The 72,089-nt window shown below is 38.0% G+C and overlaps 1 pseudogene; it reads left to right on the forward strand.

Annotated features, from left to right (window-relative positions):
• The first annotated feature begins 10,496 nt into the window (after positions 1-10,496).
• Positions 10,497-32,575, forward strand: LOC123943502 (annotated as a pseudogene).
• Positions 32,576-72,089: the final 39,514 nt, after the last annotated feature.

The following is a 72,089-nucleotide window of genomic DNA, read 5'->3' on the forward strand; positions in this document are numbered from 1 at the left end:
GGCTAATTGGATTTAAATAAATAAAAAAAAAGAAAACAGTATGGAGTTTCCTCAAAAAGTTAAAAATAGAGCTACCCTATGACCCAGCAGTTGCACTACTAGTTATTTGCCCTAAGGATACAAACAGAGTGGACACCTGGGTGGCTCAATGGGTTAAGCCTTCAGCTCAGGTCATAATCTCAGGGTCCTGGGTTTGAGTCCCACATCAGGCTCTCTGCTCATCATGGAGCCTGCTTCCCCCTCTTGCTTTCTCTGCTTGCCTCTCTGCCTACTTGTGATCTCTTCCTGTCAAATAAATAAATAAAATCTTTTTTAAAAAAGTAGACAAACAAAAGCAAAAATGAACTTTTGGGACTTCATCAAGATCAAAAGCTTCTGCACAGCAAAGGAAACAGTCAACAAAACAAAGAGGCAACCCACGGAATGGGAGAAGATATTTGTAAATGACAGTATAGACAAAAGGTTGATATCCAGGATCTACAAAGAACTTCTCAAACTCAACACACACAAAACAGATAATCATATCAAAAAATGGGCAGAAGATATGAACAGACACTTCTCCAACGAAGACATACAAATGGCTATCAGACACATGAAAAAATGTTCATCATCACTAGCCATCAGGGAGATTCAAATTAAAACAACATTGAGATACCACCTAACACCAGTTAGAATGGCCAAAATTAGCAAGATAGGAAACAACGTGTGCTGGAGAGGATGTGGAGAAAGGGGAACCCTCTTACACTGTTGGTGGGAATGCAAGTTAGTGCAGCCACTTTGGAGAACAGTGTGGAGATTCCTGAAGAAATTAAAAATAGAGCTTCCCTATGACCCTGCAATTGCACTGCTGGGTATTTACCCCAAAGATACAGATGTAGTGAAAAGAAGGGCCATCTGTACCCCAATGTTTATTGCAGCAATGGCTACGGTCGCCAAACTGTGGAAAGAACCAAGATGCCCTTCAACGGATGAATGGATAAGGAAGATGTGGTCCATATACACAATGGAGTATTATGCCTCCATCAGAAAGGACGAATACCCAACTTTTGTAGCAACATGGACAGGACTGGAAGAAATTATGCTGAGCGAAATAAGTCAAGCAGAGAGAGTCAAGTATCATATGGTCTCACTTATTTGTGGAGCATAACAAATAACATGGAGGACATGGGGAGATGGAGAGGAGAGGGAGTTGAGGGAAACTGGAAGGGGAGATGAACCATAAGAGACTATGGACTCTGAAAAACAACCAGAGGGTTATGAAGGGGTGGCAGGAGGGGGGGTGGGTGGGAGGTTGAGGAACCAGGTGGTGGGTAATAGGGAGGGCACGTACTGCATGGAGCACTGGGTGTGATGCCAAAACAATGAACACTGTTATGCTGTAAATAAGCAAATAAAAATAAATTAATTAATTAAAAAAAAAAAGTAGACAAACAGAGTGATCAAAAAGGACACCTGCACACCAATATTTATAGGAACAATGTCCACAAAAGCCAAATTATGGAAAAAGACTAGATGTCCATTGACAGTTTAATAGATAAATAAGATATGGAAATATAGATATGTGGATATATATATATATATATATATATATATATAATTGAATACTACTCAGTCATCAAAAATTATATCTTATCATTTGAAATGACATGGGGGAACTAGATAGAGGGGATTATGCTAAATGAAATAAGTCAATCAGAGAAAGATAATTTTTTTAGATTTTATTTTTTTTTAGAAAGAGAGAGTGAGCATGAACAGGGTGAGGGGTAGAGTGGGAGAAGACTCCCCTCTGAACAGGGTGCCTGATGTGGGGCTTGATCCCAAGACTCGGGATCATGACCTGAGCCAAAGGCAGATGCTTAGCTGACTGAGCTGCCCAGTATTCCCAGAGAAAGGCAATTATTATGTGATTTCACTCATATGTGGAATATAAGAAACAGTGCAGAGGATCATAGGGGAAGGGAGGGAAAAATAAAGTAAGATGAAATCAAAGAGGGAGCAAACCAAAGAGACTCTTAACTATAGGAAACAAACTGATGTTTGCTGGAGGAAAAGTGGGTAGAGAGATGGGGTAACTAGGTGATGAAATTTAAGTAGGGCACATGATGTGATGAACACTGTGTGTTATATTCAACTGATGTATAACAACTCTACATATGAAACTAATGATGTACTTTATGTTGCTAATTGATTTTTTTTAAAGTGAAAGGACTCAAATAAATAAAATCACAAATGAGAGAGGAGAAATAACCACCAACACCACAGAAATACAAACTATTATGAGAATATTATGAAGAATTACATGTCAACAAATTGGACGACCTGGAAGAAATGGATAAATTCCTAGAAACACATAAACTACCAAACCTAAAATAGGATGAAATAAAAAACTTGAACATATCAATAACCAGCAAATATATTAAATCCATATTCTCCCAACAAACAAAAGTCCAGAACCAGGCGGCTTCACAGGAAAATTCTAACAAACATTTAAAGAAGAGTTACTAACTATTCTCAAAATATTCTAAAAAAATGGAAAAGGAAGGAAAACCTCTAAATTCATTCTATGAGGTCAAGATTATCCTGATACTGAAACCAAATAAAGACTCCTCTAAAAGAGACAACTATGGGCCAATATCCTGATGAACATGGATACCAAAATTCTTAATAAAACACAAGCATACTGGGCCCAACAATACATTAAAAGAAGCATTCACCACAGTTAAGTGGGATTTATTCCTGGGTCAAAAAAGTCATTCACTACTCACAAATCAATCAATGAGACACACGATATTAGTAAAATAAAGGAAAAGAAACATGTGATCCTTTCAATACATGCAGAAAAAACATCTGACAAAGTACAACATCCATTCATGATTAAAAACCCTCAACAATGTAGGGTTACTGTGAACATATCTCAGCATAATAAAGACCACATATGAAAAACCCGGAGCTAATATGATCCTCAATAGGGAAAACATGAGAGTTTTTCCTCTATGGTCAAGAACAAGACAAAAACCCGGAGCTAATATGATCCTCAATAGGGAAAACATGAGAGTTTTTCCTCTATGGTCAAGAACAAGACAGGGTTGTCCAGTCTCATCACTTTTATTTAATATAGTACTGAAAGTCCTATCTAAGACAATCAGAAATGAAAAAAGAAATAAAAGGTATCCAAATTGGCAAGGAAGAAGTCAAATTTTCACTACTTAGAAATAATATGATATTCTATGTACAAAACCTGAGTCTACCAAAAATTCACTAGAACTGATACATGAATTCAGTAAAGATGCAGGATACACAATTGATGTACAGAAATCTATTGCATTTCTCTATGCCAAAAATGAAGCAGCAGAAAGAGAAATAAAGGGATTGATCCCATTTACAATTGCACTCAAAACCATAAGATCATAGTAATAAATCTACCCGAAGAGGCAAACAATCTGTACTCTGAAAACTATAAAACATTGATGAAAGAAATTGAAGATATTTATATCACCCAAAGCTATCTACATATTTAATGCAACCTCCATCAAAATACAACCAGCATTTCTCACAGTGCTAGAACAAAAAATCCTAACAATTGTACAGAACCACAAAAGACCCCAAAGAGATAAAACAATTCTGAAAAATAAAAGCAAAGCTGAAGGCATCACAATTCTGGACTTCAAGCTATATTACAAAGCTATAATCATCAAGACAATATGGTACTGGCACAGAAACAGACACATAGATCAGTGAAACATAATAGAGAACCCAGAAAGTGATCCTCAACTCCACAGTCACTAATCCTCTGAAACTAATATTACAATATATGTTAATTAACTAGAATTTAAAGAATAATTTGAAACATTAAAAAAAGATTACGATTTGAGTCACCTCACCAGTAAAAGGCCATGGCTATCTGAGGTAGTTGCTAATGGAAAAGGAAATTATAATGAATAATAGCAGAAGTTAGTTATAAATCCAAGTTTACCACTTGATAAGTTATGTCAATAATTAGCAATGTTTCATGAGATTTAACTTGTACAAATAAATTAGTCTAACTTTGACTCTCTGATTTAAAATAGGTGGGGGGGCAGGGAAAGATGGCAGAGGACTAGGGGACCCTATTTCAACCCGTCCCCTGAATTGAGCTGGATATCTACCAGAACAATCTGAACACCCATGAAATCAGCCTGAGATGTAAGTTATATCCTGATCTATACCAACAGAATATCTCCAGCAGCTGGTTTTAAGGTATGAAGTGGGAAGCTGTGATTCTATGGCAGATATCAGAAGGTAAACAGAAGGGGGAGGGAACCTCTGGGATCCTGCCCCAACAGAGTACAAAAGCCTCCCACTATGTGGACTGGGCACAGACTCACAGACCAGTAGTGGCAGGGAAAGGACTTTAGGGCAGCCCCGGAGACTGAAACCTGGAGCTGCAGGGGTGTGCATACGAACTGGGGGCAGAGGGTAGTTTTAGAAGCACAAAGGGCAGAGACATTACTGGACCTGGAAGTGAGGGCTGGGAATGTTGCTGTAGGGTGTAAAACCTGAGATGCTGTGGTTTTTAGCAGTAAAGACAAAAACAGGGTCAGTGTGGCCCAGAGACCTTACTGGAGAACAGACTATGAACTCTCTATTCTGAGACAGCAGTTCGGATACAGTCACTACTGCTCTGACTCTTGGAAGGGATGTGGAAACCTGCCAGGGAAAGCTGCCAATGAAAAAAGCCCCCAAAACCGGTTTTCACTGAGCCCATCCCCCCATAGGGGGCAGGACAACTCCGCCCAGACAGGATTGCCTGAGTAACAGTGCTGCAGGCCCCTCCCCTGGAAGACAGGCTGAAAGAACAAGAGACCAATAACCCTAAGGTCCCTATTAAACAGGAGCATCTTGCTTGGGTTGCGACCAATAATTTGGACTCTATACACTCCCTCAACCACAGTTCAACTGAGTGAGTAAGAGGAAGAACCTCCACCACAGAAAAAAAAAAAAAAATCAGACTGTCACCTCTGCCATAGGACTAATAGATACAAATATAAGCAGTAAGTCAGAAATACACTTCAGGGTAACAATTATCAGACAATAGCTAGGATGGAGAAAACCAATAATGGCAACATCGATTTTCTAAGGGCAGCAGTGAGAGCTGATCTGGCAGAACTTAAAAATTCTATCAACAACGGGTGCCTGGGTGGCTCAGTTGTCAAGCATCTGCCTTTGGCTCAGGTCATGATCCCAGGGTCCTGGGATCAAGCCCCACATCAGGCTTCCTGCTCTGCAGGAAGCCTGCATCTCCCTCTTCCACTACCCTTGCTTGTATTCCCTGTTTCACTGTGTCTGTCTCTATCAAATAAATAAATAAAATCTTTTAAAAATGTTATCAATGAGATCCAATCTAATCTAGGTACTCTAACAGTTAGGGTAAATAAGGCAGAAGAACAAATTAGTGATCTGGAAGATAAACTGATAGAAAAGAAGGAACAAGGGAAATCCTGGAACAAACTGCTTAAAATCCATGAAAACAGAATTAGAGAAATAAATGACACCATGAAATATTGCAATGTCAGAATTATTGAAATCCCTGAGGGGCTTGAGAGAGAGAGAGAGAAAGAGAGGACTAAAAGGTATATTTGAGAAAATTCTAGCTGAGAAATCCTGTATTCTGGGGAATGAAGTAAGCATTCACATCCTAGAGGCAAAAAGGACCCCTCTCAAGATCAAGGAGATCAGACCAAGACCCATGAATGAACTAGTAAAACTTGCAAATTTTATAACCAAGGAAACCATTTTAAGGACACTTAGGGGGAAGATATTCCTTACCTACAGAGGGGAGGAACATCAGAATAACGTCATAACTGTCCACAGAGACCTGGCAAGCCAGAAAGTGCTGTCAATACATATTCAGGGTATTAAATGAGGAAAAACATGAAGCCAGGAATACTTTATCCAGCAAGGCCATCATTTGGAATGGATGGAGAGATAAAGAGCTTCCAAGACTGGCAAAAATTGAAAGATATGTGACCATTAAGCCAGTCCTGCAAGAAATATTAAGTGGGGTTCTGTAAGGGAGAAAGTCCCCCATAGTGATATAGAACAGAAATTTACAAAGAAAAATCTACTGGAACAAGGACTTCACAGGCAATATAATGACAATAAAATCAAATCTTTCAATAATCATTCTGGTGGGGGGGGCAAGATGGTGGAGTAATAGAAGACCTAATTTCATCTGGTCCAAAGAATTCAGCTAGATAGTTATCAAACCATCTGTACACCTACAAACTCAACAGGAGATCAAAGAACAAAGTAGCAGCAATATTATGAACAGAAAACTGACCATTTTCTGGAAGGTAGGGCATGCAGAGAAATGAATCAGAGGCACTATTTGGGAAGATAGACTACAGAAGTGATCCTCCATCAGTCAGCTAGTGGCAAGTGATATAGCAGTGAAGCATGAAATCAGAATTTTTAGAAGTAAGCTCCACAGAGGGACTTCAGTCCAGTGGCTAAGAAAGGGGTGGAATCCTCACTGAGACAGTGTGGTCTCGGGTTCACAGAAAGATCAGAGGTGCCTGAGTGTGGCAGAGCTCCCAAGTATCAAAGCAGGGAAGCTGGCTGCAAAGACTGAGCTGAGGAGTGGGCTCTCAGCTCAGGGTTGCAATCAACCATGATCTGAGAAACAGTTGGGCCACTACTCTTTAAGCATAGACCCCACAAGTGGCATATCTGGGGAGATGTCCCCCTTCCCCCACCAGGAGGAGCAGTGTGGGAGTGTGCTGCAGGAATCTTCTGGGTTTGGAGACTCCAAGTGGGACCATGTGTAACAGATAGAAATCTTCAGTCACAGGCCAGGCAAACATAGAGCACAGATGGAGAGGAGGGAGAGAGGAGTGATTGACTGTTTTTCTCTGAGGGCTCACTCAAGAGGTGAGACCCAAGCTTTAGGCTCCTCAGGGCCAGAGATTGGGAGACTGTTATTTTCATCCTTGTCCTCCAAACCTGAATGGAAAGCTTTCAGGGAAAAAAGCTACAGAGAGCAAACCCGAGCAGATTGCTTAGCCTGACCCCTGGCAAAGGGATTGCCATTTTGCCTTGGGCAAAGATATTTGAGAATTACTGCAACAGGGCCCTCCCCCAAATGGTCAGCAAGAGCATCCAGCCAAGACCTGTTCTCACCTATTAGTGAGAACTTCAAAACTCCAGCACTAGGGAAATACAACACATAGAATTCATGGCAATTTTCCCATGACTCTTTAGTCTTTCAAAGTTCATTTTTTTATTTTATTTATCTTTTTCTATTTCTTTTTTTGAATGTTTCTTCTTTCTTTAGTCAACCAACATCTTATCAATTCCTTATTTTAAATGTGTTTTTTTATTTTCATTTTACAGTCATATTCTATCCCTTCATTGTATTTAACTTTATTATATATACATTTTATATTTGTTTTAATTTTGAGATGCAATTTCTTTTAACAGACCAAAATATACCCTAAATCTAGTGTATGCCTTTGTTCTATTCTCTTTGTTCTATTCTAATCACATTCTCTCATTTTCCTTTTAAATTTTTCTTCTTTTTTCCCAACAACTTATGTTAATCCCTTTTTTAAAATCTTTTAAAATTTTCATCTTTATGGTCATATTCCATCCCTCCATCCTATGTACTCTTATTTGTGTGTGTGTGTGTGTGTGTGTGTGTGTGTGTGTGTGTGTGTGTGTGTGTACACACACACACACAACTATACCCCAGCAAATTTGACAATCTGGAAGAAATGGATGCATTCCTAGAGATATATAAATTACCAAAACTGAGCCAGGAAGAAATAGAAAACTTGAACAGACCCATAACTAGTAAGGAGATTGAAGCAGTCATCAAAAATCTCCCAATAAACAAGAGCCCAGGGCCAGACGGCTTCCCAGGGGAATTCTACCAAACATTTAAATAAGAATTAATACCTATTCTCCTGAAACTGTTCCAAAAAATAGAAATGGAAGGAAATCTTCCAAACTCATTTTACGAGGCCAACATTACCTTGAACCAGACAAAGACTCCACCAAAAAGAGAATTACAAACCAATATCCTTCATGAACATAGATGCAAAAATTCTCACCAAAATACTAGCCAATAGGATTCAACAGTACATTAAAATGATTATTGGCCATGACCAAGAGGTATTTATTGCTGGGTTGCAAGGTTGGTTCAACATCCTCAAATCAATCAAAGTGATACCATCCATACATTTATAAAAGAAAGAACAAGAACCATATGATCCTCTCAATAGATGCTTAAAAAGCAATTGACAAATTACAGCATCCATTCTTGGTGAAAACTCTTCAAAGTGTAGAGATAGAGGTTACATACCTCAATATCACCAAAGCCATCTATGAAAACCCCACATTAAATATCATTCTCAATGGGGAAAAGCTGAGAGCTTTACCCCTAAGGTCAGGAACATGACAGGGATATCCACTCTCACAACTGCTATTTATTCAACACAGTACTATTAGTCCTAGCCTCAGCAATCAGACAACAAAAAGAAATAAGGGCATCTGAATCAGCAAAGAAACAGTCAAACTCTCACTATTTGCAGATTGTATGATACTTTATGTGGAAAACCAAAAAGACCACTCTAAAATGGCTAGAACTCATACAGGAATTCAGTAAAGGGTCAGGATATAAAAGCAATGCACAGAAATAAATTGCATTTCTATACACCAACAGCAAGACAGAAGAAAGAGAAATTAAGGAGTCAATCCCATTTACAATTGCACCCAAATCTGTAAGATACCTAGGAATAAACCTAACCAAGGAGGCAAAGAATCTGTACTCAGAAAACTGTAAAGTACTCATGAAGAAAATAGAGGAAGACACAAAGAAATGGAAAAAACATTCCATGTTATGGGGCGCCTGTTATGGGGCTCAGTGGGTTAAAGCCTCTGCCTTCGGCTCAGGTCATGATCTCAGGGTCCTGTGATCTAGCCCCACATCGGGCTCTCTGCTCATCAGGGAGCCGCTTCCCCCCCTCTCTCTGCCTGCCTCTCTGCCTGCTTGTGATTTCTCTCTGTCAAATAAATAAAATTTTTAAAAAAAGTTCCATGTTCATGGATTGGAAGAACAAATATTCTGAAATGTCTATGCTACCTAAAGCAATCTACACGTTTAAGGCAATCCCTATAAAAATACCATCATTTTTTTTTCAAAGAAATGGAACGAATAATCCTAAAATGTATATGGATTCAGAAAAGACCCAGAATATTCAGAGGAATTTGAAAAAGAAAGCCAAAGTTGGTGACATCACAATTCCAGACTTCAAGCTCTATTACAAAGTTGTAATCATCAAGAGAGTATGGTAGAGGCACAAAAACAGACACATAGATCAAAGGACCAGAATAGAGAGCCCAGAAATAGACCCTCAACTCTATGGTCAACAAATCTTTGACAAAGCAAGAAAGAATTTCCAGTGGAAAAAAAGACAGACTTTTTTGTTTTAGCCTAGGAATAAATCTAACTCAGTCCCTAATGATTCAAAAGCAAAATAAGACATCTCATTGGTTGGGTCAAGATAAATAATACTGCAGTGTTGTTCTATGGTGGCAGATGATAGCTACATTTGTGGTGAGCATAGCATAATTTATAAAATTATTGAATCACTATGTTGTACATCCAAAAATAATGTAACATTGTGTGTGGACTGTACTTAAAATTTAAGTTAGTAAATTTTTGTTATTTAACAAATTAATCCTGGGGATAAAATGTACAGCGTGATGACAGGTAACACTGCTGTGGGATATATAGAAAATTTGTAAGGTAAATCTTAAGAAATCATATTACAACAATTTTTTTCTCCTTTTTTCTTTCCTTCATCTTTTCCTTTTATTGTATCTATATGAGAGGATGGAAAGTCAGCTGAACCTACTGTGGTAAACATTTCTTAATATATATAAATCAAACCATCAAGCTGTATGCATTAAATTTTTACAGTAATAGGGACACCTGTCTGGCTCAGTAAGTAGACCCTAAAATTGATTCAAGATTGTGAGTTCATGCCCAATTTGGTGTACAGATTACTTAAAAATAAAATGTTTGGGGTGCCTGGGTGGCTCAGTGGGTTAAAGCTCCTGCCTTCGGCTCAGGTCATGATCTCAGGGTGCTGGGATCAAGCCTCACAGCAGGCTCTCTGCTCTTCAGGGAGCAGCTTCCCCCTCTCTCTCTGCCTACCTCTTTGTCTACTTGTGATTTGATCTCTCTCTCTCTGTCAAATAAATAAATAAAATCTTAAAAAATAAATAAATAAATAAAATGTTTGAAAAACATAGTGGTATATATCCATTCTTTTTCAATGAAACTGAAAGAAAAATGAGTCATGGTTAAATTTCTAATAAGAACTCATTTGTTGCATGTATTTTTCCCTAGTCAGGGATTTGACATGGAGGCTGGGCAGACAGAAGCTGTGAGACTTAGGTTGCAGTGGTGCAGATTCTGAGAGGAGAGGACTGGTGCTAGACTGTGTCCAGCCATGTTGCGCACAGAGTGGCCTACAAGCTGCAGTGGGTCTCTATCCCCACATAAGGTTGAATTGGAGACTGCTGTGATTATCCAAACCATGCTGGAGGAGGAAGAGCTTGAGGCTTTTGGGTTTGAGAGAGAGTAGATGATAGAAGATTCTCCCATGCTTGGAATAGAGAGTCTGTGGACATTCAGTACCATAGACTTCAACAAAAAGCAATATTTACTCCAACTTTTTATTGACTAAAATGGAATGGAAACAACTAGAGGAACAGAAGAAGAAAGATAAATTGGAGAGAAAAAAATAATCCTTAAAAGTTACTAAGGGTAAAAATTCCACTGATGCAAGTAAAAAGAATCCAGTTATGAGAAAGAACAGATGCAGAGATGAATCATACAGTATTTCAGAGGTAATGGCAAAAGAGGAAATTTTGTCTGTGGTTAAATAAATAAATGGAGAATGAGAATGAAAGCTCCTCTTGTAATGTCTTTATAGAGTACCACCAGAAAAATGAAGATTCAAATAGTATAATTAAATATAAATTGCTTCAAATGATTAGGCAGAATACTATTTGTTTTTCAACTCAGTTCAGAATTGTAATGAATAGCCAGTACTATTTCAACAAGCAGAACATTTCATAGAAAGAGTGATACAATGGTACAAAGTGGAAGACATAGTATGGTTTAGGATACTCTGGGAAAATGGAATTAATGGCATTATAGTAGATGAAATGGGATTGGAAAGACAGTTCAGTATATTGCTACAATTGCATTAATGATTCAGAGAGGATTACAGGGACTTTTCTTGTCTGTTGCCCTTTGTCTACACTTCCTAACTAGGTGGCTAAATTCCAAAGATTCACATCAGACATTCCTACTAAATTATGTCATGGGACCCACCAGGAACATTGGAAGGTGTGTAAAGAATATTCAAAAGTGAAAAGGGACACTGAATATTCATCCTGTGGTAATTACTTCAGACACCTGAGACACTGAAAGACACTAATGACACTTGAGACACTGAAAGACTTTGTAACACAGTTATTGGAAATACTTAATAATAGCTGAAGGACACTGAAATTAAGAATATGAGGTGCCATCTGATCAGGGAGTTAAAATGATTCAGTGCAGAAAACAAACTTTTTTTACTGGTATTCCCAGGAGGATGGGCAAGATGGCAGAAAAGTAGGAGACCCTATTTCAACTGGTCCCCTAAAGTGAGCTAATTATCTACCAGAACACTCTGAACATCCATGAAATCAGACTGAGATGTAGGATTATGCACTGCTGGATCTCTATGGGGACCGAAGATACCAATGGAGAGGTAAAGTGGAGTGGGAACACTTGGACTGTTATTGGAGGATAAGCAGAAGGAGAAGGGAGCCACCAGAAGCGGTCCACTGGAAAGCAATACCTCAATACGTGAGTGCCCTGTGGTTGGGGACCAGCATTAACTTGGAGTCTGGTTAAAATCACTCAAAAAGAGCAAAGGATCTTAAGGGGAAACTGGTGGAATTGGGCAGTCATGGGCATGGGCCAGGACGGCCACCACTGGCTACTACACATGCTGGAGAGAGCATGACAGTGCCTCCAGTTCCTAGTCCCTGAGCCCCCAGCTGTGCACTGCTTGCATCATCACTATGATGGGTGCACTCCTGCCTGCACATGAGGGAGTCTGGTGGCCTCTTTCTAGAACAACACCCTTTTGCACTCTGCGTGCACTGCATGACCAGGATATGACCATATTGCCCACCTGTGCCTGAGAGAGCTTGTTGTGGGCACTAGCTGATGGTCTATAGGACAGGCCAAGGGTCTGGGTGCTCCCAGCCTGTGCATGAAGGAACTCAGCATGATCTCTGGTGGAGATGTGACAGCAGTGGCAGCCACATGACTGAGCACAGTGGGTGGCGTTGGCCTTGTCCCCAGACAGCAGTCCTGGCAAAGGCAGCTGCCGGAAATGGGCTCCCTGGACCCATATCACTCAGGGTTTTGGTGAAACAGGGGTTCAGACACAAGCGGATGCTTCAGGTGACCCCTGAGACAGTGGCTGGTGGTGTGCATGACCTGTGGGACATGGTGGTGTTCAGCGGAGTTTACAGAGGGGGAGTCTGTGTGTGTACCACCCAGAGGGGAGCAGACTGAGGCTTCTGAGATGGGGGTCTGGGTGCAGTTTGCTTTCCACTAAACCTCCAAGAAGCTGCAAAAAGCCAAACACACACACACACACACACACACACACACACACACACACACTCACACACACACACACAACCTCCAGAGAACAAAAGCCTGAAAAACTGGTTTCCACAGAGTCCAGCCCCTTGATGGGGGCAGGACCACTCAACCCAAGCAAGACTGACTGAAAAACAGCAGACACATCCTGCAGAAAGTAAGCCAAAAGGATGAGAGGACAGCCACCACAGGGTACCCATAAAATTGTAAAACCCCAACATCAGGAGAAAAAACATATTAAGCTCCCATTACTGCCCTAAAACCTGTATATTTCACAGATACTTTTTTAAATTCATTCTCACAATTCTTGTTCTTTTAATTTCTTTAACATACCTTCCATTATAACTAGAGGTTATTGTTCATTTGTTTGTTTGTTTGTTTTAATAAACATATAATGTATTTTAATCCCCAGGGGTACAGGTCTGTGAATCACTAGGTTTAACAACTAGAGTTTTAAAACCACATATTCCGTAGTAACCTTTTAATTTGAACTTTTTGCATACATACAACTGTGATTTTCTTTTTCTTTTTTTTTCCTTTTTTTTTCTACATATAGACATAAGCTTCAAGATAATCCCTTTTCCCTATTCAATATGACCCTTACATATAAAACAGTTTTAATCTCCCTTTATCTTTGGAAAGTTGTGTCCTTCAACAAAGATATCAAGATACACCCAGGAAGAATCAAAATAAACTTCCTTGCTCACATGGAAGATTCATAACCACCCTCCCAACTTTTTCTTCTGTCAGTGTTTCTGTGTATTTGTTTTTGTTCTTGTATTATATATATTTTATCCTTGGGGTTCATTGTGGCTGGGTTCTTTTTCCTTCTTGTCATTTACTTTTGTGGGTCTTTCATTTGTCCCTTTTTGTTTGTATACCTTATAAATCCTACCTTTGGGGCCCATTCTAGCTGGGTCTTTTCTTTCTTTCTTTTTTTTTTTTCCTGTCTCTCTCTCTCTCTCTCTCTCTCTCTTTCTTTCTCTTTGGTGGTGACTTCTGATTGCTCAGAAACACTCCTTGCATTTCTTGCCTTGCCTGGATCACGTGCACCTTGCCTGGAACATGGTTGATATATTCAGCTATACATCCCCTCAACCACCTCTCACCAAAATGACTAGGAGGAGGAACACCCAACAGAGGAAAAATACACAGACTGTGCCCTCTCCACAGAACTATTGGATATGGATATAAACAGTATGTCAGAAAGGGAATTCAGGGTAAAAATTATACAGCCAATGGCTAGGTTGAAGAAAACCATTAGTGGCAACATAAAATCTCTAAGGGTGGAAGTGAGAGCCAATCTGGGAGATATAAACAAGAACTTTAAAAGGCAGTCTTAGCTCAAATTTAAAACAACTTTCAGGACTGGATTCCTCAGAATTTTCTAGTATCCTGAAAATCTCCATTTTCTCTTACCTTTTTTTGTTCTACGTGAACTGGTGGCCTGGGCATTAATTTGACTGCAGTGATTGGAACCTGAACTCTAATCATCAAGCTCAGGATAGATGTCTTTAATTGGTCAGTCAAAGCCAGTTTTATATCATCTTATCACAGCAATTACTATTGATCAGAAAAATGTGGAAAGAGCAGGTGGTAAGAGAACTGGAAAACTTGATCATCCACAAAAATCATTCCCAAGATGATTGGTTAAGATTAAATTTTTTAAAAAAAATTAGACTTTGGGCACCTGGGTGCCTCAGTCAGTTAAATGGCTGCCTTCGGCCCAGGTCATGATCCCAGGTCTTGGGACAGAGTCCCACATTGGACTCTCTGCTCAACAGGGAATCTGCTTCTCCCTCTGCCTCGGTTGCTGCCCCCACCCCCACTTGTTCTCTCTCTCTCTCTCCGTCAAATAAATAAATAAAATCTTTTTAAAAATTTCATCCCTAAGGAATTAATGAAATTATTAAAATCTAGGTTTATGAAAGGGAAGTAAAAGTATCAAGAGATATGTCATTAGTGATAAAGATATGTTAGATTGAAGTGATCGTATTGATCATGTTTGTCTCATGACAGATATAGAAAAAATGGAGATTTTCAAGACACTAGAAAATTCTGAGGATTCCAATTCTGAATGTTTGTTTTTGTTTTAATTATTGTATATGGATTATTTAGTTTTTATGTGTTGAATTGTGTTAATTTTTCAAATGTTTTGAATACTGAAACTTTATTGGATATGTCATTTGCAAATAACTCCCATTCTGGAGGTTACTTTTTAGCTTGTTGATTTTTCCTTTGCTATGCAGAAGCTTTTTATTCTGATGTAGTCCTAATAGTTTATTATTACTTTTTTTTTCCTTACTTCAGCAGACATGTCTAGAAATATACTGTTATGGCTGAAACTAGAAACCTTACTACCTATGTTCTTTTCTAGGATTTTTGTTTCAGGTCTCACATTTAATTCTTTAATCCATTTTTAATTTAAATACACGGTGAACAAAGTGGTCCAGTTCCATTCTTTGCACATAGCTGACCAGTTTTCCCAATCCTATATGTTGAATAGATTCTATATAGTCCCATTGGATAGTCTTTCCTGCTATGTCAATAATTAATTGAACATTATAATTGTGACTTTATTTCTGGGTTTTTTTATTCTGTTCCATTGATCGATGGTCTACCTCTGTGCCAGTACTATACTGTTTTATTATACCTTTGTAATATAACTTGAAGTTTGGAATTGTGAAATCTCCAGCTTTGTTTTCCTTTTTCAAAACTGCTGCGACTATCTGGGGTCTATTGTGGTTCCTTATTTGTTCTATTTCTGTGAAAATTCCTGTTGGCATTTTGATAGGGATTATATTAAATGTGTAGATTGCTATGGGTATTGTACACATTTTAAAAATATGTGTTCTTCCAATCAATGAACAAAGAATGTCTTCCTATTTCTTTGTGATGTCTTCAACCTCTTTTATCAATGTTTTATAGTTTTCAGAGTACAGAACTTTCACTTCTTTGGAGCTATGTTATTAATTTGGGTGCAATTATAAATGGAGTGGTTCTCTTAATTTCTCATTCAACTAGTTCATTGTTAATGTGTGGAAATGCAACAGATTTCTGCACATTGGTTTCGTACACTGCAACTTTCATAGATTTATTTGTCAGTTCTAGTAGATTTGGGGATAGTCTTTAAGGTTTTTTGACATATAGTATTGTGTCATCGAAAATAATGAAAGTTTTGCTTCTTTGTTACCAATTTGGATTATTTTCATTTCTTTTGTTGTCTAATTGTCATGGATAGGACTTCCAGTACTATGCTGAATAAAAATGGTGAGAGTGGACATCCTTATCTTGTTCCTGACCTTAGAGGGAAAGCTCTTAGTTTTCTCCCACTGTATACCATGATTTCTATGGATGTTTCATATATGTTCTTTATTATGTTGAGGTATGTTCCCTCTAAATCTACTTTGGTGAGGTTTTTTTTTTATCATAAATGGATATTGTACTTTGCCAAATAGTTTTTTCTGCATCTATTGAAATGATCAAATGGTTCTTATGCTTTCTCTTATTGATGTAATGCATCACATTGATTGATTTCTGTATGTCAAACTACACTTACATCCCAGGCCTAAACCCCACTAGCTGGTGGTGAATGAATTTTTTAATGTATTGCTGGATTCTGTTTGCTAGTATTTTGTTGAAGATATTTGCTTCTATTTTCAAAAGGCATATTGCCCGTAGTTCTCTTTTTCACTGGTGTCTTTCTCCGGTTTTGGTGTCAAGGTATTTCTGGCCTCATATAATTAATTTGGAAGTTCTATTTCCACCTTTATTTTTTTGGAATAGTTTGAGAAGAATAGCTATTAACATTACATTAAATGTTTTGGTAGAATTAGTCTGTTTAAACATCTAGTGCTGGGCTTTCCTTGTTGAGATTTTTTTTTTTGATTAATGATTCAATATCATTGTAGATAATTGGTCTATTCAAATTGTGTATTTCTTCCACCTTTAGTTTTAGTAGTTTATATGTTTCTAGGAATTTATCCATTTTTCCAACTTGTCCAACTTTTTGGCGTATAATTTTTCATAATATTCTCTTATAATTGTTTCTATTTCTATAATGTTTGTTGCTATACATCTTTCATTTGTAATTTTATTGATTTGAGTCCTTACTCTTTGCTTTTTGATAAATCTGGATAGAGATCTATGAATTTTTTATCTTTTCAAAGAATCAGCTCCTGGTTTCATTTATCTTTTCTATGTTTTTAAATTTATTTAAATTAAATTAATTAACATATAGTGCATCATTATTTTCAGAGGTAGAATTTAGTCACTCATCAGTTGCATATAACACCCAGGGCTCATTTAATCAAGTGTCTTGATGTCCATCACCCAGTTACCCAACCCCCTCTCCTAACTCCCCACCTGCCACCCTCTGTTTGATTCCTATAGTTAAAATCTTCTTATTGTTTGTCTCTCTCTCTGATTTCATCATATTTTATTTTTCCCTCCCTTCCCCTATGACCCTCCACTTCGTTTCTCAAATTCCTCATATGCATGAAATCATATGATAATTTTCTTCTCCGGTTGAGTTATTTTTGATTATCAAAATACCTTCTAGTTCAATCCACATAGTTGCAAATGGTTAAGATTTCTTTTTTTATGGCTGATATATATATATATTATATATATAAAATTATCTGATATATATATATATATATATATATATATATATATATATATATATACCACATCTTCTTTATTCAGACATTTGTCAATGGGCATCTCAGTGCTACCCATATACTGGCTATTGTGGCTATTGCTTCTATAAAAATTGGGGTGCTGGGGTGCCTGGGTGGCTCAGCGGGTTAAAGCCTCTGCCTTCAGCTCAGGTCATGATCTCAGGGTCCTGGAATTGAGCCCCGCATCAGGCTGTCTGCTCAGCGGGGAGCCTGCTTCCCTTCCTCTCTCTCTGCCTGCCTCTCTGCCTACTTGTGATCTCTCTCTGTCAGATAAATGAATAAAAAAAAAATTGTGGTGCTGATGTCCCTTGGGATTATTATGTTTCTATCCTTTGGGTAATATGGGTAATATAGGTAAATACCTATTAGTGCAATTTCTGGCTTGTGGGTAATTCTCTTTCTAACTTTTTGTGGAAACTCCATACTGTATGCCAGAATGGCTGCACCAGCTTGCATTCCCACAACCAGTGTAAGAGGGTTCCCATTTCTCCACATCCTCTCCAACACTGGTGTTTCCTAAAGCTGTTAACTTTACTCATTCTGACTAGTGTGAGGTGGTATCTCCTTGTGATTTTGATTTGTATTTCCCTAATGCTGAGGTATGTTAAAGGTTTTTTTCATGTGTGTGTTGGCCATTTGTATGTTTTCTTTGGAGAAATGTCTATTCAAGTCTTCTGTCCCTTTATTTTTTATTTTTTATGTGTTAATTTCTTGACTGGATTATTTGTTTTTTGGGTATGGATTTTGATAAGTTCTTTATAGAAGAACTCATAGAGCTTATTTTGGATACCAGCTCTTTATCTGATATGTCACTTACAAAAGAAATTCTCTCATCCTCTCTTTTCTTTTGGTTTTGTTGACTGTTCCCTTTGCTGTACAAAAGCTTTCTTATCTTGATGAAGTCCCAATAGTTCATTTTTGTCTTTCAAGATGTGTCTAGCAAAAAGTTGTTGTGTCCAAGGTCAGAATTTGAGGCCTGTGTTTTCCTGTAGGATTTTGATGGATTACTGTCTCACATTTAAGTCTTTCGCCTATTTTGAGTATATGTTTGTATGTGGTATAATAAAATGGTCCAGTTTTATTCTTCTGCATTCTACTCTCCAATTTTCCCAGCACCATTAATTGAAGAAACTGCCTTTTTTAATTGGATATTATTTTTTAAAGGTTTTTATATATTTATTTGAGAGGAAGAGAGAGAGAGAGAGAGAGAGCATGAGAGGAGAAAGGATCAGAGGGAGAAGCAGTCTCCCAGTGCGCTATAAGCCTAGTGTGGGACTCAGTCCCAGGACTCCAGGATTATGACCTGAGCCAAAGGCAGTTACTTAAACTGAACCACCCAGGCATCCCTCCATTGGATATTCTTTCATATTTTGTCAAAAATTATTTGACCATAGAGGTGAAAGTCCATTTCTGGGTTCTCTATTCTGTTCCATTGATCGATATGTCTGATTTTGTGCCAGTTTCACACTGTCATGATGATTACAGCTCTGCAATATAGGTTTGTAATATAGCTTGAAGTTAGCTGTGATGCCCTGACTTTGTTGGGTTTTTTGGTTGTTCTTTTGTTGTTGTTGTTGTTTTGTTTTGTTTTGTTTAACATTCCCCTAGCGATTAGGGGTCTTTTCTGGTTCCACACAAATTTTAAGATTATTTGTTCCAGCTCTGTGAAAAATATTCCTGGTATTTTGATAGAGATTACATTGAATACGTAGATTGTTCTGTGTAGCATAGACATTTTAACAATGTTTATTCTTCCAATCCATGAGCATGGAGTATTTTTCCATCTCTCTGTGTCTACCTCAATTTCTTTCATTAGTGTTCTATAGTTTCAGAGCAAAGATCCTTCCCCTTTGGGGTTAGGTTTAAGGCTGATATCTTGTGCTTTTTGGTACAATTGTAAATGAGATTGATTCCTTGATTCTCTTTCTTCTGCCTCATTTTTGGGTATAGAAATGCAATTGACTTCTGTGAATTGATTTTATATCCTGTCACTTGCTAAATTCCTGTATGAATTCCAGCAATTTTGGATTGGAATCTTTGGGGTTTTCCATATAACGTGCCATGCCATCTGTGAAAAGTGAGAGTTTGACTTCTTTGTTTCCATGAATATTTTTTAAAAGATTTTATTTATTTATCTGACAGAGAGAGAGAGAGATCACAAATAGGCAGAGAGGCAGGTGGTGGGGGGGAGCAGGCTCCCTGCTGAGCAGAGAGCCTGATGTGAGGCTTGATCTCAGGACCTTGAGATCATAACCTGAGCCAAAGGCAGATGATTAACCCATTGAGACACCCAGGAACCCCTCCATGAATATTTTTAATTCTTTTTTTTCAATTTCCTGGTTGACCAATTCATTCTTTAGTAGGATGCTCTTTAGCTTCCATATATTTAAGTTCTTTCCAAATTTTCTCTTGTGATTGAGTTCCAGTTTCAAAGCATTGTGGTATGAAAATATGCAGAAAGTGATCCCAATCTTGTAGTACAAATTGAGATCAGTTGAAGTTTTAGTACAATTTTTAGTTGTACTAAACTACTTGTAGTTTAGTACAAGTTTTAGTACAACTTAAATCAGGTGAGACCTGATTTGTGACCCCAGATGTGATCTATTCTGGAGAATGTTCCATGTGCACTTGAGAAGAATTTGTATTCTGTTGCTTTAGGATGAAAAGTTCTGAATATAACTGTCAAGTCCATCTGTTCCAGTGTGTCATTCAAAGCCCTTCTTTCCTTACTGATTCTCTGCTTGGATGATCTGTCCATTGCAGTGAGTGGGGTGTTAAAATCGCTACTATTATTTTATTATTATCAGTGTGTTTCTTTAATCTTGTTATTAAATGGTTTCTATAATTGATTGTTGGCATGTTAGGGGCATAGTTATTTACATTTTTTAGATCTTCTTATTGGATAAATTCCTTTATTATGATATAGGACCCTTCTTCAACTCTTATTACTGTGTTTGGTTTAAAATCTAATTTGTCTGATATAAGGATTGTTACCTTTCTGTTGACATCTATTACAATGATAAATGGTTCTCCATCTCCTTACTTTCAATTTGGAGATGACATTGGTCTAAAATGAGTCTCTTACAAGCAGCATATTAATGGGTCTTGCTTTTTTTTAAGATTTTTGTTTATTTATTTGATAGAGAGAGAGGGAGAACAATTAGGGAAGTAGCAGTCCAAGGGAGAGGGAGAAGCTCTGCTCTTCCTCCTCTGCAGTGAGCCTGATGTAAGGTTTGATTCTAAGTCCCTGGGATCATGATCTGAGCCAAAGGCAGATGCTTAACTGACTGAGCCTCACCAGGTCCTGGCTTATTATTTTTTTTAATCCAATCTGATACCCGATGTCTTTTGATAGGAGCACTTAGCCCTTTTACATTCAGAGTAACTTTTTTCCCCCTTTTTTAATGTCATATTTGTGACCATACAGAACCTTATTAGTTTTTTATATAGTGTTCCATGATTTATTATTTGCATATAACACCCAGTGTTCACTGCAATACATGCCCTCCTTATGAATTTAGTGCCACAGTATTATCTGTAAATTCACCATATCTTTATACTGACTCTCTACCTTTCTTGTCTATGTTACTTTGGGTTCTCTCTTTGCTTAAAGCTTCCCCTTTAATATTTCTTGCAGGAATTATTTAATGACCACAAATTCTTTTAGGTTCTATTTGTCCTGGAAGTTCTTTTTCTCTTCTTCCTTCTGAATGACAGCCTTGCTGGGTAAGTTATTCTTGGCTGCATTTTATTCTCATTTATGTCCCATGCCAATCCTTCTGGCCTGTGAGGTCTCTGGATAAGTTTGCTGTCAGCCTTAGGTTTCTACCTCGGTAGCATAAGGACTTCTTGCCTGAGCTGCTTTCAGGATTTTCTCTTTGTCTCGGAAATTTGCAAGCTTCACTATTATATGTTAAGGTGTTGACCTGTTTTTATGATTTCAATGGGGTTTTCTGTGCCTCCTGGGTTTGAATTCCTGTTTCCTTACCCAGATTAGGTATGTTCTCTGCTATGATCAGATATATTTTCTGACCCTTTTCTTTCCTCACCTTCTGGGGCTCAATTATTCTAATATTGTATTGCCTTATGGTATTGCTGGTCTCTCAAATCCTCCCCTATTGATCCAGTTGTTTTTTATCTCTCTTTTTTTCTCATTTTCTTTATTCTCCATCATTTTATCTTCTATATCACTGATCTTCTCTTTTGCCTCATTTATCCGAGCAGTTAGAGCCTCCCTTTTTTATTGCATCTCAGTAATACCCTTTCTTAAAAAGATTTTATTTATTTGCAGACAGAGATCACAAGTAGGCAGAGAAGCAGGCAGACAGAGAAGAAGGGAAGCAAGTGCTCCACCGAGCAGAGATCCCGACATGGGGCTTGATCCCAGGACCCCGGGATCAGGAACCGAGCTGAAAGCAGTGGCTTAACCCACCCAGGCACCTCCCTTTTTTTTTGTTTTGAACTGATCAGATTTTAGGTTTTGTTTGTTTGTTTGTTTCTCCAGAAAGGGATTCTCTAGTGTCTTCTATGCTTTTTCAAGCCCAGCTAGTATCTTTATAATTGTTATTCTGAATTCTAACTCTGATATCTTACTTATATCCATAATGATTTCGTCTCTGGTATTTAGTGCTGCCTCTTGTTCTGTTTTCTGGTATAGGTTTTTCCATCTTGTCTTTTTGTCTACAGAAGAATAGATGAATGAAGGAACAAAATACAAAAGTATCAACCACGAATACAGCAAAATAAACACTAAACAAATCAGAACAGATTAGAAATGAAAAAGGGGGAAAAAAGAGTGAATATAATTGAAGAGGTGGGCAGAATAGAATAATACACTAGATCCTGGGTGTACTTTGGTCTGTTTGTTAGAATAAATTAGATCCCAAAATTGTATAGAAAGAAAAACACACGTATATGAAAATAAAATTGAATATAATGAATCGAAGCCTGCATGTATGTATGTGTGTATATATATGTGTGTGTATATATGTGTGTGTGTATAAAATATCTGTGTATGTATATATATATATATGAAATATAAATAGAAAAATGAAAATTTAAGCAGACTAAAAAAAGTTGTTAAAATAAGAAACTAGGTGAAAAAGAAAAAAAAAGGAAAAAATTAAACTGATAGAATAAAGAATCTTGAGAAAGGAGCCCACATTCTATATATTTTTTTCCCCAGTGCTGGAGTTTTGCAGTTCTGTGTAATTGGTAAACTTGATATTAGCCAGATATTCCTGCTGGTCTTCTGAGGGAGGAGCTTGTTGCCCTGATTCTCAGACATCTTTGCGATGGAATCACAGCCCCTTGCCACGGGACTATGCTCAGTGTAAGCAGCTTCAGATTGCTCTATGTGGCTTTTGTTTCCTGAAGGATCCCATACCACTTTAGAGGATGAAAATGTCTATGCCCTGATCTTCAGCCCCAGAGCTGAAAATTTGTGTTCCCCCACTCTTCAGTGAGTCCTCACAGAAAAACAGTAAATCACTCTTGTCTCCCTGGTTTCCCTCTGCACTCTGTGTTCACCCAGCCTGTGACCTAGTATTTTTATCTTAAGCATATGACCCCATTTAGAGTCTCCAAACTTTACAGACCCCTGTGGTGCACACCTGTGCCACTCTTCCCAGAGCAGTGAGGAAGGGGTATTGCCACAGTTCTGCCTCTTGCTGGGCCTCTGCTTAGAGAGCTATCACCTGATCATGCCACGGTTCAGGGTTTATGGCAACACCATGCTTAAATCCCACTCCTAAGCTCACAATTTGCAGCTGGCATCCCAGCTCTGACGTTTGGGAACTCTGCTACAATCAGGAAACCCCTGAGTTCTTTTTGTGATCCCCAGAGATCCTGAAGTCATACTGTCTCAGGGATCCTGAGAACATACTGAGTTGTGTTCATGGGACGCCACCCCACTTCTCCATCTGAGAGCCTTTCAGGCAGAGACACTCCCCACTGGAGCAGATTCCTAAAAGTTCTGATTTTACCCTCCACTTCTATATCACTTTCCACTAGTTTGCTTTTGAAGGCTCTCTACCCCTAGGGTTCATCTTTGGATGACTCACCTCAAATTCACTTCTCCACACCTCCTACCTTCCAAATAGTGGTCACTTTTCTACTTGTAGAATTGCAGCATTTCTTTTCTTAGATCTCTAGTTGAGTTTGCAGGTGTTCAGAATGATTTCATATCTATCTAGCTGAATTCTAGGGACCAGATGAAACTAGAGTCCCTTACTCCTCTTCCATCTTCTTCCTCCCAATCTCTGTCTCCTCACTTTCAATATTCAGGTGTCTTTTAATCCAAAATGAGGCTCTTGTAGTCAGTAGATAAATGGTTCTTATTTTTTAGTCCATTCTGTGATTCTATATCTTTTTTTTTTTTAGAGGGTACTCAATATTTATTTGATTAACAAATGAATCAATTGGAGTTCCAAGAGGAGAAAAGAAATGAGGTAGTCGTAATATTTGAATAAATTTTTAAAAATCTTTGAATAAATAATGGCAGGAAATGTTCAGAACAGATAAAAAATACATATAACATTTTCCAGAAGCCAATGTATTCCAGTTAGGAAAAAAAAATTCACCCCTACGCTCATAAGGACAAAGATTGTTTCTTTTTTTTTTTAATTAATTAATTTATTTATTTTTTTTATTTACAGCATAACAGTGTTCATTGTTTTGGCATCACACCCAGTGCTCCATGCAGTACGTGCCCTCCCTATATCTTTTGATTAGAGTGTTTAGTCCATTTATATTAAATGTAAATTTAATATAAATTGATAAATTTATTGATAAATATGTATTTATTGCCATTTTATTATCTGGCTTATAACTGTTTCTGAGGATTTTCTCTGATCCATTCTTGTTTTTCTTTCATGATGTGCTAGGTTTTTAGTGATATATTTGTATTTCTTTGTCTATTTTTTCGTATTTTTAAAGTTTTTATTCAAATTCCAGTCAATTTACATACAATATATCAGTTGCAGGTGTACAATATACCGATTCAACTCTTCCATACAATACCCAGTGCTCATCATAACAGGTTCAGTTCTTAACTCCCATCACCTCTTTAACCCATCCTCCTATCCACCTTCCCTCTTGTAACCATCAATTGTTCTCTATATTAAGAAACTGTTTCTTGGTTAGCTTCTATCTCTCTCTCTCTCTCTCTCTCCTTTTACCCTTTGCTTGTTTGTTTTGTTTCTTAAAATCAATATATAAGTAAAATCATATGGTATTTGTCTTTCTTTGACTTATTTCACTTAGTATAATACTCTGTTCTCCAACAATGTTGCTTCAAATGACAAGATTCATTCTTTTTAATTCTGTACTATATAAAATATATATACTTCATATATATATATATATATATATATATATACACACACACACACACACTTCATCTTATTGGTGTTTTTTGATTTGTGGTTACTATTAGGTTTGAAGACTACATTGTGTATTTTGATTTGTGGTACTATTAGGTTTGCATACTATTATATCTGCATATAACAGTCTATATTAAGTTGATGGTTGTTTAAATTTAAATCTATTTTTATGGGGTGCCTGGGTGACTGTCATTAAGCATCTGCCTTTGGCTCAGGTCATGATAACAGGGTGCTGGGATCGAGTCCCACATGGTCTCCCTGCTCATCAAGAAGCCTGCTTCTCCCTTTTCCTCTTCCCCTGCCTGTGTCCTCTCTCTCACTGTCTCTCTCTCTCCCTCTCTGTCAAATAAATAAATAAAATCTTAAAATAAATAAACCATTCTTTTCACCTTACCCACCCACATTTTAAATATATTGTGTGATATTTAGAGCATTTTTTTGTGAGTTCCATGACTGAATTTTTAGGAAATACTCATTTTTAATGCTTTTTTGTTTCCTACCTTTATACTGACATTTTGACCTCTAGTTTCTACTCCAAGAGTCCTCTTTAGTATTTTTTGCAGGGCTAGGCTAGTGATTATGAACACCTTTAATTTTTGTTTGTCTAAGAAACTCTTTATCTCTACTTCTATTTTGAATAATAGCCTTGCTGAGTAGAGTATTCTTGGCCACAGATTTTCCCACTCAGCACCTTGAAGATATTATGGCACTCCCTTCTGGCTTAGAAAGTTTCTGCTATAAAATCCCCTGACAGCCTTATGAGGTTTCAGTTGGATGTTTTTGCCTTGTTGCTTTAAAACTTTTTTTTTTAATCACTATACATTTTGTCATTTTAATTATATGTCTTGATATAGAGTTGCTTCTGCTAATTTTGTTTGGGGTTGTTTGTGCCCTCCAGATCTGGATATCTGTTTCCTTCCTCAGGTTAGGGAAGTTTTCAGTAATTCTTTTTCCCAATAAAATTTATGCCCTTTTTTCATTCTCTTCTTCAAGGACTCCAATAATACAAATGTTATTACATTTGATGGATTCACTAATTTCCTTATCTCTATTTTATATTCCATAACTCTTTTCTCTCTCTTTTGTGCAGCCTGATTACTTTCCATTACTCCTCTAGGTCTTATAGTTTATTAATTCATTTCTCTGCCTCTTCCATCCTGCTGTTCATTCCATCAAGTTTATTTCTTATTTCATTTATTAAGTCCTTTATCTCTGCTGTTATTCTTTATTTCACGAGAAGGGTTTCACTAATGTCTTCCACGCTTATCTCAAGTCCAGTGACCAACTTTATGATCATTACTTTAAATATTCTATAAGGCATATTATTTATATATGTTTGACTTAGAACTCTGGCCATGGCCTTATCCTTTTCCTCCATTTGGGACAAATTCCTCTGTCTTCTCATTTTGTGTAAGTCTTTCTGTTCTTAATGATAATAACATTAGGGAGAAGAGTTCTCTAATGCCTTGCAGTGTAGTATCCCCTGTTACCCAAGGCCTAGTTCTTTAGGGAGTGTCTCCAATATGTGCTCCAATATGTACTCTGTTATTGTGTCCAGTCCACTTTATCTTTCAGGTAAATCATCTGTAGAGGCTCTTTTTGCCTGTCATAGGGAGTGCTTAGTCCTGGCCTGAATGTGGTAAGTTTTTACTAGGTGTGCTCTAGTCTGTTTGTGAAATGAGACATGTTGCCATTTCCACAGTAACTGAGGCCCGGTAAACCTTGTGGGTCAGAAGATGCAGTTTTCACAAAGATTTGAGCTGGCCTTCTTGGGAGGGAGCCCTCTGCACTTGGACTATGGCAAGTTTGACTAGTAATGGCAGTTCCACTACAGCACAAGGGCAGGGTACAGGGCTTGGTGTAAGCAAGTTAGGGAGCCAGTGTGAGTTCTGTGCTTATGCTGTGGGATGAAGGTGGTAGATAGCACCTGCTAGTTACTTCATTCCTGGAAGGGTCTCTCCATGAATGTGGCCTCTATGGGACATGTTCTGAGGTGACCAAATAGCCTCCCTACTCTGTGCTTCCAGGTGCTCTTCCGATTGTTGTTTTCATCCTGTATGTCTGGTCTGATTGCCTTGCCTTCACTCCAAGAGCAGTCCCAGTGCCTCCAGGTTCTCTTCAAGCCAAGCCCACTGACCTTTAGAACTCCAGATTTTATGCCCTGTTGGTTACAATAACTCACAAAATTCAGCCTCTTTCACTTTCCAAGCCAATTGCTATGGAGATTCATCTTCCCCATGCACTCCTCTGTGTGTTAATCTATCTCTTGCCCTTCTCCATGACCATGGCTACCTTCCCACTGCAGAGACCATATTCTGTTTTTCTCTCAAACTGTATCTCCACACTTTCTATCTTTGTTGATGTGGTCTCTTCTTTACCTTTAGTTGTGAAGTTTGTTCTGTGAATCTTCAAGTCAATTTATATGTTGTTTAGGATGATTTTGTAGTTATCTAGTTGTATTTGTGGGATGGGGCAAGCTTAGTTCTTCCTACTCCACCACCATCTTCCCCTCTCTCTCAAGGTATCTGTTTTTTTTTTATGAATCCTTAGGTTTCCATCAGGATAAAAATGCTTTTGCACAGCAAAAGAAACAGTCAACCAGACTATAGGCAACCCACAGAATGGGAGAAGATATTTGCAAATGTCATATCAGATAAAGGATTAGTATCCAAAACCTATAAAAAACTTATCAAACTCAACTCCCCAAAAAACACAAAAATCCAGTCAGGAAATGAGAAGACACCTCAGCTGCATTCGCACTGTGGGTGGGAATGCAAGCTGGTACGGCCACTCTGGAAAACAGTACAGAGTTTCCTCAGATAGTTAAAAATAGAGCTACCCTATGACCCAGAAATTGCACTACAAGGTATTTACCCCAAAATACAAATCTAATGTCTGAAGGGGCACCTGCACCACAATGTTTCCAGCAGCAATGTCCACAATAGCCAAACTATGGAAACAGCCTAGATGTCTATCAACAGATGAATGTATAAAGAAGATGTTATATATATATATATATATATATATATATATATATATATATATCAGAAAAGATGAAATCTTACCATTTATAATGACATGGATGGAAATGGAGAATATTATGCTGAGTGAAATAAGTCAATCATAGAAAGACAATTATCATATGGTGTTCACTCATAAAAGGAATATAAGAAACAGTATAGAGGTTCAAAGAGGAAGGAAGAAAAACTGTAATAGGAAGAAATCAGAGAGGGAGATAAACTATGAGAGACTTTTAACTATAGGAAACAAACTGAGAGTTGCTGGAGGGAAGTTGGATGGGGCATGGGGTAATTGGGTGATGGGCATAAGGAGGACCCTTGATGTAATGATGTAATGAGAGGGCCCTTGATGTTATATGCAACTGATAAATCACTAAATTTCTACCCCTGTAGCTAATAACACACTATATGTTACCTAAAATGAATTCAAATAACTCTTAAAGAGGTTATCTGCTTTTTCTAGGAGTTTTGTGAAAGAAGTTCTTAAATTCAAATCAAGAAAAGTCATGATATTTATAAATGAATTTTTCAATGATTACGTTGTATAATGTTTTGTTTTAAAACATGTTTTATAGTAATTGAGTTTTATAATATCTACTTAAAAGTAGTTTCACTTACTTTTTTGTAACTTGAAAACTTAAAGTTTTATGGTTCAATGTGAAATCACTGAATAGATAGAAAGTATCTAAAAAGGATGAAATATTGAAATATTGAAATATTAATTACTGAACATAATTTTATCTATACTTGGCATCTTGTTTTTATATGGCATAGAGAATCTTAACATACTGGGTGTTTTTAAACATGAGAAAATGTACTATGAAAAAGACATATGCCTCTAGAAAATTATGAAATGATGTACTCACAAATTTTGCTACAAAATTTAGTACATGCCAGAGAGTTAACCATTGTTTATGTCCTGGTTTTCTCTACGTAGAAAGGAGAATATTGATTTAAAATTCCAATCAAGAGGCACCTGGATGGCTCAGTGGATTAAGCCACTGCCTTTGGCTTAGGTCATGATCTCAGGGTCTTGAGATTGAGCCCTGCATCAGGCTCTTTGCTCAGCAGGAAGCCTGCTTCCTCCTCTCTCTCTGCCTGACTCTCTGCCTTCTTGTGACCTCTCTTTATTTGTCAAATAAATAAATAAAATCTTTTAAAAAATAAATAAAATTCCAATCAATATACTAGGACTAATAAGGGTAAACAAAGAAAGTCTCTAATGTAAGGCAATTAAGGCTCATTTTTTATAAGGAAAAAGTATGAGGCATGTGTTTTCCTAAAAGGAAGAGCATAATTTTGCCCTAAAGTGAATGAATTGTTGTTCCAAAATGAGAAAGAAGGCAAGAGTAAGACAAAAGCCAAATAGATATAAAGTGGAAAATGTTGTATAAGGATTATGGCAAATAAACCATGGGAAAAAAAAAAAAACTCTATCTTGTGTGTTCAAATGTAAGATTTGGATTAATTTATTTATAATGTTTTTTTAAGATTTTATTTATATATTTATTTGAGAGAAAGATAGCAAGCAAGGAGGGGGTGGAAGGGAGGAGAGAGGGTAAAGAAGAAAATCTCAAGCAGAGTCTGTGCTGAGCATAGAGCCCAACTTGGGGCTTGATCTCACAACCCTGAGATCATGACCTGAGCTGAAACCAAGAGTTGGACACTTAAACAAATGGGCTATCAGGGTGCCCTATTTAAAATATATGTTTAAATTAACCTTAGGATTAATAGTACACTGGTACAAAACTAGATTTCCTTCTCCTTCTATCATATAAAAACAAAGTTTTCTTAGATTATTGAGCTGCTTTTAATAAGAAATTATTAAACAGTTTTACTTTACCTAGTAAGTATTATGCCTGGGAAACCAAGAATTTGATACTTAAAACAATCTCTTGTGCTTCTTGATGTCCTTATTAAGAAAGGTCCTTATTGATTATTTAATATAACTCCTCAAAATTAAAAGCTTTCTATTTTTTTGTTTTACAACTACATAACTTTATGTGCTTGCCTTTGAAATATTTTAATTGTCATTTTGATTAAATGGATAACTAAGTATAGTTTCACAGTGATTTGTGGTCTCATGTACTCAGGGTTCAGACTTTTACATTTTAGCAATTTCCCAAAATCAAATTCTAAATGGAATATTTTTTATCACAAAGTAACTTTCCCAAATGCACCTGGAAAATATCAAAGGATTTGTCTCTTGCCTTATGAAAGAGGTATGGTAAAATAATTAGATTTATTTATGATGATAAATTACATCAGAAGTGGGGCACCTGGGTGGCTCAGTCATTTAAGTGTCTGCCTTTGGCTCAGGTCATGATCCCAGTGTCCTGGGATTGAGCCCCGTATTAGGCTCCCTGCTAAGCAAGAAACTGTCTTCCCCCTCTCCTTTGCCTGCCACTCCCCTTGCTTGTGCTCTCCCTCTCTTTCTCTCTCTGCCAAATAAATAAATAAAATCTTTTAAAATATTATGTCAGGGGTGCCTGGGTGGTGCAGTGGGTTAAAGCCTCTGCCTTCCGCTCAGGTCATGATCCCAGGATCCTGGGATCGAGCCCCACATCGGGCTCCCTGCTCCACAGAGAGCCTGCTTCCTCCTCTCTCTCTGACTGCCTCTCTGCCTAGTTGTGATTTCTCTCTGCCAAATAAATAAAATATTTTAAAAAATAAAAAATAAAAAAATAAAAATAAAATATTATGTCAGAAGCATTGTCAAATAAGAAGTTATAATAAATTTTCTCTATATATGTATGTATATATTAATATGTTTCTAATACAGACATTCTAGAAATTATATGTTCATAGAAGTTTACTTTTCTATTTTCTAAAAAAATTAGGTTTTCTTGTTCTCTAATTATTATCCTTAGATATTGTATGCCACTGAAATAACTGTTTTGTTTTTGTTTTTTTCCTTGTCCAATGAAAGAAGTTTAGCCTAGCCTTTTACATTTATTTGTTATTCAGTTATTTTTTGCTCTGAGTCCTCTCCAAAAGGATTTACAATCAGCTCCAGGCATTAATACTACATGATGATAAAACTGTGACAATTTTGAGACTATGTTTCTGGAATTTCCAGAAGTAATAAGGGAGGTGATGGATCCCTAAAACTACTGACCCAAGTGCTAGCTGAACAAAACTTAATTACATAGGTCTTGGGCGCCTGGGTGGCTCAGTGGGTTAAGCCGCTGCCTTCGGCTCAGGTCATGATCTCGGGGTCCTGGAATCGAGTCCTGCATCGGGCTCTCTGCTGAGCAGAGCCTGCTTCCCTCTCTCTCTCTCTGCCTGACTCTCTATCTACTTGTGATCTCTCTGTCAAATAAATAAATAAAATTTTTAAAAAAAATTTATAAAAAAAAACTTAATTACATAGGTCTTAATAAACTTACGGAGACAATTATAATTAATAAAAACAGTTTTCTTTGAACATTCAGTTTTTTAAGGTTTTATTTTCCATAAAGAAGAAGAACTTTTTCTCTTAAGCTGCATATAAATTATAGCAATTGGGTAAAATATAATTTTGTGGAAAAAGATAAAACAGCTTTTCTCCCCAACTGATTCCTCTGGAATTTGAAAATTCTTATTGAGTATTCTTATTTTTATGGCAATATATTCTCATAAGCTCAACTCTGTTATTATAACAGTATCCAATTTAAAACATTGGTTATATTGACAAAACTCTAAATGGAAGGTCGTATTTGAAAATAAACACACTAAATGAGATATGCCCTGACAGCTTTAAAGAACTAAGTAAGGAGTCAATGCTTGTAACCGTCTTGGGGAAAAAAAAAAACCCTGAATCTTATAAGTTTTTTCATTTTAAAAGTCAATAAGAAAGTCCACTTTCTGGCAAGACCAGAAGTTTCAAGATGAGTTTCAGATCCCAAGAAGAGAGATTATGTATTATAGCTAAATCTATAGGTATTGCAGAAAAATATGTGGCAAGTTTTTGGCTTGACTTGGTAGCCTTAGGAGGTTTTTTAAAAAATCAAAAGATTCCTTATTAAAAGTTCCAATAACAAAAATCCTAGATACACATGTGGTCAGTACCTTTCCTTGCTGCACTTACATAATCACACTAAGTATAACAACTGTGGATTTATTTTGCAAAATAATTATTCTTATTTATTTTGATTGTGTCTGATTGAATGGTGATGACAATAGAAAGAAAATTATGTTTAAATGGAAAATTATAATGTAACTTTGTAAGTTCTTTTTTTTTTTAACTTTGTAAGTTCTATCTTACATTCATTTTGCAGATTCATTTTGCCCATCTTTAACAAATCCTTAAATATTCTAGTTTCTTCCAATATCAGGCTGCAACTGTCTAAATTGACATTTGCATTTTTCTCCCTTCTGACTTAGATCATTGCAAACTAAACTTCCCTTTTCTCAAAGCCTTGAAAGTTGAAGGTGAAAGACTTGATGTAAACCTCAGGGAAATCTCCATAACAGATAATGTACGGCCAAATTTCTTGCGCATTCTGTGTGGTTCACTCAGAAAGTTCACCCAGACATTCAATGCCATCACCACAATCAAACTGCAAAGCAGGAAATCTACTGGACTGGCTCTATTGTACACACAACATCTAAAGATGCTTAGAGATAAACATCTAGAAATCTTCTCAACAGGTTGCCCTCTGGAATCAGAAACTGGGTTTAATATCGATTTTTATTTTTTTTTTATTCTCATAGAAATTCCCCCTCATTAAATGCCCAGTGGCTTGCACCATACAGCACATCCTCTACTACCAAGTGTCAGCAGATGATTAATAAATCTTTAATAAACAAAAGTGACTAACCAAGAAATGGACATAGGTTATTCAAAGGAAGAAAGAATATCTTTTCATTCTTTCTCATAATGTGGGTACTGAAAAAGGTTCTCTGCCTGACCAAATTTTAGTTAAGCTCCTGAAACTTCTCATCAGCCCATCTTCAAAATTCCTTGTAAACTCTTCAGAACGAATGCTGATAAGTTAACATAGAAAGTATCCCACATCCTCCAAATCTTCTCATCCTGGATATTTAATCAGATTTCTCATTTTCCACCATCCTCCAGGTGATTTCTGGTAAGCCTGGCTTGTTTTTAATAATAATCATATTAGATCTGTGTGACCAAAATTTCCTTACAGTTAATTATATTTTGTTTTAGTGATTTTCAATCCATCAACTCCTCTCAGACTCCTAAGCTGTAAATAAATACATGCTTATGCTGTATTCAGAATTGACCCATTTATTTTTTTTCAATATTTTATTTATTTATTTGACAGAGACCACAAACTGGCAGAGAGGCAGGCAGAGAGAGAGGAGGAAGCAGTCCCTGCGCCGAGTGGAGAGCCTGACGCAGGGCTCAATTCCAGGGCCCTGAGATCATAACCCGAGCAGAACGCAGAAGCTTTAACCCACTGAGCCACCCAGGCACCCTTAGAATTGACCCATTTAACCAACACTGAGATCTCTTTTACCCTATTACAATTACAATAGTTCTAAATAAATCTGCTTTTACCACTTTAACTTACTGCTTAGCTATAGATTTTCTCTGACAGTAATCACAAATAATCACCCTAGACTACACTAAAACTCCCTTCCTTACATGTTGATTCAGAGGCACGGAGAGTCCAATGTGGCCAGCTTGCATTCTTGTACTTCATTCAGGAGCATTACTGTTTTATCTCCTGGTGGAAGCATTCTTTCCACAAGAATGATGGCCTGTAAATGACCAGAACACAAAAATCACAGGAATTGGAAGCAAGAATGGTCCTACTCCTATTTTCCTCACTTGATTTCTGAAACTATAAGTTCTGGGGTTTTTTTGTGTGTGTGTTGTTTTTGTGGGTTTTTTTTTCTTTTCCTTTAAACTACGAATTCTGAATATAAAAGAAAGAACACAATATATCAGAAGGTAATTTAGAGAATATACAAACTCCTGAAGGACCTATAGCACTGCAACATATTACCATTTAACCAGCTTTTGTAACTGAGGCTTATAAAGGTTTTTCTACCATTCTATCAATCCAGCTGCTTCTGAATTTGGGGAATGTGGCATGTCCAGTGAATTCTGTGAATACATGTCGATTACTAGACTTCTTGTGCTGTGAAGTGAATTTCTTGATCTGAAACAATACCATCTAAAATACCATGGCAGTAGAAAACTCATTCCATAAGTACAAAGATGGTAGTATTGATTGAAGCATCACATGCAGTAAAAATAAGTTTATATCCAAATGAAGGATGTGCTCAAGTAAGGACAAAATCTGTCCCTTCCTTCATGGAAGCATAGGAATATAATTATCCTGCCACAAGGCAGAAGTTAAACACCTCAGCTACTATATCAGGAAATTAATGCTGTTGTCCATTGTTGGCAGATTGGTCACACAGACTTGTAAGTGTATAATACTGCTGTTGAGTCCCTGCATAATGTCTGCTGCTTACCCTGGCCTCTTTGTTCATGAGCATGTTGGGCAATGACAGAGGTGGCTGGGGAAAGAATCTGACTGATATCTACAGTAATATTTCATCTTACCCAATTGGTTGTTGAAATCTTCCTCTCCCAAAGTCATCATTTAGTAACCTTTCACACAGGACACAAATATTTTCATGTTGTTTTGCCCAGTGGAAATGGTCTGTCCATATTCTTTTTTACCCAAATGTTTTTTTTTAAGATTTTTATTTATTTATTTAACAGACAGAGATCACAAGTAGGCAGAGAGGCAGGCAGAGAGAGAGGGAGGGAAGCAGGCTCCCTGCTGACAGAGAGCCCGATGAGGGACTCGATCCCAGAACCCTGAGATCATGACCTGAGCCGAAGGCAGTGGCTAAAACCACTGAGCCACCCAGGTGCCCATTTACCCAAATGTTTTACATTCATTCAAATTTACATTCATTTTTCCTTCAAAATTCTGACAACTGGCCAGGGCTCATAAATTAATATATAACATGTTTAGTCATTTCTCCTTCTAAATTAAGAGAACAATCATGTGAACTTCTTGATGTCCTGTCCATGGGTGGATTTCCCTTTACTACTGTGCTTCAGAGATGTCCCAGGGATGGGTAGTAGTATACTTTGGGGTAGTATATGCATCTGGTGCAGAACCATCTATAAACCAGCCCCACATTTTTTTCTTCTGTGAATTGTCACAGGAAAATCTCCATGATGGACTAAGTATAAGCTAGGAGAGAAAAGGAAATACAGGAGGACTAATAATCAGGTGCATACAGCCATTTAATACAATTATTTGTGAGGAATATATAGAGTATCCAAAATCTAAAAAGGCCCACCAACATCGTGCCTTTTCTGGTGTAGGAGTGGCATGATGCAAAAAAAAAAAAAAATCATTTACCTTAAAAGGGTTATCTGGACATGTATTACAACACTGGACTGGACTCAGAAATTTCACTGAGGTAGAGGGCCTCTGAATTTTAATCAGACTTTTTCCATACTCTCTGACATGAAAATACATTGTCAGTAAGTGTAGAGAAGTTGAAAATCATGTTCTAGAAGTTCTTTCAGCGTATCATTAATGTGATAGTTTTGCAATGTATATTGTGGAAAATAAAAGTAATCATGATCCCTAAAATCAGGATGCCTGAGTGGCTCAGTCAGTTAAGCATCTGCCTTCAGCTCAGGTCATGATCCCAGGGTCCTGGGATTGAGTTCTTCACTGGGCTCTTTGTTCAGCAAGGAGACTGCTTACCCCTCTGCCTGCTGCTACCCCTGCTTGTGCTCTCTCTCCCTTGCTCGATCTCTCTCTAAATAATACATAACTAAAATCTTTTTTTAAGATTCCTAGTATTTAAATTGATACATAAGGCTGAAAGTTTACACACCACTGAGATAAGACTGTACAGGTATGTTGCTGGTCTTGCCAGCCATAAGAAAAATCCTTCCAGTGGGCCTCATGGACATGTATAAAGAAAAAGCATTAGCCATATCAAATGCACACAAGTGCAGGGATATTTTAATTTTCTCAAGCAAAATAACTACATCTAGTATAACAGCTAGAGGTGGAATAACAAGTTTGTGTTAAGCTTCTGATGTAATCTTGGCTAAACTTATGGTATAATCCATTGCCCTTTTCCATATATCTTCTATCTCGGGCAAACTGAAGACTTGAATGAGGATGTGAGTAAGAATTAATGCCTCTGGGTGGGTAAGAATTAATACCTCTGGGGGCGCCTGGGTGGCTCAGTGGGTTAAGCCTCTGCCTTTGGCTCAGGTCATGATCTCAGGGTTCTGGGATCGAGCCCCGCATCAGGCTCTCTGCTCAGCAGGGAGCCTGCTTCCTCCTCTCTCTCTGCCTGCTTCTCTGCCTGCTTGTGATCTGTCAAATAAATAAATAAAATCTTTAAAATAAAAAAAGAATTAATACCTCTGCATCTCAAAAGTTCTTGTTAGTGGTGCAAATCTCTGAAATCCCACTAAGAAAGCAGTATTATTCTGTGTTTACTATATTCTTACATATAGTCAATTATAATGGCTTATGTGTGGCCTTTCCTACCATTATAGTCCTCACTCTGCAGGTCAGGAACCAATATGAAGATTGTGTCAGCTGCAAAATATTTTTTATTCCAATTATACATTCTAAAACTGGGGGGAGAACCATAGCATGTGTTCAGAAACCCACTGGACACAATGTGAGATAGATCTGTGCTAAAACTCTATTGATACTCTGAATACCATGAGCTCCTAATCTGACTAGAGAACTATAGTGATGTTTTATTTACCCTGGAAAGAGTGTGCATTCAGAGCAGCATCCAATAGTCCATGAAGGGTCTGATTATTACCTTTCCTACAATGCAGTTACCCTGGAAAAAAGCCATAGGTTCCTTTAGGGAAGGCTCAAAGAGAAATTAACATTATACATTTTTTATAGTATCCCAGGGTCTTTTATCAAGGTCTCCCATTCATTCAGGAGTTCAAGGTCTGTAAACTGGCTCAAGTTGAAGAATTGATTGAAAGGTTGTGACTCACAAGCAGCTGTGCCTCTTTCTAGATTGTAGGAAGACCCAGGCACAAATTTATTCTAAAATTTAAAAGAGATCTGGATATACCCCAAAATCAGTGGGCTCCTATAATTTTCATTTAGGTAGAATTCCCTAGATTTTATTTGCATTAATTATACATACATTCACACATAAACACCTTGCTATTATGTCTAGAGTACTTGTTACTCTCATTATTTCCATTTAGCATAATGTCATCAATGTAATGAGGAGTGTGAAGGGAGAATTTATCAACATCCCTACAAACTAAACATGCAAATGGAGTGTTGATACACCCATATACTAAAGATATTCTTTAGTTTGTTCATGACCTGTGACATTTTTGCATTGTCTCATCAAGCTTGCTAATCTTTAGCAAGACTTTGTACAACTGTAAATGTCAACTACAGCATTGGTGTATCTTAGTAGAATAGTAGTATTAAATAAATGATTTAAGCTATGTTTCTATTCAGGCAATTGCATTTTCCATTTATGACTGCCCAGTGCCATATGTAGAGTGAATTTAGCCCAAATAACATCAAAACAAACAAATGATTCAGCAGTTTGTTTTCACAGGATAAAAGATATTATGTGACCCTAAAGATACAGACGTAGTGATCCGAAGGGGCACGTGTACCCGAATGTTTATAGCAGCAATGTCTACAATAGCCAAACTATGGAAAGAATCTAGATGTCCATCAACAGATGAATGGATAAAGAATGGATAAAGAAGAGGTGGTATACATACACAATGGAATACTATGCAGCCATCAAAAGAAATGAAATCTTTCCATTTGCGACGACGTGGATGGAACTAGAGCATATCATGCTTAGTGAAATAAGTCAATCGGAGAAAGACAACTATCATATGATCTTCCTGATATGAGGACATGGAGAAGCAACATGGGGGGTTAGGGGGATAGGAGAAGAATAAATGAAACAAGATGGGATTGGGAGGGAGACAAACCATAAATGACTCTTAATCTCACAAAACAAGATGAGGTGGGATTGGGAGAGGGGGAGGGGGCTATGGACATTGGGGAGGGGAGGCGAACCATAAGAGACTATGGACTCTGAAAAACAACCTGAGGGTTTTGAAGGGTCAGGGGTGGGAGGTTGGGGCAACCTGAGGGTTTTGAAGGGTCAGGGGTGGGAGGTTGGGGGAACAGGTGGTGGGTAATGGGGAGGGCACGTTTTGCATGGAGCACTGGGTGTTGTGCAAAAAGAATGAATACTGTTACACTGAAAAAATAAATAAAGTGAAAAAAAAAAGAGCAAAAAAAAAACCAAACAAACAAAAAAAAAATTTTCTTTGTATTAGTGTCAGAAGGCATGGAACATTTTGTTTTCTCATTATTTGCTCTACACCCAACATAGGGCTTGAAATTATGACCCTGAGGTCAAGAGTTGCATGCTCTATGGACTGAACCAGTCTTCAATGAACTACCCATATATGTGTGTGTATACACACACACACACACACACACACACATATACATGCACACACACACATACATACATACATATATGTATATATATGCAATCACTTCTCAGAGATTCTACCCCATAGCATTAGGGTCTGTCACAATCATCCTGATCTTTACCTAATGCAATATATGCCCTCCTAACTTTGAAAAACAACACACTAGGATCTTAAATTTTTATCCTGCTCTGCCATCTTGTCTGCCATCTCCAAAGCCATCAGGCTAGTTGGCACTCTCATATCCTTTTCTAATCTTAGGTCATTTTTTAACCTCTAGACATGAGCTTCAGCCTCCAGCCTGGTATATGGCCAGCTGAACTGCCCATAATAGAGGCCAGCTCACTGCAGCTACCATGTGTTTTTTCTTCCTTGCTGCAGTGTGAAATGTGCTGTTCCTCCAGCAAACACATTAGATTGTCTTGCATTATTTAGGTGTCCCTGTACTTATGCAGCAGTCTACGAGTCTATGAGTATCTGTCATATGCACCACCTCTCCACACACAGAGATAGATGGCCAACTCAGGTTTTCTCCCATGGTTAACTCTTTTTCAAGGTCTTTTTCTTTGGTTTCCGGGTTGGCTCACTAACTGTAGGTTCATAACCCTCTCAGGAGCATTTCTTGTGTAATCTTGTGTAACCCATATAGACAGGGCAGGGAGTGACCAATGAAAGAGGCAAGTCACTCCAGGTTGGTAGGAGGCAATTTTAACAATCTCAGAGGGAACTTGCATATTAGGCTTGTCCTCATAGCAAGATGAATGGATCCCCACACCTGCCCACCAAATCTTAAAATTTCTAAAGGAGCCCTAACTGGGCTCAATCACATACACTGTGCAGGTAATTCAACATCACATCATCATCTTAAGTCTATGTTCTTGGAGGAATCCTTGGGAGTAGGAGAGGCAAGTGGAACTCACATTCAAGGAAGAGGGGAGGGGGATGCAAAGGAGACTTTCAGTGTCTGGGTCCATGGATCAATCAGCGGTCGTGTCTTTTTTGATCATATTCCCCAACATGAGGGACCTTAATTATGTCTTCAGTATCTTTTCACTTTTGTCATATTGCATAACATAATCACACGTTCTATTGGCAGGTTCTACCCACACTCAAGGGGATGAGATTGCATAAAGGTGTGACTAATTGGGGGTCCTTCTAAAGTCTTTCCCCCATAGCCACCACACTTCAGGCACCATCTGCTGCACTGTGAGCACACACCAGTTCTCTCCTCAGACAAGCTGGTGATTTCATGCTTTATCAAGTTTTCCCTGTTTCAACAAACCTTATGGTTCTGCTCTGCTAAGGATATTCCTAGAAAGAGCTTATGCATTCTGTGTGTCTTCATTATGTACTTAGCAGCTTCCCCATGTAAGTAGAACTGAATATGAACATTTTATAGCTGAATTTATTATTATTATTATTATTAATCATTGAGGTTTTATGTGAGAAAAAAAGTCTTTAATATCATCATCTTCCATCTTTGGCTTTGAAAAACATGGTACTCATATTTTCCTTTCCACTGGTATCTCAGTGACTCTATTGGAGTTTATTAACATAAAATGTATTATTTGTTTCAGGGGTACAAGTCTGTGATTCATCAGTCTTCCCCAATACACAGCACTCACCACAACACATACCTTCTCCAGTGTCTGTCACCCCAGGACAAAGTTTTGCTGTTTGTCCTTCACACTGTTATTTTATTCCAGACTGCAAAAGGATGGAAATCTCTGCTTATCACTATAATCTTAAAATGTGACTCAAGAAGACCAAAGATGAAGAAATAGACATTGAAAATGAAGGAAAGGGACCTGAGAATGAGTCCTTGATTGTACTGCTGGAACACCATTTCCATCCGTTCCTGTTTCTCCTAAGATTGCTTGTTACATGTGACTGAAGATTCCACTCCATTTTAAGATAACTCAGATAGATGTTATGTTTCACACAGCAAAACATAATTGAAAAAGAGAGAAACAGAGTTTATCTCCCTGATAGATGTGCTCAGAAGATGCCCACTTCCTTTATAAATGAGATTAAATTCCAGCTGTGTAAATGTGAAAAAAAAGCAGACATTCCTTAGGAAACTTTTGCATAGAAAATGGTAAAGCTGGATAAAATGTCATTTGCTATATTGTCTTCATGCTTCGTACTTATCCTTGACAGCATGAAATCCAGGTCCAATTAACTGCCCATGAAACAATAACATGAAGATGAAGGGTTACACATTAAGTATGGAGAAGATGGAACCCAGATGTATTGGGTTCTGAGAGAGGCATGGTTGAACTACCATCCAAGTCCTTGTCTGCCTCTCTAAAGATTTCATATTGTCTTATTAAAGATTAAACCAGCATTTTTAAACATTTAAATTCCTATTAGTTAACATAGTGTAATACTAGTTTCAGTTGTGCCATTTAGTGATTTAACACTTGTTTAAAACACCAGGTGCTCATCACAACAATTGCATTCCTCAATTCCCATCACCTACTTAACCAAACCCCCTATCCACCTCCCCTCCAATAACCATTAGTTTGTTCTTTATGCTTAAAAATGTATTTCTTTGTTTGCCTCGCTTTTTTTTTTTGCTCCTGTGCTTATTTGCTTTGTTTCTCTTGTTTCTTTTCTTAAAAATATTTTATTTATTTATTTAAGAGCAAGACGGAGAGAGAGAGAAAAAAAAGAGAAAGCATGAGTAGGGGGAGGGGCAAAGGGAGAGGAACCAGCAGACTCCCAGTTGAGCACAGAACCCTGAAATGGAATTTGATCCCAGGACCCCAAGATTATGACCTGAGCCAAAGTCAGATGCTAAGCCATCTGAGCCACCCAGATGATCCTTGTTTTGTTTCTTAAATTACACACATGAGTGATATCATATGGTATTTGTTTTTTCTGACTTATTTCACTTAGCATATACTCTCTAGCTCCACCCACATAGTTGCAAATGGCAACATTTCATTTTTTTAATTTATTTTTTTTAATTTATTTTCAGCATAACAGTATTCATTGTTTTTGCACCACACCCAGTGCTCCATGCAATACATGCAAACTGTGGAAAGAACCAAGATGCCCTTCAACAGATGAATGGATAAGGAAGATGTGGTCCATATACAAGATGGAGTATTATGCCTCCATCAGAAAGGATGAATACCCAACTTTTGTAGCAACATGGACGGGACTGGAAATGATTATGCTGAGCGAAATAAGTCAAGCAGAGAGAGTCAATTATCATATGGGTTCACTTATTTGTGGAGCATAACAAAGAACATGGGGAGGACATGGGGAGATGGAGAGGAGAAGGGAGTTGAGGGAAATTAGAAGGAGAGAAGATGAACCATGAGAGACTATGGATTCTGAAAAACATTTCATTTTCATCATGTTTTAAAATAAACAGTTTTTCTTTTTCCATAGTGAGTGTGTGTTGCCAGCCTTTGGTGCTTAACTCTCATGGTAAAGAAACTTTTGTTGTTGTTGTTGCTTGTTTCAGTTTGGACAGATGTCTCTTAGTACTTCGTGTGTGATGGCATGTGAGCTTATATCTCTCTCCCATTTGGTTTGGTGCTTAGATTTCTTCTGCCCTTTTGGTTGTCTCTCTTAGCCTCCTTTTCTTGCTCAAGAAAAAGCTCACCAGGAAGCCATTTGGTTCAGTCAGTGAAGTTTTGACTTTTTTTTTAAGATTTTTAATTTATTTATTTGACAGATCACAAGTAGGCAGAGAGGCAGGCAGAGAGAGAGGAGGAAGCAGGCCCCCTGCCAAGGAGAGAGCCAGATGCGTTGCTCGATCCCAGGACACTGGGATCATGACCTAAGCCGAAGGCTGAGGCTTTCACCCACTGAGCCACTCAGGCGCCCGGAAGTTCTGACTTTTAGAGAGGACTAGAAACCGGGAAGCCATTTGGTTCAGTTGGTGAATTGTCAACTTTTGGGGAGGAAACAATGTTCACATATATACTATGGGATTCATTTGGTTTGTTTACTGTTGCAGCATTTAGTATATTTGAATAAAACAACTCTCTTATAATTGAAAATCAGAAATGACAATTTATCATTGCATGCAGCCCTTTGGGTTGCATTCTCCAAAATTGGTTAATCTTTTTTTACCACACTAAAAATTTCATTAGACTCCCGAGGAAGAAAATGACCAATTAATAATCAATAAATTATAATAACATCTTGCAATTAGATTTGTTTTGTAAAATAGAGATATTTGGAAATTGAGCCTTTAAGATTTTATTTGCAACTTGCTTGTGGTTTTGAATGTGTGTCCATGTACATTGTAAATGTGTGTATATTTTCTCCAGCTCCAGATGGTATTGCTAAAACTAGTTTGTAAAAGAGCTCTATTTACTTGATTTAAGGGTAAGTTCTTATAAGAATTAGGCATTCTAAAGCTCAAATAGAAATCCAAGTGTTTTACAAGTTTACATGATCTTGGAAAATATTCAATATTAAAGGCAATTTAATGTTGTTGGCTTAATTAAGTATACATGTCTTTAGAATTATCAGCAGTACATATAAAACATTTATTCTGCTTATGTTTTACTGAAAGGCAAAAATAACCAGTGTTATCTCCATTGTAAAATTTGTCACCAAAAAAAAAAAAAAAAAAAAAAGGCAAAAGAAAACATTAGAACTTTAAGGCCTCATGAAGTTTTACGGGTACTCTAAGAACAATTAAACAAATTTAAAATTTAATAACTGTAATTCAGACTACTATAAATTAGAGGGGAAAAAATTGTGTATGTAACAGAATTTACACGAGTTTTTTAAAGAGGGAAAATGGGGGCACCTGGATGGTGTAATAGGTTAAATGTCCAACTCTTGATTTCTGCTCAGGTCCTGATCTCAGGGTCATGATCAAGCCTGACCTCAGCTCTGTCCTCAGTGGGGAGTCTGCTTAAGATTCTCTCTCCCTCTCCCTACTCACCCCTCCCCTGTGTATGCTTTCTCTCTCTCAAATAAATAAACCTAAAAAATAAAGAGGGAAAATGAATTAAAAAAAAACAGAATGAGTGTAAAAAGAAAAGTTGTAGAAGTTTTGTGAGAAAGGAATCGTTGAAAAGGAATTTTGTACATGGTTGTGACTAACATTATGGAGATTAGTGTGTAGTTTATTAAGGGGTAATCAACATATGGGGAAGAGAAGGGAGAATAAGAGATCAAGATTATGCAGAAGTTGAACAGTGACACAAAGTAACAGAAGCCTTAGCTGATTCTCTGAGGAATTCCAAAAGTTGGTTATCCTTTGGAACCATTTTATTATTTATTTATTTATTTATTTATTTATAATTTAATTTTTTCAGTGTTCCAAGATTCATTGTTTATGCACCACACCCAGTGCTCCATGCAATACATGCCCTTTTAAATGGAAGCAAATGAATAGATTTCTATGACAGTGACTCAATGTGACCATATGAGAAGAGGGCATAACCTTGGCAAAGCAGCTGTCTTCAGTCAAGATAATTCCTGATGGTGCTGAGAGTTGAGAACTTCCAGCAGCATTCCTACTGCTGAGAGTACTTTATTCCTGCTGGAGATTATGATCAGCACATTGTGTCATATACCTTAGGAATGCCTATCAATGCAGTGCCCTGGATACTCCCTAACTCGGTATCTTTTAAAAAGTTTATTTAAATTCCAGTTAGTTAACATACAGTGTAATATTAGTTTCAGGTATACAATATAGTGATTCAACACTTCCATATAACACCTGGAGCTTACTTCAATAAGTATATATTAACATGGGAGATAACAGAGAGGGGAAAAAGGAGGGTCTGCATTAAAAAAAAAAAAAAACTTGTTGCAATGAGTAGGCTTTAAGATCAGAGGTACACTTGTACAAGGATGAAATTTGTTTTTTTCTTGATTAAAATGAAGGTTTTCTCAGTTTATTTGTCTAAACTGAAAACAGATTTTTCCTTTACTCTGCCTAGAACAACAAAGTTTACATATGTTTTGTCTTTATTCAGTCTGTAATTACTTAGAATTGAATCTTCTGAACCTTAAAAAACTAAGTTTTCTTAACTATATAATACTCTGTATCTGTCTTATTGCCACCTTGGCTAAATAATAAGTTTTATAATAATCTTCAATATCATTTAAACATGTGTTTTAAAACTTTCTGATATTTCAAATGTTCCAAAATATAACTTCTAAATGAAGTCTTTTTAACTATTTAGGCTTGTTTACTTGGTATGTCAAATAATTTGAGAATCATTGTCAAATAAGTGATGATAAACAGAATTTCCTTTTCAATTGCATTGTTATGACAAGTACGGTCTCTGGTACATTTAAGGTTCTTATATTTTCATGGCAATATATTTATTTGCATAATTTCAATAAGAATCTGGTCTTATGACAGGATGCAATTTAAAAGGAGTTTTTTAGAGATCTTGGATATCAACCCTTCGTCTGTAGTGTCATTTGCGAATATCTTCTTCCATTCCGTGGGTTGCCTCTTTGTTTTGTTGACTGTTTCCTTTGCTGTACAGAAGATTTGATTTTGATGAAGTCCCAAAAGTTCATTTCTGCTTTTGCTTCCTTTGCTTAATGTGTCTTCATTTGCAATGCGTCTTCATTCTACTTAGTTTCCATGAATTATTTAAGTTCTTTGATTTCCTGGTTTATGTGAATGTTCTTGAGCAGGGTGGTCTTTAGCTTCCAGGTGTTTGAATTCCTTCCAGACTTTCTTGTGGTTGAGTTCCAGTTTCAAAGCACTGTGTTCTGAGAATATGCAGGGAATAATCTCAGTCTTTTGGTATCAGTTGAGCCCCGATTCATGACCTAGTATGTGGTCTATCCTGGAGAAAGCTCCAGTGTGCTTGAAAAGAATGAGTATTCTGTTGTTGTAGGATAGAATGTTCTGTATCTATCTATGAGGCCCATCTAGTCCAATGTGTCATTCAAAGCTCTTGTTTCTTTGTTGATTTTCTGCTTGGATGATCTGTCTACTACTGAGAGTGGCATATTAAAATCCCCTACAATTAACATACACTTGTCAATATGACTCTTTATTTTGATTAACAGATGGCTTATGTAGTTGACAGCTCCCTTATTAGGGGCATAAACATTTACAATTGTTAGATCTTCTTGGTGCATAGACCATTTAGGAATGATGTAGTGTCCTTCTGTATCTCTGACTACAGTCTTAGTTTAAAATTTAATTTAGGGGCGCCTGGGTGGCTCAGTGGGTTGAGCCACTGCCTTTGGCTCAGGTCATGATCTCAGGGTCCTGGAATCGAGTCCCGCATCGGGCTCTCTGCTCAGCAGGGAGCCTGCTTCCCTCTCACTCTCTCTGCCTGCCTCTCTGCCTACTTGTGATCTCTGTCAAATAAATAAATAAAATCTTTAAAAATAAATAAATAAAATAAAATAAAATCTAATTTATCTGATATGAGAAATGCTACCCCAGCTTTCTTTTGAGGCCCATTGGCATGAAAGATGGTTCTCCATCCCCTCACTTTCAGTCTGGATGTATCTTTAAGTTCAAAATGGGTCTCTTGTAGACAGCATATGGATGGGTACCATCATTTTATCCAGTATGCAGCCCTGTGCTGTTTTATGGGAGCAGTTAGGCCATTCACACTGAGAGTGATTATTGAAAGGTAAGTTTTTATAGTCATCATGTTGCCTGTGAAGTCCTTGTTTCCATAGCTTGTCTCTGTAAATTCCTGTTCTATATCACTCGTGGATTCTTTCTTCTTTCATAGAACCCCCTTAATATTTCTTGTAGTGCTGGCTTGGTAGTCACGTAATCTTTTAGTCTTCGCCAATCTTGGAAGTTCTTTATCTCTCCATGCATTTGGAATGTCAGCCTTGTTGGATAGAGTATTCTTGGCTGCATGCTCTTCCCATTTAGTGCTCTGAATATGTCTTGCCAGCCCTTTCTGGATTGCCAGGTTTCTGTGGACAGGTCCACCATTATTCTCATGTTCCTCCCTCTGTATGTAAGGGATCTTTTTCCCCTAGCTTCCCTTAAGACATTTTCTCTGAATTTATGATTCATGAATTTCACAATTACATATCTGGTCGTCTTTCTACCCTCGTTGATCTTGGGGGTGCCCTCTCTGCCTCTAGGACATGAACACTTTTCCATTCCTCAGATCAGGGAAATTCTCATCTAGGATTTGTTCAACTATATCTTCTAGTCCTCTCTCTCCCTCCACCCCCTCAGGGATCCCAATAATTCCAGATTGGAACATCTTGTGGCATCATTTATTTCTCTAATTCTGTTTTTATGGCTTCTAAGTTGTTTACTCCAGGCCTCTTCCTGGTACTTCTTTTCTATCAGTTTGTCTTCCAGATCACTAACTCGATCTTCTGTCTCATTTACCCTAGCTCTTACAGTATTTAGATTAGATTGGATCTCATTGATAACATTTTTAAATTCTGCCAGATCAGCTCTTACTTCTGCCCTTAGAGATTCTATGTTGGCACTAATGGTCTTCTCCAACCTAGCCATTGCCTGGATAATTGTTACCCTGAATTCTATTTCTTACATATTGTTTATGTCCATATCCAATAGTTCTGTGGCAGAGGTCACAGTCTCTGGATCTTCCTGTGTTTGGTGTTCCTCCTCCTAGTCATTCTGGTGAGAGGTGGTTGAGGGGATGTAGAGCTGAAAATATCAATGAAGATGCTGACATTTACACCTGGAAAGATTTAGTGCAATCAGAAATCACCACCAAAGGGGCACCTGGATGACTCAGTGGCTTAAAGCCTCTGCCTTCGGCTCAGGTCATGATCTCAGGGTCCTCGGATCAAGCTCTGCATCAGGCTCTCTGCTCAGCATGGAATCTGCTTCTCCTTCTCTTTCTCTCTCTGCCTCCTCGCTGCCTACTTATGATCTCTGTCTTTAAAAAAAAAAAAAAAAAAAAAAAAACTTAAAAAAAAATATGTCACCACTTGAAAGAAAGAGGAAAAAAAAAAGCCCAAATGAAACACAAGAATAAGATTTATGAAGTACAAAAACAAACACACAGAAATACTGAGAAAAAGATAAGATGGAATGTTGTTATAAACCCTTGATGAGGGTGAGGAAGTTTATTTCAGTTCTTCCTGGGTATATCTTGTTATCTTTGTTAGAGGACTCAACTTTCCAGAAATACAAGGAAATTAAAACTGTATACGATGCCTGGGTGGCTCAGTGGGTTGGGCTTCTGCCTTCAGCTCAGGTCATGATCCTGGAGTTCTGTGATCGGGCCCTGTGTTGTGCTCTTAGCCTGGCGGGGAGCCCGCTTCCCCCTCTCTCTCTGCCTGCCTCTCTGCCTATCTGTGATCCCTCTCTATGTCAAATAAATAAATAAAATCTTTAAAAAAAAACCTGTGTGTGTGTGTGTGTGTGTGTATACACACACATATATATTATACATATACATATACATATGGGTATATACATATTATATACATACATATATGGTAGAACTGACTAGGGAATAAGCACTACCTTGAAGCTTATATATATACATATTTTTAAAAAGGATAAAGAAATAAAGTTATATGTATGAAAAAAGCTCAAGTTTAAAAGTTACTATGGAATATGTTGTATTAAACGTCCAGTTGAAGTGGTAAGTAGGTTAAAGAGAAAAGTATAAGAATCATGAGAATGAATTTATTTAAAAAAGAGAGAGAGAATGTTTATCTATGAACAAGCTGTGGGGCAATAGCAGGAACTTAATATATTGTTTTCCCCTGGTGTTGGGGTTTTACAGTTTTATGGGGACCCTCTCATTGTTTTCCTCTTGTTCTTTTGGTTTGTCTTCTTGGGGAGGGACCTTCTGCATTTTTTTTTTTTGGTTGCTCTTGCTTCAGCTGAGTTGCCCTGCTCCCCTGTCAAGGGGCTGGGCTCTGTGGAAACCAGCTTTTCAGGCTTCTGCTCTCTGGAGGTTTTATGCTTTGCATCTTTTTGCACCTTTTTGGAGAGTTAGAGCAAAGTAAGTTGTCCACACCCAGACCTCTGCCTCAGAGAGAAGCCACAGTCTGCTCCCTTCTGAATGGTCCAGAACACACAGACTCCCCCTCTGCAAACCCCGTTGAATACTGCAACCTCCCACAGGTGGTGTGCAGCCATAACCACCATCTCAGTGGCTTCCTGAGGCCCCTGCTTGTCTCTGGTACCCTGGTACTCCCATACCACCAAGAGCATGAACAATACCAGTCTAGGAGAACCCACTTCTGCTGGCTGCCACTGCAGGGACAGCTCTCTGGAGCCCACAGCCATGCAGGATGCACTTATGTCCAACTGGGGTGGAGGCAGTGAATGGCTGCAGACCCAAGCACTGCCAACTGGAGCCTACATCAGTCTCTGTCAGGCATGGGTGGGGATGCATTCACCCAGGGTAGTGGTGGATGGAAACAGCAGAGGTGGCTATGGTGGCTGCAGACCCGAGGACCAGGGCTGCAGCTCATGCTAAGCTCTCTCAGGTGCAGCTGGCACTGGCTGTGGCCATCCTGGGACTGTGGGCTTAGGTCTGTGCCTGCAGCCATCCCATCCCTACAATTGTCCATTAAGTCCCTTTGGGTTTTTTTGAGTGTTGTTATTAATCCCTTCCTGTCTTGCATCCACCAGTCTCGAAGCTAATGCTTGTCCCTAAGTGCAGGACACTTTTGTATTGGAGTATTACTTCCCAATGGATTGCTTCTGGTGGCTCTCTCCCTCTTTTGTTCATCCTCCAATATCAGTCCATGAACTCCCAACTCCTCTGTACCTCTCCACTGATGATCCTCTGCCCCTGTAGACTTCCAGAAGAGTATAATCTTACATCTCAGTCTGCTTTCATGGGTGCTCAGAGTGCCTTGAAAGATATTTAGCTCAGCTCAGTGGACCAGTTGAAATAGACTCTCCTACTCATCTTCCATCTTGACTCGCCTCCTGGAAAGAAAAATTTTAAATAGCAATTACCCCCAAAACTTGCATCCCCCAATGGAAACTTGCATCCTTTCTCTGTCCCTTAAATTACCAATCTTATCATGTCTTGGAAATATAAACAACTCAAGAAAAAAGCATTGCACACAGAGACAGAAGGGGAAAAAATTGTGATGGTGTGGGCTGTTAAAAATGAAGACTGCTGGGTGCCTTTCTGCTGAGTTGGTGAAGCATGCAACTCCTGATCTTGGGGTTGTGGGTTCGAGCATCACATTGGGTATAGAGATTACTTAAAAATAAAATATGGGGACACCTGGGTGGCTCAGTCAGTTGAGCATCTTCTTTCAGCTCAGGTCATGATCCCAGGGTTCTGGGATCAAACACTGAATCAGGCTCCCTGGTCAGTAGGGAATCTGCTTCTCCCTCTCCCTTTGCCTGTTGCTATCCTTTTTCCTGCTCTTGCCTATGCTCTTGCTCTTTCTCTAATAAATAAAGTCTTTTAAAAAGAAAAGTATACTGGTATAAGATTTAATTCTCTCTATTAAAAAGACAAAATTTTGTGTGCACCTGGGTGGCTCGGTCGTTAAACATCTGCCTTTGGCTCAGGTTATGATTCCAGGGCCCTGGAATAGAGTCCCATGCCCAGCTCCCTGTTCTGCAGATAGCCTTCTTCTCCATATCCCTCTGCTGCTCCCCTGCTTGTGGTCTCTCTCTCTCTGTCAAAGAAATAAATGAAATATTTTTAAAAAGACAAAATCTTCTTGGATTATTGGTCTGCTCTTGATGAGAAATTATGAACAAAGAGTTTTGTTTTTCTTTATTTACCCCCAAAAATTAAGTTTCTGTTTTACCAGGTGTATAAGAAACTCTCATCATATCTTTAATCATGGCCATTCTTTTTTTTTAAAAGATTTTATTTATCTATTTGACACAGAGAATGAGAGAGATCACAACTAGGCATAGAGGCAGGCAAGAAAAAGGGCGAAGCAGGCTCCCTGCTGAACAGAGAGCCTCATGTGAGGCTTGATCCCAGAACACTGAGATCATGACCTGAACCGAAGGCAGAGGCTCAACCCACTGAGCTACCCAGGCGCCCCTAACCATTGCCATTCTTGTCTTTTGTTACTTACAGAGTATTATTTTACTCTAATTCTTTCATAAAAAGTATTCCTGTAAAATTTCTTCATATTCCAGAAGACTCATGGGAAAGACAGGTTATAACTGATAACTAAGATCACTTTGCCTTCATGTGGAAGAGACAATGATAAATGTTTCAAGTGTTCCCCCAAAACTACCTGCATAGCCCCACAGCATGTCATGGGATGGTAGCCTGGGTTCTCTCCCTGTTCTCTTTCCCTACATCAGTGATATGAACCCATTATATTGAAAATATAATGTTAACAAATAAAGAATTGCCTTTACTGCAGAACATTGTAGGCTTTCCTGGAGCATCTTCCAGGAAGAGAATTGGAATTGCACCCACATAAAACTCAAGATACAAACACTGCTGTAAGGCTTTGGGTGTTGTCTGGTTGGATATGACTCATATTGTCCCCAAAACTATGGTTTATAAGCTGCCAGCCTATCACCCCTAAGAATGTGAAAGAGATGCAAACTTTTGTAGGGATTTTAGAGTATTGAAGGACTTTCATTCCCCACCTAGCACAATACATCCATCCCTTATGCTACCCTCTAAAGAAAGAGTAAAGGGGTTCTGGACAGAACCCCCAGAATGTACCACAGAATGTGGGTTATTTTGAGCTGAAGATACTTGACATCATGTGGGCCCAAGAGAAACTTGTCTCTCCCTTAACCGCACAGAAAAATATAAATTGGGGATTTTTTTCCCCAGAATAGAGTTATTAAAAGAGATACATTTTATGTGAATCTGTATAATAGAATAAATATCTAATGGCCAAAAATATTTTCTTCTTATTTTCCTGTGAAGTATGTTTTTGCTTCTGAAATCCCAGACCCTACCCCATTCTCCTTAGTTCAGTAATGGCATATATACCTCATTTTGCTGACTGTCTTTGGAATTCCCATGTCTATGTGAATTTCTCATACATGTGCCTATTAAATTCCATTTTCTCCTGTTAATCTGTCTCATGTCAGTTTGATTCTTAGGCCATCTAGATGGACCTTTGAGGGGACAGAGGTTTTCACTCCCCAACAGATGGTGTAATCAGCAGGACACTTTGACTCATCGAACACCATTTGCTCAACACTGCTGCAGCTGAGAGATCCTGGGACATCTGACACCTGCTGTAATCTCTATCTGCAGAATGAGTCCAATGGAGCAAGAATGTCGAGAGTCTCTCTTTCTAAATTTAGATTTGCAGGAGAAAATATGTGTGGAACTAGATCCTTGTCCTGGTGATTCTTTGGTTGAATTTGGTACCATATGCTTTGATTACTGATCCATTTTTTCCATGAGACAGTCTTTGTTTTCCATTCCTTTGTCCTTTATGTGGTCTGTCTTTTATTGCTAAGGGATATCATGGGAACCAAAGCTACAAAGCTATATGAGTAAAGCACTTAAAAGTGGTTAGAGCACTTGCCACCTCAAGAAGACTACTGTGATAAGTTGGTCATAGAATGGTTTAGGTTGACACTAGTTCTCCCACCAACCTCAAAAATACTTCTGTGTATTTAAGTACATTGTAAAACCACAAACAGTCCCCAACCTGCAGCATATATTTTTAGGTATTAGTGTGGCTCCAAGAGACCTAAGGCTTAGATAAAACTGTTAAATTTTTTTCCATTTGTCTTGTTCTGTGTCATAAGAGCTTGGCTTTGTGACAAGTGAGAACATTCTTTTTGGTCTCTACAAGGTTACACCATGGTGGGCAATGAAACAGACTGGGGATCTGAGTTTCTTTCTCTGTCTGGCTATGCTAGCCCTCAGAGATGTTTGTCATGAGAGGTTCCAACTCATAGATGCCTTTGTCATCTCAACATCTGTTGCTTATAAGTGTTAGAAAGTCCATTCTAGAACTTCCTGTCCAGTATCACAAATTAGCAGGCTTGTGGCTGGAAGCATGCCACAGTTTCATGGAAGCCTGGAGACACCATTTTCACTATACCATCTTTACCACCTGTACAACAAAGATTTTTGCTTTCTTAGACTAATTTCAGGAATCAACTTTGGGATCATAGAGACTGTGTCATCTCTGTGATCCCTGGAAACCTCTTGCATCTTTTGTTAAGCCATTAAAAGTTTTTTATTTGTTTGTTTGTTGTTTGTTTTTGGTAGAAAGAATACTCATTTTTTTTAGCTTTTGACAATTTTATTTTTATTTTTTATTTTGTTTATTAAATTTTATTTTACTTTTTTAATGTTCCAAGATTAATTGTTTATGCACCACACCCAGTGGTCCATGAAATATGTGCCCTTCTTAATACCCACCAACAGACTCACCCATCCCCCCACTCCCCGCTAAAACCCTGTTTGTTTCTCAGAATCCACAGTCTTTCATGCTTCATCTCCCCCTCCAATTTACCCCAATTCACTTGTCTTTCCTTCTCCTAATTTCCTCCATGTTATTCCTTATGTTCCACAAGTAAGTGAAACCATATGATAATTGACTCTCTCTGCTTGACTTATTTCACTCAGCATAATCGATCTCCACCAGTCCTGTCCATGTTGTTACAAAAGTTGGGTATTCATCCTTCTGATGGCTGAGTAATATTCCATTATATAAGTGGAAAATATCTTCTGCATCCATTTGTTGGTTGAAGAGCATCTTGGGTCTTTTCACAGTTTGGCAATTGTGGCCACTGCTCCTATGAACAATAGGTATATGTGGCCCTTCTTTTCACTACATCTGTATCTTTGGGGTAAATACCAGTAGTGCAATTGCAGGGTCATAGGGAAACTCTATTTTTAATTTCTTTTTTTTTTAATTTATTTATTTGACAGAGAGAGATCACAAGTAGGCAGAGAGGCAGGCAGAAAGAGAGGAGGAAGCAGGCTCCCTGTGGAGCAGAGAGCCCGATGCGGGGCTCGATCCCAGGACCCTGAGATCATGACCTGAGCCGAAGGCAGCGGCTTAATCCACTGAGCCACCCAGGCGCCCCTATTTTTAATTTCTTAAGGAGTCCCCACACTGTCCACCCCTGAAATTACTAGAACTCATGCAACAACTTAGTAATGTGTACAAAATCAATGTACAGAAATCAGTTGCTTTCTCATACACTAACAATGAAAATATAGAAAAGGAAATTAGAAAATTGATTCCATTTACTATAGCACCAAGAACCATAAGATATCTAAATCTAAACCTAACAAAAGATATAAAAGATCTATACTTGAGGAACTACAGAACACTCATGAAAGATTGAAGAAATTGAAAGACACAAAAAGATGGAAAAACATTCCATTCTCAGGGATTGGAAAAATAAACATTGTCAAAATGTCTATACTACCCAGAGCAATCTATACTTTCAATGCCATCCTGATCCAAATTCCATTGGCATTTTTCAAAGTGCTGGAACAAACAATCCTAAAATGTGTATAGAACCAGAAAAGACCCCAAATCACTAAGGAAAAGTTGAAAAAGAAAAAACTGGGGGCACCTCATTGCCTGATTTCAAGCTTTCTTACAAAGCTGTCATCATTAAGACAGCATGGTACTGGCACAAAAACAGACACATAAACCAATGGAACAGAGTAGAGTTCAGATATGGACCCTCAACTCTATGGTCAAATAATCTTCAACAAAGCAGGAAAAAATATCCAGTGGAAAAAAAGACAGTCTATTCAATAAACGGTGTTGGGAGAATTGGACAGCTATGTATAGAAGAATGAAACTCGACCATTCTCTTATACCGTACACAAAGATAAACTCAAAGTGGATGTAAGACAGGAATCCCTCAAAATCCTAGAGGAGAACAAAGGCAAAAATCCATCAAAATCCTAGAGGAGAACAAAGGCAGAACCTTTTTGACATCAGCCCCAGCAACATCTTTCAAGACATGTCTCCAAAATCAAAGGAAACACAACTGAAACTGAAATTTTGGGACTTCATCAAGATAAAAAGCTTCTGCACAGTAAAGGAAATAGTGAACAAAACAAATAGAAAACCCACAGAATGGGAAAAGATGACACTACAGAAAAAAAAGAGAAGATTCCAGATTGCTATGGAAATTTTAAAAAAATGTTGAAAAAGAAAAAGAGGGGTGCCTGGGTGGTTCAGATGGTTAAGTCTCTACCTTCAGCCCAGATCATGATCTCAGGGTCCTGGGATGGAGCTCCGCATCAGGCTCTCTGCTCAGTGGGGAGCCTGCTTCCCTCTCTCACTCTGCCTGCCTCTCTGCCTACTTGTGATCTCTCTCTCTCTCTCTGTCAAATAAATAAATATAATCTTTATTTTTAAAAAAAAGAGAGAAAGAAAGCTGTAAAAAGTATCAGGCATTGTGTTACCTGATTTCTAGCTTTACCACAAGCTGTGATCACCAAGACAGCATGATACTGGTACAAAAATGGACACATAGACCAATGTGTCAAATTATCTTCAACAAAGCAGGAAAAAGCCATTAAATGTCTTACTGGTTTGAGTCACTATTAAGAGATTCTACTTGTCAATGACCAGATGACAGATCCTTTAAATTGCCTGTATTAAAATATATATTAGGGGTTCCTGGGTGGCTAAGTGGGTTAAAGCCTCTGCCTTCGGCTCAGGTCGTGATCCCAGGGTCCTGGGATCGAGACCCACATTGGGTTCTCTGCTCCACAGATAGCCTGCTTCCTCCTCTCTCTCTCTCTGCCTGCCTCTCTACCTACTTGTGATCTTTGACTGCCAAGTAAATAAATAAAATCCTTAAATATATATATAATGTATGTATGTATATATATATATATATATATATATATATATATATATGAGCTCTCAATTGTTCTATTGGTATAACAGCTAGTCTTAGGTATTGCTTTGACAAGACAAAAGAATAGACTTTATTTATTTCTTTTTAAAGTTTATTTCTTGTGGTGCCTGTGTGGCTCAGTCAGTTGAACAGCTGCCTTTGGATCGGGTCATGATCCGGCTCCCCGGTCAATGGGGAGCTTGCTTCTCCCTCTCCCTCTGTCTCCTGACTCATGCTCTCACTCTCTCTATATATCAAATAAATAAATAAAATCTTTAAAAAATCTTTTCATTAAAGTCTTTTATTAAAGTGATTTTATTTATTTATATATTTATTTGACAGGGAGAGAGAAGAGAGAGACAGAGAGGGAGAGAACACCAAGGCACAGTGGCCGGCAGAGGGAGAGAGAGAAGCAGGCTCCCTGATGAGCAGATATTCCCAGTGCAGGCCTCAATCACAGGACCCTGGGGTCATGATCCGAGGTGAAGGCAGACACTTAACAGACTGAGCCACCCATGTTCCTCAAAAGAACAGAATTTAGACAACAGATAAAAAGAAATGTCCATAACCATTGTAAATCCCCTTCCTAATTTGATCCCATCTGCCAGTTTTTACTTTCTTTCTCTATAAAATTTGCAAAATCATTTTGGCCTAATCTTTATGTTCAAGGTATGCAGATTGCTAGTGTAAATGCTGAATCCAGAAAACAAATTTAACAATAGCACCCAAGAGTGCCAATAAAGGTGACTTTGCTCCTATCTTCCAGGGCTCTGTAATCAGATTCTGTCTAACCTTAGGCAAACCTATACATGTCTTTTACAGTAGTATCATAGACCCCTACAATGCAAAAAACAAAAACAAAAACAAACAAAAAAGTATCCCCTGGACAACAGTAGAGCTTTTAAATTTTAAGGCCCCTTTACCTCTACTTTCAGAGGCTATAACTAAATTTAGAGAATAATTAGAAAGATTATTTAGTTATATTAACAACCTTCCCTTCTGTGGAAATAGATAACCAAAATTTCTCCTAGGCACTTGTACAAATGATTTGCAAAAGGCCAAATATTCACAGCCTAATAGAAACCAAGTTTAAATAGTGTACACAGAAAAAAAGTTTTTGATAAAATGTTTTATACATACTTTACTAAGGCATAAATTATTTGGATCCCATTTTATTTAAAATTCTCTCTGACTTAAAAAATCAAATTTAGTTAAAAAGATGGGCAAGTCCCTTGATATTCAGGCTACAATACAGGTGTTTAGGGTATTAGGAAAAAGTTAAAGCCAGATTGCCTTTGCCACTCTACAAACATCACTTATTCTTCTCAAAATGTTTATAAATACTATTTTTAAAATCAGGATATTGGAACAAAATTGTTCTGTATTTTAAATACAGAACAAAATTGTTCTCTATTTTATTTTTTTTATTTTTTTTTTCATTTTATTTATTTTTTCAGTGTAACAGTATTCATTCTTTTTGCACAACACCCAGTGCTCCATGCAAAACGTGCCCTCCCCATTACCCACCACCTGTTCCCCCAACCTCCCACCCCAGACCCTTCAAAACCCTCAGGTTGCCCCAACCTCCCACCCCTGACCCTTCAAAACCCTCAGGTTGTTTTTCAGAGTACATAGTCTCTTATGGTTCGCCTGCCCTCCCCAATGTCCATAGCCCGCTCCCCCTCTCCCAATCCCACCTCCCCCCAGCAACCCCCAGTTTGTTTTGTGAGATTAAGAGTCATTTATGGTTTGTCTCCCTCCCAATCCCATCTTGTTTCATTTACTCTTCTCCTATCCCCCTACCCCCCATGTTGCTTCTCCATGTCCTCATATCAGGGAGATCATATGATAGTTGTCTTTCTCCGATTGACCAATACAGAACAAAATTGTTCTGTATTTTAAATAAAAGTAAATTTTATTTTATTTTGATTTTATTTATTTATTTGACAGAGATCACAAGTAGGCAGAGAGGCAGGCAGAAGGAGAGGGAGAAGGAGGTTCCCCACTGAGCAGAGAGCCTGATGTGGGGTTCAATCCCAGGACTCTGGGATTGAGCCAAAGGCAGAGGCTTTAAACCACTGACCCACCCAGGTCCCTCTCAAAGTAAATTTTAAATGGCAATTACCCTGAAAGTCCAGAAAAACTTTCTTATTTTCTTTTTTTCATTTTTTATCATTTTAATTTTTGTCATAATAAATGTATTCTTTTTTTTGAGATTTTATTTATTTATTTGACAGACAGATCACAAGTAGGCAGAGAGAGAGGAGGAATCAAGCTCCTGTCGAGCAGAGAGCCTGATGTAGGGCTCAATCCCAGGACCCTGAGATCATGATCTGAGCCAAAGGCAGACGCTTAACCCACTGAGACACCCAGGTGCCCCTAAATGTACTCTTTAATCCCCATTCTCCCTAACCAACCCATCTCCTCTCTGGAAACCATCAGTTTGCTTTCTGTAGTTAAGAGGTTATTTGTTTTGTTTTGTTTTTTATTCTTGGGGGTGCCTGGGTGGCTGAATCATTAGGTACCTGCCTTCAGCTCAGGTCATGATGCCAGGGTCCTGGGATCAAATCCCTCATCCATCTCCCTGCTCAGCAGGAGGCCTGCTTCTCCCTCTCCTACACCCATTACTTGTATTCTCTCTCTCTCTCTCTCACTCTCTCTCTCTGTCAAATAAATAAAATATTTGAAAAAGGTTTTTTATTCTTGGTTTCTCACTCTCTCATTTTTTTCCCATTGCACATTTTTTTTGTTTCTTAGATTCCACATATGAGTGAAAACATATACTATTTGTCTTTCTCTAACAGATTTATTTCACCTAACATTATACTATCTAACTCCAGCCATATCATTGCAAATAACAAGATTTCTTTTTTTTTTTTTTTTGGCTTGACAGCATTTTGGTTTTCTTTTTAATTTCTTTGTTATTGTTTGTCACCATACAGTTCATCATTAGTTTTTGATGTTGTGTTCCAAGAGTCATTGTTTATGTATAACACCCAGCACTCCATGCAATACATGCCCACCTTATTACCCATCACCACCCATATCCCCCACCCATTTCCCCTCTAAAACCTTCAGTTTGTTTCTCAGAGTACACAGTCTCTCATGGTTCATATCCCCCTCTTATCTCCCCCCTTTCACTTTTCCCTTCCTTCTCCTAATGTCCTCCACGTTATTCCTTATGTTCTGCAGATGATAATTGACATTCTCTCCTTGACTTATTTCACTCAGCATAATCTCCTCCAGTCCCATCCATGTTGATACAAAAGTTGGGTATCCATCCTTTCTGATAGAGGAGTAATATTCCATTATATATCTGGACTACATCTTCTTTATCCATTTGTCTGTTGAAGGGCATCTCAGCTCTTTTCACAGTTTGGCTATTGTGAACATTGCTGCTATGAACGTTGGGGTACATATGGCCCTTCATTTCACATCTGTATCTTTGGGGTAAATACCCAGTAGTGCAATTTTCAGGTCATACGGTAGCTCTTTTTTTTTTTTTTTTTTAATTTTTTGAGGCATCTCCACACTGTTCTCCAAAGTGGCTGCACTTACTTGCATTCCCACCAACAGTGTAAGAGGATTCTCCTTTCTCCACATCCTCTCCAACATTTGTTGTTTTCTCCTTGTTAATTTTTGTCATTCTAACTGATATAAGTTGATGATTTCATTCTTTTTCATAGTTGAATAATATTCATATATATATATATATATATATATATATATATAGCCATTGTGACAGGCATGAGGTGATATCTCATGTGGTTTTGATTTATATTTTCCAGAGATAAATAATCTTGAGTGTTTTTGTTTGTTTGTTTGTTTTTAAGATTTTATTTATTTATTTGAGAGAAAGAGAGAACATGAGCTGAGAAAACTCAGTGGGAGAAGCAGACTCCCTGCTGAGCAAGGAGCCTGATGTGGGACTTGATCCCAGAACTCCAGGATCATGACCTGAGCTGAAGGCAGTTGTTTAACCAACTGAACCACCCAGACACAGCATTTTTTATATGTATATTTGTCATCTGAATGTCTTTTTTGGAGAAGTTTCTGTCCATGTGTTCTGCCCACTTTTAAATTGGATTAGTTGGTTGTGGGGTATTGAGTTGAATCAGTTCCTTATATATTTTGGATACCCTTTATCAAGTATATCACTTCCAAATACCTTTTCCCATTCTGTAGGTTGCCTTTTCATTTGTTTTTTATTGTTTCCTTCACTGTACAAAAGCCTTTTGGTTTGAAGTAGCCCAAGTAGTTTATTGCTGCTTTTATTTTCCTTGCCTCAGGGGCCCTTTCTAGAGAAATATCACTACAGTTGATATCACAGAGCTTATTGTCCTTGCTATCTCCTAGGATTTTCATGGCTTCAGGTCTCACATCTAGGTCCTTAAGGAATTTTGAGTTTATTTTCATGTATGGTGAAAGAAGGTAGACCTGTTTCATTCTTTTTCATGTTGTTGTTCTGTTTTCCCAATACCATTTTTTGAAGAGACTCTCTTTTTCCCATTGAATATTCATTCTTCCCATTTCAAAGATTAATTGACCATATAATTGTGGGCTTATATATCAGTTTTCTGTTCTATTTTTGTGCCAATATGTTACTGTTTTGATTACTACAATTTTATAACTTGAAGTCTAGAACTGTGATAACTTGAAGTCTAGAACTGTGATTCTAGACTGTGTCTAGAACTGTGATAACTCCAGTTTTTTCTTTTTCAATATTACTTTGACAATTTGAAATATTTAGAAAAAAGTCTTTACATTCATTTTCTTTCCCTTGAAATTTTAAATTTATCATGTCTTTGAAATGTAAACACAACCCAAAATCTCCTGAGACTGAAGAAAAAAGAAGGAGGAGGAAGAGGAGGAGGAGGAGGAGGAGAAGAGGAAAAGTTGCAAGGAGGCCTTTTTAAAATATGAACTGTGGAAGAGCTTTTAGTCAAGAATCTAACACCTCTGATAACAGGAAGATATGTGTCAAATATCTAACTTCAGAAAAACTTAGATAATCTCACTCTGCCTTTGATATACATTTTCTACCCCTATTTTCTCTGGGACTTAAGCACCAATCCTTGTCATTCAAATTTTAGAAATAGGTTTTTGTTGTTGTTGTTGTTGTTAAATAAATAAATACATACATTTTTAAATTGTGTTTATAATATCCTCTCCAAAAACATTAATGGAAACAAAATTAATATTTGTTAATGTCTCATTTATATTTGTGTGTGTGTGTCTGTGTGTGTCCATGAACACTATAAATTTGAGATATTTTCTCTACCTCTGGATTATACTGCTAAAATTATTATGTAAAAGAGTTCCATATAGTTGTTTTGAAGACAAGTGCTTATAAGGATTGGACATTCTAAAATTCACAGACAGGAACTAACCTAAATGTTTTTCAAGTTCATATATCTGGGATAATATTTGTTATTAAAGGTAATTTAAGATTGTTGATTGAACAAAAAATATATGTATTTAGAGTTATCAGCATTAAGTATAAAACATTTATTATGCTTGCTCAATAAATAACCTAAACTTACACCTAAAGATAATAGAAAATGAACAACAAACAAAGCCTAAAATCAGAAGGGAAGGAATAATAAAAGTTACAGCAGAAATAAATAACATAGAATTTATTTAAGATTTTATTTATTTATTTGACAGAGAGAGAGAGAGAGATCACAATTAGACAGAGAGGCAGGCAGAGAGAGAAGAGGAAGCAGGCTATCTGCTAATGGTTCCCGGGGGGAGGTGGGGGAGTTAAGGAGTGCACTTCTCATGATTAGCATAGGTGTTGTATGGAATTGTTAAATCAATATATTGTACATCCCAAACTAATATAACGCTGCATGTTCTCCATGTTATTCCTTATGCTCCACAAGTAAGTGAACAGGAAGCTCATTAGGAGAAGGAAAGGAAAAATGAATTGGAGGAAATCACAGAGGGAGATGAACCATGAAAGACTGACTCTGAGAAACAAACTGAGGGTTTGGGAGGGGAGGGGTGGGGGTTAGGTGAGCCTAGGTGGGTATTAAGGAGGGCACATATTGCATGGAGCACTGGGTGTAGTGTATAAACAATGAATCTTGGAACACTGAAAAAGCAAATAAATAAAATACTCTATGTTAATTAGAATTAAAAAAAAAACTTTCCAAAAAACCTTTTTTTTTCCTGCTTCTGTTTATCAGAAGTCAAATAAGTATATTATATTTCTGTTTCAAAATTGGTAAATAAGAAATCTTAGGATAAGTTTTTGCTTTGTCTATATGCCTCATGGAGTTTTGTGGGTAGTCTAAGTACAAGTTTCAAGAAAAAGTAAATGAAATAGATGTAAATAAAATAAAAAGATTTGTAGGTAAATTTTTATAAAGTTTCCTCTTCCTTCCTTCTTTGGTAACCTAAAGTTTTAAAGTTTTGCTAAGTTAAAGGATAAGTAAAATTAAGTTTGTTGATAATCTAGATTTTTTTCAAAATAAGATAAAGTAATAAAACATTAAGTATTAAACATGATTTATCTATTTTTGTCTTATTATAGAAAAACTAAAGATGAGTATGTGTTAGTAAACATATTTTGTGCTTTATTTAATACTGTACTATAAAATGTTTCTTAAAATTATGAAATATATTCATAAATTTGCCAATCTAAAGAAATCTGGTGTAACATATAATTCACAATTTTTTACTACTTAGTTTACATTAAAAATCAAGGTTTGGGGTACCTGGGTGGCTCAGTCAATTGGGCAACTGCCATTAGTTCAGATCAAGGCCCACATCAGACTCCCTGCTAAGTAAGGAGTCTATTTCTCTCTCTGGTTGCTTGTGCTCTCTCTCTCTTTCTCTCTCTCTCTCTCTGTCAAATAAATGAATGAATAAAATCTTTGAAAAGAAAAAAAGGAAGGTTTATAAGCATTAAAAATTCTTTTTTAAGATTGTATTTATTTAGGGGCTCCTGGGTTAAGCATCTGACTTAAGCTAAGGCCATGGGGAGGGTCAGAAGGAGAGGTAGAGAATCTCAAGCAGACTCCCTGCTGAACGCGGAACCCAATGCAGGGCTCTATCTCACAGCCCTAAGATCTGGACCTGAGCTGAAAACAAGAGTCAATGGCTCAACTGACAGAGACACCCAGGCCCCTCTAAGCATTGAGGATTTTAATAAATATATAAGATTACTAGAAATAATAAGGGAAACAACTCTGTATGTGAGGAAAGTAAGATCTGTGTTTTGGGGAGAAAAGATAAGGAACAAAATACATATTTGTTAAGGGAAAAGAAAATAATGTTGTCTTAAAGTAAGACTGGTTATAGGGGAAATTTTTGGTCAAAAGCTGAATATAAAAAAGAAAGTTGCAGATGTTTTATGAATATAGAGCCTTTGGATAGATTTTTTTTTTCAAGATTTATTCATTTGAGAGAGAGAGAGAGCACATGCATGAAATGGGGAGGAGAAGAGGGAGAAGAAGAGAGAGAAACCAGCAGGCTCCATGCTCAGCATGGAGCCTGATGCAGGTCTCTATTTCACAGCCCTGAGATCACAACCTGAGCTGAAACCAAGAGTGGGATGCTTAACTGACTAAACCATCCAGGTGTCTCCGGAAAGAAATTTTATGTGTCATCAGTACTGGCTAAAATTAGGATAAATTTAAATAATTGCATGAATTTGACTATCAAAAGTACACTGGTGCAAATTTTCATTTTCTCTTTGTTAATAAGTAAAAAGTTTTCTTAAACTTTTGGTGCTTTCCTTAAGAAATTGTAAACAAAAGTTTTTTTTCTATTTTTTAAGATTTATTTATTTATTTATTTATTTGAGAGAGAGAGAGAAAAAAGGGGGCAGCAGAGGGAGAGGGAGAGAGAATCTTTTTTTTTTTTTCTAATGATTTTTAAAACTTATCTGTGACAGAGAGTGTGAGAGAGCAAAATCAGGCAAAGGGAGAAGCAGGCTGCCCACTGAGCAATAAGCCTGATGTGGGACTTGATCCCAGATCCTGGGATCTGGACAGATGCTCAACAGACTGAGACACCAGGTGTCCCCTAAAGTTTTTATCTTTTAAATTATTTGCCTCGAAAAAAAGGAATGATTTATGTTTGCCAAAATAATTTACCATGTTTGTCAGGTCTCTGATTAAGGGATCTAAGGCTTAATATTAAAAGAGCTAAATTTTTCTCACAACTATGTAACTTACGTATTTGTCTTTGACATCTTATACTGTCACTTTTGGGTTTTTTTTGTTTTTGTTTTTGTTTTTGTTTTATGAGCCTAGCTTTTTTTTTTTTTTAAGATTTATTTATTTGACAGATAGAGATCACAAGTAGGCAGAGAGGCAGGCAGAGAGAGAGGAGGAAGCAGGCTTCCAGCTAAGCAGAGAGCCGATGCGGGGCTCAATCCCAGCACCCCGGGATCATGATCTGAGCCGAAGGCAGAGGCTTTAACCCGCTGACCCACCCAGGCGCCCCTGTCACTTTTGTTAAATGGATAAATTTTGTTTCATAATCAAATATTTGAAACTTTTAATATTTTTAGACATACTTCCCCAAATCGAATTCTAAAGTGAAGGTTGTTTTGTTGTTGTTGTTGTTGTTGGGGGGGGTATTTTTTACAACAATCTAAATGAAATTTCCCATCAAGTCCCTGGAACACTTCAAAAATTTTTGTGCGGCTACCTGGGTGGCTCAGTTGGTCAATCATACGCCTTCAGTTAAGGTCATGATCCTAGAGTCCTGGGATAGAGTCTAGCATTGTGCTCCCTGCACTGGACTCTGCTCAGCAGGGATCCTGCTTCTCCTTCTGCCTGCTGTGACCACTGCTTGCTCTCTTTCTCTTTCTCTCTGACAAACAAAGCAATAAAATTTAAAATTAAAAAAAAAGTTATGTGTGGGAGAAATTAAATTAATTAAGCTTATTTGGCATATTGAATTACATGGAAAACATTGTCAAAAGTGTGATAATAAACATTCTTAGATTATATTTATGTAGTTATGTTATTAAAATAAGTATTCTAAAATTATATGAAACTCCTAGAAATCCAATGTTCCATTATGTAATTATCTGGAAGTACTGCATGCCACAAAAATAGCCTAATTTCCTTATCAATTGCATTGTAATGAAGTCTAATCAGATCTTTAACCATGCCATTTTTAAGTCTTTTACCATTTATAAAAAGTTGTACTTTCATTCAGATGCCTCTAAAAAAAATCATGTAAATATGCTTAATCTTCATTTAGGATTCATGGATAAGGAGCGCATGGGTGGCTCAGCCAGTTAAGAATCTGCCTTTGGAAATGGGCAGAGGACATGAACAGACATTTCTTCAAAGAAGACATCCAGATGGCCAACAGACACATGAAAAAGTGCTCCACGTCACTCGGCATCGGGGAAATACAAATCAAAACCACAATGAGATATCACCTCACACCAGTCAGAATGGCTAAAATTAACAAGTCAGGAAATGACAGATGCTGGAGAGGATGCGGAGAAAGGGGAACCCTCCTCCACTGTTGGTGGGAATGCAAGCTGGTGCAACCACTCTGGAAAACAGCATGGAGGTTCCTCAAAATGTTGAAAATAGAACTACCCTATGACCCAGCAATTGCACTACTGGGTATTTACCCTAAAGATACAGACGTAGTGATCCGAAGGGGCACGTGTACCCGAATGTTTATAGCAGCAATGTCTACAATAGCCAAACTATGGAAAGAACCTAGATGTCCATCAACAGATGAATGGATAAAGAAGAGGTGGTATACATACACAATGGAATACTATGCAGCCATCAAAAGAAATGAAATCTTTCCATTTGTGACGACGTGGATGGAACTAGAGTGTATCATGCTTAGTGAAATAAGTCAATCAGAGAAAGACAACTATCATATGATCTCCCTGATATAAGGACATGGAGAAGCAACATGGGGGGGTAGGGGGATAGGAGAAGAATAAATGAAACAAGATGGGATTGGGAGGGAGACAAACCATAAATGACTCTTAATCTCACAAAACAAACTGGGGGTTGCTGGGGGGAGGTGGGATTGGAAGAGGGGGAGGGGGCTATGGACATTGGGGAGGGGAGGCGAACCATAAGAGACTATGGACTCTAAAAAACAACCTGAGGGTTTTGAAGGGTCAGGGGTGGGAGGTTGGGGGAACAGGTGGTGGGTAATAGGGAGGGCACGTTTTGCATGGAGCACTGGGTGTTGTGCAAAAACAATGAATACTGTTATGCTGAAAAAATAAATAAAATGGAAAAAAAAAAGAATCTGCCTTTGGAAAATGAATTTTGGGGACTTCATCAAGATCAAAAGCTTCTTTACAGCAAAGGAAACAGTCAACGAAACCAAGAGGCAGCCCACGGAATGGGGGGAGATATTCGCAAATGACAATAGAGACAAAGGGCTGATATCCAGGATCTATAAAGAACTCCTCAAACTCAACACATACAAAACAGATAATCATGTCAAAAATGGGCAGAGGGGCACCTGGGTGGCTCAGTGGGTTAAAGCTGCTGCCTTCGGCTCAGGTCATGATCCCAGGGTCCTGGGATGGAGCCCCACATCGGGCTCTTTGCTCGTTGGGGAGCCTGCTTACCCCCCTCTCTGTGCCTGCCTCTCTGCCTACTTGTGATCTCTGTCAAATAAATAAATAAAATCTTTTTAAAAATGGGCAGAGACATAAACAGACACTTCTCCAATGAAGACATATGAATGGCTAACAGACACATGAAAAAATGTTCCTCATCACTAGCCATCAGGGAGATTCAAATTAAAATCACATAGAGATACCACCTTACACCAGTTAGAATGGCCAAAATCAACAAGACAGGAAGCAACATGTGTTAGAGGGGATATGGAGAAAGGGGAACCCTCTTACACTGTTGGTCGGAATGCAAGTTGGTGCAGCCACTTTGGAAAACAATGTGGAGATTCCTTAAAAAATTAAAAATAGAGCTTCCCTTTGACCCTGTAATTGCACTACTGGGTATTTACCCCAAAGATACAGATGTAGTGAAAAGAAGGGCCATCTGTACCCAATGTTCATAGCAGCAATCTCCATGGTCGCCAAACTGTGGAAAGAACCAAGATGCCCTTCAACGGATGAATAGATAAGGAAGATGTGGTCCATATATACTATGGAGTATTATGTCTCCATCAGAAAGGATGAATACCCAACTTTTGTAGCAACAGGGACAGGACTAGAAGAGATTATGCTGAGTGAAGTAAGTCAAGAAGAGAGAGTCAATTATCATATGGTTTTGCTTAATTGTGGAGCATAAAAAATAACATGGAGGACATGGTGAGATAGAGAGGAGAAGGGAGTTGGGGGAAACTGGAGGGGGAGATGAACCATGAGAGACTGTGGACTCTGAAAAACAATTTGAGGGTTTTGGAGGGTCAGAGGGTGGGAGGTTGGGTAAGCCTGGTGGTAGGTATTATGAAGGGCACATATTGCATGGAGCACTAGGTGTGGTGCATAAGCAATGAATTCTGGAATACTGAAAAGAAATTTAAAAAATAAATAAAATTTTTTAAAACTGAAAAAAAAAAAAGAATCTGCCTTTGGAGGGCAGAGAAGTAGGAAACCCTCTTTCAACCCGTCCCCTAAAGAGAGTTAATTATCTACCAGAACACTCTGAACACCCATGATATCAGCCAGAGATATAGGATTAAACACTTCTGATCTCTATGGGGGGCAGAAGGCATCCGTGCACATGTAAAGCAGAGTGGGAATGCTCTGACTGATATCAGAGGATAAACAGTAGGAGGAGGGAACCACCAGAAGCCACCCATTGGAAAGCAATACCCCAATACAAAAGTGCCCCATGACTGGGGACCAGCATTAACTTGGAGTCTGGCTAAAAGCACTCAAAAAGAGCAAAAGATCTTAAGGGGCAACTGGTGGAATCGGGTGGCCATGGGCAAAGCCTAAGCCCATGGTCCCAGGTTGGCCACCCCCAGCAGCCACCACCCGTGCTAGAGAGAGTACAGGGGAGCAACTGGGGTTGTGTGGCTTGCACCATGGCTTGGGCTGGGCACACTCACACCCCTGCATGAGAGAGTCTGGTGACAGCACCAGCTTGCGTTGCCTAGAACTTTTGCACACTGTGCGACCGGGGTCTGACCCACTCCCCGCCAATATTGAGAATACTCCATGCATGTACCAGCTGTCAGTCTCCAGAACTGGCTGAGTCCTGTGGTGGTAATCAGAGGTCTATACCCTAGACAGCAGTCCCAGCAAAGGTAGCCACCAGAAGTGGGCTCCCTGGACGAATATCACTCATGGTTTTAGTGGCACGGGGGTGCAAAGACAAGTGGGCTCTTTGGGCAACCCCTGAGATGGTGGCTGGGGAAATGCTTTGCCTGTGGGAGGTTGCACAGCTCCGCAGATTTTGCAGAGGGGGAATCTGTGTATTCTGGACCATCCAGAGGGGAGCAGACTGAAGCTTCTCTCTGAGACGGAGGTCTGGGTGCAGTTTGCTTTCCACTAAACCTCCAAAAAGCTGGGGGAAAAAAAAACAACAAAAAAAGAGGAAAAAAAAAAAATTCCAGAGGACAAAAGCTTGAAAAACCAGTTTCCACAGAGCCCAGCCCCTTGATGGGGGCAGGAGGACACAACCAAGGGAAGACTGCCTGAAAAATAATGTGGCAGGCCCCTCCCCCAGAAAGCCAGCCAAAAGATTGAGAGGACAACCACCACAGGATCCCCATAAAACTGAAAAATCACAATATCAGGGGAAAACAATATACTAAGCTCCCAGTATTGGCCTAAAACCTGTATATTTCATAGATACAACTTTTGTTTTTAATTCATACTCACTATTCCTGTTCTTTTTAATTTTTTAACCTACTTACCATTACAACTAGAGGTTTAATATAACATATTCCATATTAACCCATTAACTTGAACTTTTTTCATACATTCAACTGTGTTTTTTTTTCTTTTCTATTTTTTTAATATACATATAGATATAAGCTTCAAGGTAATCTTCTTATCCTAATCAACACTACCCATATATATAATCCAGTTTTAATCTCCCTTTTCTCTGGAAAGTTGAGTCCTTTTTTTTAAAAGATTTTATTTATTTATTTGACAGACAGAGATCACAAGTAGGCAGAGATGCAGGCAGAGAGAGAGAGAAGGAAGCAGACTCCCCACTGAGCAGAAAGCCTGATGCAGGGCTCAATCCCAGGACTCTGGGGTTATGACCTGAGCTGAAGGCAGAGGCTTTAACCCACTGAGACCCCTGGGTGCCCAAGAAAGTTGAGTCCTTTATCAAAGATATCAGGATACATCCAGAAAAATCAAATTAACCTTCCTTGCCCACATGGAGGATTTATAACCACCCTCCCTTCTTATTCTTCTGTCAGTGTTTATGTGTATTTGTTTTTGTTCTGGCATTATATAATCTTATCCTTCAGGTTCATTTTGGCTGGGTTCTTTTTTTTTCCCTTGTCATTTACTTTTGTGGGTCTTTTTGTTTCTCCATTTTTTTATATATACTTTATAAATCCTACCTTTGGGGCCCATTCTGTCTGGGTCTTCTCTTTTCTCTCTCTCTCTCTCTCTCTCTCTCTCTCTCTCTTTCTTTTATGTTATTTTCTCTTTCTTTAACTGGTGACTTCCGATTGCTCAGAAGCATTCCAGGGTGCACCTTGCCTGGATCCTGGTTGATATATTCAGTTATAAATCCCCTGAACCACGTCTCACAAAAATGACTAGGAGGAGAAACACCCAACAGAGGAAAAGTTCAGAGACTATGCCATCTCCATCAGAACTATCAGATATGGACATAAACAGTATGTTGGAAAGGCAATTCAGGGTAACAATTATCCAGGCAATGGCTAGGTTGGAGAAAATCATTGGTGACAACATGGAATCCCTAAAGGCAGAAGTAAAAGCCACCCAGGAAGAAGTTAAAAATGCTATCAATGAGATCCAAGCAATCTAAATACTCTAACAGCTAGGATAACTGAGGCAGAAGATAGAATTAGTGATCTAGACGAAAAACTGATAGAGAAAAAGGATCAGGAGGAGGCCTGGAGCAAACAGCTTAGAAGCCATGAAAAGAGAATTAAGGAAATAAATGATGCCATGAAAATTCCAAAGTCAGAATTATTGGGATCCCTAGGGGGAGGAGAAAGAAAGACTAGAGGATATTGTTGAACAAATTCTCCATGAAAATGTTCCCAATCTGAGGAATGGAACCAGCGTTAGTGTCCTAGAGCCAGAAAGAATACCCTTCAAGATCAACAAACCTAGAAAGATTTAGAGGTACTTCATTGTGAGACTGATGAATCATATTTTTAGACAAGAGCTTTGGAGAGCAGCTAGGGGAAAGAGACTCCTTATGTACAGAGGAAGGTCCATCAGAATAACATCAGAACTGTTCACAGAAACCTGGAAAGCCAGAAAGGGCTGGCAAGGTATATTCAGGGCACTAAATGAGAGGAATATGCAATCAAGAATACTTTATCCAGGAAGGGTGACATTCAAAATGGATGGAGAGATAAAGAGCTTCCAAACTGGCTAGGTTTAAAAGAGAATGTGACCACCAAGCTGGCACTATGAGAAATATTAACAGGGATTCTATAAAGGAAGAAAGAACCCAAGAGTGTCATAAAACATAAAATTACAGAGACAATCTATAGAAACAAGGGCTTTACAGGCAACATGATGCCAATAAAAAACGTGTCTTTCAATAATCACTCTCAACATGAATGGCCTAAAGACCCCCATAAAATGACACAGGGTTGCAGATTGGAAAAAAACAACAGGACCTGTTCATATGTTGTCTACAAGAGACCCATTTGGAACCTAAAGCTACATTCAGACAGAAAGTAAAGGGATGGAGAATCATCTTTCATGCCAATGGATCTCAAAAGAAAGCTGGGGTAGCAATTCTCATATCAGATAAATTAGATTTTAAACTTAAGACTGTAGTCAGAGATACAGAAGGCCACTACATCATTCTTAAAGGGTCTATCCACCAGGAAGATCTAACAATTGTAAATATTTCTGCCCCTAACATGGAAACAGTCAACTACATAAGCCAACTCTTAATCAAAATAAAGAGTCATACTGATATGAGTATATTAATAGCAGAGAATCTTAACACGCTACTCTCAGTAATAGACAGATCATCCAAGCAGAAAATCAACAAAGAAACAAGAGCTTTGAATGACACATTGGACTAGATGAACCTCATAGATAGACACAGAACATTCCACCCTAAAACAACAGAATACTCTTTCTTCTTGAGCACACATGGAACTTTCTCCAGAATAGACCAAACACTAGGTCATGAATCAGGGCTCAACTGAAACCAAAAGATTGAGATTATTCTCTGCATATTCTCAGACCACAATGCTTTGAAAGTAGAACTCAACCACAAGAAAATGTTTGGAAGGAATTCAAACACCTGGAAGCTAAAGACCACTCTGCTTAAGAATGTTCACATCAACCAGGAAATCAAAGAAGAACTTAAACAAGTCATGGAAACCAATGAGAATGAAGACACATTGGTCCAAAACCTATGGGATATGGCAAAGATGGTCCTCAGCGAGAAATACATAGCCATCCAAGCCTCATTCAAAAAAACTGAAAAGTACCGGGTGCCTGGGTGGCTCAGTTGGTTGAGCGACTGCCTTCAGCTCAGGTCATGATCCCGGACTTCCAGGATGGAGTCCCACATCGGGCTCCCAGCTCCTTGGGGAGCCTGTTTCTCCCTCTGACCTTCTCCTCTCTCGTGCTCTCTCTCACTCATTCTCTCTCAAATAAATAAATAAATAAAATCTTAAAAAAAAAAAAGTCCCAAATACAAACTCTCTCAAAGAACTGGAAAATCAACAAAAAGCTAAACGAACCCCATGCACAGAAAGGGACATAATTAAGGTTAGAACAGAGATCAATGAGTTAGAAATCAGAGATACAGTAGAACACATCAAGAAAACTACAAGCTTGTTCTTTGAAAGAATTAATAAGGCCAATAAACCACTGGCCAAACTAATCCAAAAGAAAAGAGAGAGGACCCAAATTAATAAAATTATGAATGACAGGGGAGAGATCACGACTAACATCAAGGAAGTAGAAACAACAAACAGAAATTATTATCAACCGTTATATGCCAATAAGATAAGCAACATAGAAGAAATGGATGCATTCATGGAAACCTATGAACTTCCAAAACTGAATCAGGAAGAAATTGACAACCTCAATAGACCAATATCTAGTAACAAGATTGACACAGTGATGAAAAGCCTCCCAAAAAACAAGAGCCCAAGACCTGATGGATTCCCTGGAGAATTCTACCTACATACAAAGAAGAAATAATACCTATTATCCTGAAGCTGTTTCAAAAAATAGAAACAGGAGGAAAACCCCCAGACCCTTTCTATAAAGTCAGCATTACCTTGATTCCCAAACCAGACAAATACCCCATCAAAAAGGAGAATTTCAGACCAATATCCCGATGAATATGAATGCCAAGATTCTTAACAAGACCCTAGCTAATAGGATCCAACAGTACATTAAAAAGATTATCCACCATGACCAGGTGGAATTTATCCCTGGGATGCAAGGGTGGTTCAACATTCACAATTCAATCAATGTGATAGAACAAATCAACAAGAGAAAAGAGAAGAACTACATGATCCTCTAAATTGATGCAGAAAAAACATTTGACAAGATATGGCATCCTCTCCTGATTAAAAATCTTCAAAGTATAGGGATAGAGGGAATATTTCTCAACTTTATAAAATTTATCTATGAAAAACTGACAGCAAATATCATCCTCACTGGGGAAAAGCTGACAGCCTTCCCTTTGAGATCAGGAACATGATAAGGATGTCCACTATCGCCACTGTTGTTGAACATAGTACTAGAAGTCCTAGCAACAACACTCAGACAACAAAAAGAAATAAAACATATTCAAATTGTCAAAGAAATATCAAACTCTCTGTTCGCAGATGACATGATACTTTATATGGACAACCCAAAAGACTCCATCCCCAAACTACTAGAACTCATACAGCAATTCAGAAATGTGGCAGGATACAAAATCAATGTAAGAAATCAGTTACTTTCTTATATACCAACAATGAAAATATGGAAAGGG

The sequence above is a fragment of the Meles meles genome, chromosome 6 (assembly GCF_922984935.1).
Source record: "Meles meles chromosome 6, mMelMel3.1 paternal haplotype, whole genome shotgun sequence".
Lineage (NCBI taxonomy): Eukaryota > Metazoa > Chordata > Mammalia > Carnivora > Mustelidae > Meles > Meles meles.